Raw genomic sequence first — 72,089 nt, 5'->3', positions numbered from 1 at the left:
TATGGCCAAAATACCAATTTGAACATAATTCATCAAATTCAAATTTAAACAACTCAAATTTGAAATCCAATGCCACTAACAGAAACTTCAACAAATTTGGAATCTAATGCAAAAAGAATCAATCAATTTGGATCTAAAACATAAAAGTTATAAGCAATATAAAATCAGAACTATTCTGATTTTAAAACAGAAACGAAAACAACAAAAAAACTAACGGGCGCTACGGGGTGTGCGAGCTGAAACTAAACACCGCTCGGGCGGAAAATAACCGAAACGCGTACGGGCCAAAAGAGAAAGACCAATCGGCTAAACCGATTAGATCTAAACCGTAAATAAACCGAAGCTAAACCGATCTAGTAAAAAAACCTAACTGTTCGATCTAATCTAATCACGACCGCATAATCTAGATTGGATGAACGAGGAGGGAGAGAGAGCTCACCGCGGTGGTGGTCGACGGCGAGTGCGTCGAGCGACGACGGTGGCGGCGCTCCGTTGATCTTCGGCGTCAGTGGAGTGGCCAGGGAGATGAAGCAGACGACGACGAGTCCAACGGTGGTCCTGGCGCCGGTGGAGGTGGTCGGAGACGGTCGGCGGCGAGGTCGAGGCGGCGGTGGCGTTCGGGCGTCGACGGTGGCGGCGCTCCGGTGGGTTTTGGGCGTGGGTGAGGGTGAGGGCACGGGGAGATGCAGACGAGCGAGGGGAGTCCGGAGGTGGTATCGGGGGCGGCGAGGGGGTCGGAGTAGCTCGGTGGGGCGGCAATGGCGCGGCGGGGGCACTCGGCTCCGGTGAGCAATTGAGAAGGAGGTGGGGGTTCTCGGAAGGGGCTTTTGGGAGGAATTGGTCGAGGGGCGGGAGGTATATATAGGGGAGGGGTTCCTTGGTGAAGGGGCGAATCAGGGGACGATCCCGCGATCTCCGGGATACGGCGGCGGCGGCGGTGGTTCTGGCGTGGGGAGGAAGAAGAGGAAGATGCGGGTGGGGCGATCGGGCGGTGGGACCCAGCGGTCAGCGGCACAGGGCGAGCGAGGAGAGAGCGGGCGACCGAGGCGAAGGGGCTCCGGGCGTGTGCGTGGCTGCTGGGCCAGCCTGGCACGTAGATGGGCCGAGGGAGAGCGAGAGAGAGAAAGTTATGTGGGCCCTTGGTCCGTTGGTTTCGGCTATTTTTTTTAATAAAGCACAAACAAGAATACTGAGTAAAGGAAAAACAATAATACTTTTATATAGACATATTATATATCAAAATGACCGGAAGAATAAATCCTACAACATGAAAATTTTTACATGGTGAAACAAAATTCACATAAATTCTAATAAATCAAAAAGTGCTACTGATGCAATTAAAATGCAAATAAAATTACATTAAGATACCAAAATTATTTCAAACTAAATTTTCTCCATTTTTATAATGTAGGGAATCATTTTACCCTATTTTCCATATAGTTTAATTTTGGAGAAAAATAATTCGAAATAAACCAAATAACTCCCAATGGTTTTGAATTTAAAAAATTCAAACCATCTTCAAACCTTTCTTCATACTTCCAACTCATATTTCATATACATTGAAGAAGTCATTTTATCTTCCCTCATGAAAATCATTGAGTTGCATAAAGTTTATGAATTTGAAATACTTTCAGATGGAATTCAAATATTCTTTTTCCAAAAACCCTTTTCATTTCAAATGGAAGAAGTCATGTCATCTTCACACTAGTGTTATGATGATGAAATGAATTTGAATCCCCAGAGATCAAAAGTCAAAAAGAAAGCCTGGGAAAGTCATTTCAATCCCTCTCATTAAATTTTCAAAAAGTTTCAAATTCCACTCAATTTCACACAATCAATCACTCAACAATCAAACAAACAAATCAGAATTATTTATTTAATATAACATTCCAAAATTTAGAATTTTGGGATGTTACAAATCTACCGCACTTAAAATGAATCTCGTCCTCGAGATTCGAAGAGGCTAGCAAGAAAAGGTTAGGGTTTGGGGGTCTTCCAGCAAATCCATTGTTCAGAAAGGTCGAGGTGCTACCACACTTAAAATCATGGGTATGGTTCAGACAAACTCATGTACTCCATCCTTCTGGGTTGCTGGTGTCAGTGTTCTCCGGAATAGCTCTTTCACGGGTGTTGTTCCGGTCGGGGCATAACCTTTTCCTCAAACACGTGTCCTTTCATCCTGGTGACGTTCTTCCGAGTCTGGGTCTTCTTAGCTGACTGGTCTGTCGCCAATACTAAATAATTATCGAAATTCTCATGGTGGTCAACCATGTATGGTTTCTTCTGCAGAAAAATGGGTTTGGTTGAATCTCACAGTATATCCTACGATTGGCAACGGGTGCCTGGTACATGGATCAATCATCCTACCATTCTATGGTTTTATGGATTGACGTGTCGACACTCTTCTAAGGTTTTCAAGGCTCTCTAATTTTCCATCAATGTATGATAGTTCATGATAGAAGTCTCTGGTATGGGGCCAATCCATCCCGTACTTGAACCATTACTACATATGCAGACATCGAATCACGTATTCTAACACTTGGGCATACTCACAAGCATTGCAGAATTTCTCTTGTCGACGAACTGAGTTCGAATAAATCCATTGTTTCTGCAAGCTGAACAAGACATCTAACGGTTCTTCACATCTCTCGGGTTTTCGTATCCTCCTAAAAATTTCGGTTGATTAACTCAGAGTTTTCTTCCAAAATATCTTCCTTCAGCAAGAGTGTGCTTGCTTCTTATTAACTCCGGGGCCTGTGGGTTATGGCCCACTTCAACTCTTGTAAAATTTAAGTCATCCTTTTGAGGATTATCATTCCGTATTCCAACATTACATCTCCTTTAAATCCAATAGTACTTCTTCCTTCATACCCTTGTGGTGACGATCATACAAAACTCCAACTTATTTGGTCCAGCTCCCTTCTATGGACTATCATGAATAACACATTTCTTTCTCCATTGATCTTGTGGCGTTACGGAGTACTACCACACTTAAAATGAAATGCACTAGTTTATCCATAAATCATATTATTTTTCGTATCAAATCTTTTATTACATCCTTAACCATTTTTTGTAAATCCAACTTCCAAAAAGTACTTTGTTACAAATGCTGCCACCCACATGGTTTGGTATGGTCATGCATTACTTCCAACTTTATTTATTTATCCTCCTTGAGGATTCTTTAGTCCCACTAGAATTGTGCGACATGCGCCTTGAAATCTTCAATCTTCTGTTTCATCGTGGTGGCCTTGAGCTTCACCTCCATCATCTCTGCATGCACTTCTCTTAGGTATTCCTGAGTATAACGGAGTCTTGCTTCAAGTATTTCTCCGATCTGGCGTATGACTTCCATGGCTGTTTCACGAACAGCATCAAAGAAAGTTGCTTGTGGTACATGTGAGATGAAAAAGTACTGCCCCATCATCTTTGGGCAAACTACTTTCATACGGTGGAGGTGTACCTCCACATACCAAAGTTCCACTCCCTTTTGCATGAAGGGGTAGCCTTTGTAGACTGCATCTCCTTCAAGGTGAATATGCTTCATCATGTCCTTCAGGATCTTCGGGTAATCATGATCACTTGTCAGGGTCATGATCGTTTCCGGACCTTTAAGGAAAGACTCGTAAAGGGTCGTCATCTGCAGTTGTAAAACAAAAATGGTGCTCAGAATAAGGTACATATCTCCTGGGGTACACATTCATATCATCCAAACAAAACTTCAAACTCAATTTCCAACATCCAGTTTATGCATCACAACTCACTTTCTTCCATGTTCATCCAGAATATTAATTTCCAAGATAAAATATAACAACTCCTTAAAGCCTTTCAGCATATGACATATCAACTTTATTGAGTCATGAATTATTACAATCTCTGAGTAATCTATTACATAACTCAACCCCGCATTCTCATGAAAAGTGTTTTCCATACTACCCTTATTACTGATATCAATATCTCCACTACTCAGCTCCAGATTTCTCATGATTTGAACAATCCCTAGCAAAGAGAGTTACTTTTGAAACTAATGGAACTACTTTTATCAACTATCACTATGAACTAAACAAAAAAATACTAAAATAGTAGCTAAGCACTAGTAAATAACTACAAAAATTTATCTACTGCGGTCTAACATAAACATATGACAACATGTAAAAATTTACAAAAAGAATTAACTAAAAATAATTAAAAACACTAATTATATGACTAAAACAACTACATAAGCAAAACAGTACTGTTTTTAATAAAACCCTAATTTAAAATACTCTAAAATTACCAAACTAAATCCTACAGCTAAACAATACCACAAGTGACCAGTAGCAAAAAGAATCATGTTAAAATCTATTTTTAAACTCAAGTTATGGCCAAAATACCAATTTGAACATAATTCATCAAATTCAAATTTAAACAACTCGAATTTGAAATCCAATGCCACTAACAGAAACTTCAACAAATTTTGAATATAATGCAAAAAGAATCAATCAATTTGGATCTAAAACATAAAACTTATAAGCAATATAAGATCAGAACTATTCTGATTTTAAAACAGAAACGAAAACAACAACAAAAAAAACAAACGGGCGCTACGGGGTGTGCGAGCTGAAACTAAACAGCGCTCGGGCGGAAAATAACCGAAACGCGTACGGGCCAAAAGAGAAAGACTGATCGGCTAAACCGATTAGATCTAAACCGTAAATAAACTGAAGCTAAACCGATCTAGTAAGGAAAACCTAACTGTTCGATCTAATGTAATCACGACCGTATAATCTAGATCGGACAGACGAGGAGGGAGAGAGAGCTCACCGCGGTGGTGGTCCATGGCGAGTGCGTCGGGCGACGACGGTGGCGGCGCTTCGGTGATCTTCGGCGTCAGTGGAGTGGCCAGGGAGATGAAGCAGACGACGATGAGTCCAACGGTGGTCGTGGCGCCGGTGGAGGTGGTCGGAGACGGTCGGCGGCGAGGTCGAGGCGGCGGTGGCGTTCGGGCGTCGACGGTGGCGGCGCTCCGGTGGTTTTTGGGCGTGGGTGAGGGCACGGGGAGATGCGGACGAGCGAGGGGAGTCCGGAGGTGGTCTCGGGGGCGGCGAGGGGGTCGGAGTAGCTCGGTGGGGCGGCAATGGCGCGGCGGGGGCACTCGGCTCCGGCGAGCAATTGAGAAGGAGGTGGGGGTTCTCGGAAGGGGCTTTGGGGAGGAATTGGTCGAGGGGCGAGAGGTATATATAGGGGAGGGGTTCCTTGGTGGAGGGGGCGAATCGGGGGAGGATCCCGTGATCTCCGGGATACGGCGAAGGCGCCGGTGGTTCTGGCGTGGGGAGGAAGAAGAGGAAGATGCGGGTGGGGCGATCGGGCACTGGGACCCAGCGGTCAGCGGCACAGGGCGAGCGAGGAGAGAGCGGGCGACCGAGGCGAAGGGGCTCCGGGCGTGCGCGTGGCTGCTGGGCCAGCCTGGCACGTAGATGGGCCGAGGGAGAGAAAGTTATGTGGGCCCTTGGTCCGTTGGCTTCGGCTATTTTTTTTAATAAAGCACAGACAAGAATACTGAATAAAGGAAAAACAATAATACTTTTATATAGACATATTATATATCAAAATGACTGGAAGAATAAATCCTACAACATGAACATTTTTACATGGTGAAATAAAATTCACGTAAATTCTAATAAATCAAAAAGTGCTACTAATGCAATTAAAATGCAAATAAAATTACATTAAGATACCAAAATTATTTCAAACTAAATTTTCTCCATTTTTATAATGTAGGGAATCATTTTACCCTATTTTCCATATAGTTTAATTTTGGAGAAAAATAATTCAAAATAAACCAAATAACTCCAAATGGTTTTGAATTTTAAAAAATTCAAACCATCTTCAAACCTTTCTTCATACTTCCAACTCATATTTCATATACATTGAAGAAGTCATTTTATCTCCCCTCATGAAAATCATTGAGTTGCATAAAGTTTATGAATTTGAAATACTTTCAGATGGAATTCAAATATTCTTTTTCCGAAAACCCTTTTCATTTCAAATGGAAGAAGTCATGTCATCTTCACACTAGTGTTATGATGATGAAATGAATTTGAATCCCCAGAGATCAAAAGTCAAAAAGAAAGCCTGGGAAAGTCATTTCATTCCCTCTCATTAAGCTTTCAAAAAGTTTCAAATTCCACTCAATTTCACACAATCAATCACTCAACAATCAAACAAACAAAGCAGAATTATTTATTTAATATAACATTCCAAAATTTAGAATTTTGGGATGTTACAGTGGAGGGTCGCCAGTGGGCGCACGGATGGAGGTTGGCCGGCGGTGGCACGTGGAATGGGAGGCCTGCGGCGACGCGTATTGGGAAGGCCATCGGGAGGTTAGATAAGCTAGGCAGTTGGTGGGTCTTTTTTCCTCTGCCTTTCTTGTTTTGGGCCACATTGGTTCAGGCGCGGCGCACCCTATAAGGGGATGGACGGTAATAGAATAATATTATGTTACTAGTAACAGAATAATATATTTGCGAACAGGATCATCATGACAGTCTTTGTGTCCTGGAAGTCAACATCAGGATGTGCTTGCACCGTCTTGAAGTGGGGGTGTGTCCAAATTACGTCTTGAACGGCTTGTGTCCTACATCAAGAGTCAACCAAAGGTCCTACCCGTCGCGTGGGGTTGCCTTGGTAATTAAGATGAATCATACAAAAGCATTGGGCGTTTAATGAGTACACATCTTGTATCCTCAGAGATAGGATACACGCCACCGTACTGAACCGTTCTTTCACTGGTGTTAAGAATGGCATTTGACAATCTCTCTGCCCTTAGCCTATCTATGGCTCGATCTGTGTGGTCCTGGGTACCTGCAGGGACAAAGATTGTGAATGAGACAAGAGAGATTATGAATCAATTTTATTTCACACATACAAGATCCACATACTCAATTTGAGCATTAAACCACGATGACAAGTTTCTTGGATATCATTACTCTTTATAGCATACATATCATCACAATAATCATCACATATAGCAACTTTTTTATCATAGTTAATTGAAATCTCTTCCAAAATAGTGGATTCATCATTAAATAAAGTCATTACCTCGCCAAATCCACTTTTATCAATATTGTAATAAGATTCAACACCCTCCAAAATAGTGCGATTATTACCTAGAGTTGACACTCTTCCAAACCCACTTTCATCAACATAATCATCATAAATAGGAGGCATGATATCATCATAATAAACATTCTCATGAAAGCTTGGGGGGCTAAAAATATCATCTTCATCAAACATAGCATCCCCAAGCTTATGGTTTTGCATATCATTAGTGTTGGGAAACGTAGTAATTTCAAAATTTCCTATGCACACGCAAGATCATGGTGATGCATAGCAAGGAGGGGGGAGAGTGTGTCCACGTACCCTCGTAGACCGAAAGCGGAAGCGTTAGCACAACGCGGTTGATGTAGTCGTACATCTTCACGATCCAACCGATCAAGTACCGAACGTACGGCACCTCTGAGTTCAGCACACGTTCAGCCCGATGACGTCCCTCGAACTCCGATCCAGCCGAGTGTTGATGGAGAGTTTCATCAGCACGACGCGTGGTGACGATGATGATGTTCTACCGACGCAGGGCTTCGCCTAAGCACCGCTACAGTATTATCGAGGTGGACTATGGTGGAGGGGGGCACCGCACACGGCTAGAAGATCAACTGATCAATTGTTATGTCTCTAGGGTGCCCCCCTGCCCCCGTATATAAAGGAGCAAGGGGGTGCGGCCGGCCAGGAGAGAGGGCGCGCCGGGAGGAGTCCTCCTCCCACCGGGAGTAGGACCCCACCTTTCCTAGTTGGATTAGGACTTGGGAGGGGGAAAGAGGAGGGAGAGAGGAAGGAAGGGGGGGCGCCGCCCCCCTCTCCTTGTCCTATTCGGACTAGGGGGGAGGGGCGCGCGGCCCAGCCCTGTCCGCCTCACCTCTTCTCCGTAAAGGCCCACTAAGGCCCATTAACCTCCCGGGGGTTCCGGTAACCTCCTGGTACTCCGGTAAAATCCCGATTTCACCCGGAACACTTCCGATATCCAAACATAGGCTTCCAATATATCAATCTTCATGTCTTGACCATTTCGAGACTCCTCTTCATGTTCGTGATCACATCCGGGACTCCGAACAACCTTAGGTACATCAAAACATATAAACTCATAATATAACTGTCATCGAAACGTTAAGCGTGCGGACCCTATGGGTTCGAGAACTATGTAGACATGATCGAGACACGTCTCCGGTCAATAACCAATAGCAGAACCTGGATGCTCATATTGGCTCCCACATATTCTACGAAGATCTTTATCGGTCATACCGCATAACTACATACATTGTTCCCTTTGCCATCGGTATGTTACTTGCCCGAGATTCGATCGTCGGTATCTCAATACCTAGTTCAATCTCGTTACCGGTAAGTCTCTGTACTCGTTCCGTAATACATCATTCCGCAACTAACTCATTAGTTGCAATGCTTGCAAGGCTTAAGTGATGTGCATTACCGAGAGGGCCCATAGATACCTCTCCGACAATCGGAATGACAAATCCTAATCTCGAAATACGCCAACCCAACAAGTACCTTCGGAGACACCTGTAGAGCACCTTTATAATCACCCAGTTACGTTGTGACATTTGGTAGCACACAAAGTGTTCCTCTGGTAAACGGGATTTGCATAATCTCATAGTCATAGGAACATGTATAAGTCATGAAGAAAACAATAGCAACAAACTAAACGATCAAGCGCTATGCTAACGAAATCGGTCAAGTCAATCACATCATTCTCTAATGATGTGACCCCATTAATCAAATGACAACTCATGTCTATGGCTAGGAAACTTAACCATCTTTGATTCAACGAGCTAGTCAAGTAGAGGCATACTAGTGACACTCTGTTTGTCTATGTATTCACACACTTATTATGTTTCCGATTAATACAATTCTAGCATGAATAATAAACATTTATCATGAAATAAGGAAATAAATAATAACTTTATTATTGCCTCTAGGGCATATTTCCTTCAGTCTCCCACTTGCACTAGAGTTAATAATCTAGTTCACATCGCCATGTGATTTAACATCAATAGTTCACATCACCATGTGATTAACATCCATAGTTCACATCGTCATGTGACCAACACCCAAAGGGTTTACTAGAGTCAATAATCTAGTTCACATCGCTATGTGATTAATACCCAAAGAGTACTAAGGTGTGATCATGTTTTGCTTGTGAGGGAAGTTTAGTCAACGGGTCTGCCACATTCAGATCCGTATGTATTTTGCAAATTTCTATGTCAACAATGCTCTATATGGAGCTACTCTAGCTAATTGCTCCGACTTTCAATATGTATCCAGACTGAGACTTTGAGTCATCTGGATCAGTGTCAAAACTTGCATCGACGTAACCCTTTACGACGAACCTTTTGTCACCTCCATAATCGAGAAACATATCCTTATTCCACTAAGGATAATTTTGACCAATGTCTAGTGATCTACTCCTAGATCAATATTGTACTCCCTTGCCAAACTCAGGGCAGGGTATACAATAGATCTGGTACACAGCATGGCATACTTTATAGAACCTATGGCTGAGGCATAGGGAATGACTTTCATTCTCTCTCTATCTTCTGTCGTGGTCGAGTTTTGAGTCTTACTCAACTTCACACCTTGTAACACAGGCAAGAACTCCTTCTTTGACTATTCCATTTTGAACTACTTCAAAATTTTGTCAAGGTATGTATTCATTGAAAAACTTATCAAGCGTCTTGATCTATCTCTATAGATCTTGATGCTCAGTATGTAAGTAGCTTCACCAAGGTATTTCTTTGAAAAACTCCTTTCAAACATTCCTTTATGCTTTGCGGAATAATTCTACATTATCTCCGATCAACAATATGTCATTCACATATACTTATCAGAAATGTTGTAGTGCTCCCACTCACTTTCTTGTAAATACAGGCTTCACCGCAAGTCTGTATAAAACTATATGCTTTGATCAACTTATCAAAGCGTATATTCCAACTCCGAGATGCTTGCACCAGTCCATAGATGGATCGTTGGAGCTTGCATATTTTGTTAGCACCTTTAGGATTGACAAAACTTTCTTGTTGCATCATATACAACTCTTCTTTAATAAATCCATTAAGGAATGTAGTTTTGTTTATCCATTTGCGAGATTTCATAAAATGTGACAATTGCTAACATGATTCGGACAGACTTAAGCATAGATACGAGTGAGAAACTCTCATCGTAGTCAACACCTTGAACTTGCCGAAAACCTTTTGCGACAATTCTAGCTTTGTAGACAGTAACACTACTATCAGCGTTTGTCTTCCTCTTGAAGATCCATTTAATCTCAATGGCTCGCCGATCTTTGGGCAAGTCAATCAAAGTCCATACTTTATTCTTATACATGGATCTCATCTCAGATTTCATGGCCTCAAGCCATTTCGCGGAATCTGGGCTCATTATCGCTTCCTCATAGTTCGTAGGTTCGTCATGGTCAAGTAACATGATCTCCAGAACAGGATTACCGTACCACTCTGGTGCGGATCTCACTCTGGTTTACCTACGAGGTTTGGTAGTAATTTGATCTGAAGTTACATGATCATCATCATTAGCTTCCTCACTAATTGGTGTAGTAGTCATAGGAACAGATTTCTGTGATGAACTACTTTCCAATAAGGGAGCAGGTACAGTTACCTCATCAAGTTCTACTTTCCTCCCACTCACTTCTTTCGAGAGAAACTCCTCCTCTAGAAAGGATCCAATCTCAGCAATGAATATCTTGCCTTCGGATCTGTGATAGAAGGTGTACCCAACATTTTCTTTTGGGTATCCTATGAAGACGCACTTCTCCAATTTGGGTTTGAGCTTATCAGGTTGAAACTTTTTCACATCAGCATTGCAACCTCAAACTTTAAGAGACGACAGCTTAGGTTTCTTGCCAAACCATAGTTCATACGGTGTCGTCTCAACGGATTTAGATGGTGCCCTATTTAACGTGAATGTAGTTGTCTCTAATGCATAATCCCAAAACAATAGTGGTAATCGGTAAGAGACATCATAGATCGCACCATATCTATCAGAGTACGGTTACGACGTTCGGACACACCATTACACTGTGGTGTTCCAGGTGGCGTGAGTAGTGAAACTATTTCACATTGTTTTAACTGAAGGCCAAACTCGTAACTCAAATATTTTACTTTTGTGATCATATGTAGAAACTTTTATTTTTGTTACGATGATTCTCCACTTCACTCTGAAATTCTTTGAATTTTTCAAATGTTTCAGACTTGTGTTTCATCAAGTAGATATACTCATATCTGCTCAAATCATCTGTGAAGATCAGAAAATACTGATACCTGCCGCGAGCCTCAATATTCATCGGACCACATACATTAGTATGTATGATTTCCAACAAATCTATTGCTCGCTCCATTGTTCCAGACAATGGAGTCTTAGTCATCTTGCCCATGAGGCATGGTTCTCAAGCATCAACTGATTCATAATCAAGTGATTCCAAAAGCCCATCAGCATGGATTTTCTTCATGCGCTTTACACCAATATGACCTAAACGGCAGTGCCACAAATAAGTTGCACTATCATTATTAATGTTGCATCTTTTGGCTTCAATATTATGAAAATGTGTATCACCACGATCGAGATCCAACAAACCATTTTCATTGGGTGTATGACCATAGAAGGTTTTATTCATGTAAACAGAACAACAATTATTCTCTAACTTACATGAATAACTGTATTGCAATAAACATGATCCAATCATATTCATGCTCAACGCAAACACTAAATAACATTTATTTTAGGTTTAACACTAATCCTGAAAGTATAGGGAGTGTGCGACGATGATCATATCAATCTTGGAACCATTTCCAATACACATCGTCACTTCACCCTTAACTAGTCTCTGTTCATTCTGCAACTCCCGTTTTGAGTTAATATTCTTAGCAACTGAACTAGTATCAAATACTGAGGGGTTGCTATAAACATTAGTAAAGTACACATCAATAACATGTATATCAAATATACCTATGTTCACTTTGCCATCCTTCTTATCCGCTAATTACTTGGGGTAGTTCCGCTTCCAGTGACCAGTCCCTTTGTAGTAGAAGCACTTAGTTTCAGGCTTAGGTCCAGACTTGGGTTTTTTCACTTGAGCAGCAACTTGTTTGCCATTCTTCTTGAAGTTCCCCTTTCTTCCCTTTGTCCCTTTACTTGAAACTAATGGTTTTGTTTACCATCAACACTTGATGCTTTTCTTGATTTCTACCTTCGTCGATTTCAGCATCACGAAGAGCTTGGGAATCATTTCCGTTATCCCTTGCATATAATAGTTTATCACGAAGTTCTACTAACTTGGTGATGGTGACTAGAGAATTCTGTCAATCACTATTTTATCTGGAAGATTAACTCCCACTTGATTCAAGCGTTTGTAGTACCCAGACAATCTGAGCACATGCTCACTACTTGAGCTATTCTCCTCCATCTTTTAGCTATAGAACTTGTTGGAGACATATCTCTCAACTCGGGTATTTGCTTGAAATATTAAATTCAACTCCGGAACATCTCATATGGTCCATGACGTTCAAAACGTCTTTGAAGTCCCGATTCTAAGCCGTTTAAGCATGGTGCACTAAACTATCAAGTAGTCATCATATTGAGCTAGCCAAACGTTCATAACATCCGCATCTACTCCTGCAATAGGTTCGTCACCTAGCGGTGCATCAAAGACATAATTCTTATGTGCAGCAATGAGGATAAACCTCAGATCACAGATCCAATCCGCATCCTTGCTACTAACATCTTTCAACTTAGTTTTCTCTAGGAACATATCAAAAATAAAACAAGGGAGCTAAACGCGAGCTTTTGATCTACAACATAGATATGCTAATACTACCAGGACTAAGTTCATGATAAATTTAATATCAATTAATCATATTACTTCAGAACTTCCACTTAGATAGACATCCCTCTAATACTCTAAGTGATCACGTGATCCATATCAACTAAACCATGTCCGATCATCACGTGAGATGGAGTAGTTTCAATGGTGAACATCACTATGTTGATCATATCTACTATATGATTCACGCTCGACCTTTCGGTCTCTGTGTTTCGAGGCCATATCTGTTATATGCTAGGCTCGTCAAGTTTAACCAGAGTATTCCGCGTGTGCAACTGTTTTGCACCCGTTGTATTTGAACGTAGAGCCTATCACACCCGATCATCACATTGTGTGTGACGCCCCCGGTTTGACCGTACACTAATCATACACGCAAACATGTACGATCAAGATCAGGGACTCACGGAAAGATATCACAACACAACTCTACAAAAAAATAAGTCATACAAGCATCATATTACAAGCCAGGGGCCTCGAAGGCTCGAATACAAGAGCTCGATCATAGACGAGTCAGCGGAAGCAACAATATTTGAGTACAGACATAAGTTAAACAAGTTTGCCTTAAGAAGGCTAGCACAAACTGGGATACAGATCGAAAGAGGCGCAGGCCTCCTGCCTGGGATCCTCCTAAACTATCCCTGGTCGTCGTCAGCGGGCAACACATAGTAGTAGGCACCTCCGGTGTAGTAGGAGTCGTCGTCGAAGGTGGCGTCTGGCTCCTGGGCTCCAACATCTGGTTGCGACAACCAGGTAGAAGGGATAGGGGGAAAAGAGGGAGAAAGCAACCGTGAGTACTCATCCAAAGTACTCGCAAGCAAGGAGCTACACTACATGTGTATGCATTGGTATCAACTAGAATAAGGCTATCATATGTGGACTGATCTGCAGAATGCCGGAATAAGAGGGGGATAGCTAGTCCTTTCGAAGACTATGCTTCTGGCAGCCTCCGTCTTGCAGCATGTAGAAGAGAGTAGACTGAAGTCCTCCAAGTATCATCACGTAGCATAATCCTAACCGATGATCCTCCCCTCGTCGCCCTGTGAGAGAGCGATCACCGGTTGTATCTGGCACTTGGAAGGGTGTGTTTTATTAAGTATCCCGTTCTAGTTGTCATAAGGTCAAGGTACAACTCCAAGTCGTCCTCTTACCGAAGATCACGGCTATTCGAATAGATTAACTTCCCTGCAGGGGTGCACCACATAACCCAACACGCTCGATCCCATTTGGCCGGACACACTTTTCTGGGTCATGCCCGGCCTCGGAAGATCAACACGTCGCAGCCCCACCTAGACCAACAGAGAGGTCAGCACGCCGGTCTAAACCTAAGCGCACAGGGGTTTGGGCCCATCGCCCTCAGCACACCTGCACGTTGCATGGGCGGCCGGAAGCAGACCTAGCCTAGTAGGCGTTCCAGTCCAATCCAGCATGCGCCGCTCCGTTGCTAACATCACGAAGGCTTCGGCTGATACCACGACGTCGAGTGCCCATAACTGTCCCCGCGTAGATGGTTAGTGTGTATAGGCCAGTAGCCAGACTCAGATCAAATACCAAGATCCCGTTCAACGTGTTAAGTATCTGCGAACGCCGACCAGGGCCAGGCCCACCTCTCTCCTAGGTGGTCTCAACCTGCCCTGTCGCTCCGCCTCAAAGTAACAGTCGGGGGCCGTCTGGAACCCAGGCCCACCTCTACCGGGATGGAGCCACATGCCCCTACAGCCCCCATCTCCAAACAGTATCACCGATAATGTAACAGTGTAAAGTATATAGTATATGCCCGTGATCACCTCCCGAAGTGATCACGGCCCAATAGTATAGCATGGCAGACGGACAAGAGTGTAGGGCAACTGATGGAACACTAGCATCCTATACTAAGCATTTAGGATTGTAGTTAAGGTATCAACAGTTGTAACAACAATGACAGGCTATGCATCAGAATACGATTAACGGAAAGCAGTAACATGCTACACTACTCTAATGCAAGTAGTATAGAGAAGAGTAGGCGATATCTGGTGATCAAGGGGGGGGCTTGCATGGTTGCTCTGGCAAGAGAGAGTGGTCGTCAACACCGTAGTCGTACTGGGTAGCAGCGGCGTCGGTCTCGGTGTCTAGAGAGAGAAGAGGGGGAAGAAACAATAAATATAATGCAAACAAATGCATGACGATGCATGACATGACAAAGCATGATGCTAGGTGTGCCCTAACGCGGTACGAGGTGGTACCGGTGAAGGGGGGAAACATCCGGGAAATTATCCCCGGTGTTTCACGTTTTCAGACAGACGAACCGGAGGGGGAAAGTTGTGTGTTCGCTATGCTAGGGATGCGTGGCGTACGAACGGGCTGCGTATCTGGATTTGTCTCGTCGTTCTGAGCAACTTTCATGTAGAAAGTATTTTCATTTGAGCTACGGTTTATTTTATATTAATTTTAAAAGATTTAAATCATTTTTAGGATTCATTTAAATATTTTAATTCAACATTATCCAGAACAGTGATTGATGACACAGGCATGACATCAGAGTGATGTCAGCAGGTCAACTGGTCGGTTGACCAGTCAAACAGATAGGTGGGTCCAGTGGGACCCACATGTCATTGTTTGTTAACTAATTAACCAGGTTAATTAGTTTAGTTAACAGATTAGTTATGTTAATTAATAGTAGTTAATTAGTTTAATTAAACACAATTAATTTATTTAATTAATTCATAATTTTATTTATTATTATTTTTATTCTTTTTTATATAAAACGTTCTGGGGGATGGGGCCCCTTGTCATAGGCCCCGGGGGGCCTTAGCGGGTTAGTGGGCAGGAGGGCGACGGGCGCCGGGGCGAGCGCTCACCCGCATGGAGTGTGGCGAGGCATGGCCAGTGGCCAAGGCGACCGTGATGGCCGGCCGGCGTGGGGAGACGGAGTGCGGGGCCGGCGACGAGCGAGCTCGCGGGCGGCAGAGGAGCAGCAGCATGGGAACCGGGGCGCGGCGGCGCACCAGCAGCAGGGGGACACACACAGCAGCAACGCAGCAGCGCAGCAACACAGCGATGGGGCGTGGGCGCGCGCCGTCGAACCGTGGCGTGGGCATGGTGAGCGCGTCAAGGGAGAGCCGGGGGTGGCCATGTGCGCGAGCAGCTGTGGCGCGGGGCGAGTGCGCGCGGGCAGGCGGTGAGCCCGGGCGCGGCGAGGATGTACCGTGGTCTAGGCGCAGCGGTGCACGCGCGCGCGTGTGTGCAGGGGCGGCATGCGGTGAGGCACGGTGGGCACGGCCAGGGTGCACGCGAGGGGGGGTTGCATGCGTGCGGACTCGGACGGGAAGCAACGAGCCGAGTGGCGAAACGGCGCGGGCGCGCGGTGACCGTATAGGGCGGAGGGAGTTCGAGGAGAGGGGGAGCTCACGGGCGATGCAGGGGTTCAGGGGGGGTCAGCGTGGCTCGAGGTCGGCCGGTGAGGAGGAGATGAGGAGGCAAGGCGACGACGTTGAGGTGGCGACGGCGTAGGGCGACGGGGCACGGCCTCGAGGTGATGGAGTCGACGTGGTTCCGGCAAGGAGGGGAACTCCGAACGGCGACGGTTGGCGAAGAGGCGCCGGCGCCCGATCCAGATCGGGATCGGGAGGAGACGAGGGAGAGAGGGGAACGTGGGGGGGAGGAGTGGGGTAGTGGGCTAGGGTTTCGGTGTCCCCAGGGGGTTAGTAGGTGAGGTGGGGGTGGGCCGGTCCAACCAGGCCGACTGGAGTGGCGAGCTGGGCTGAGGCCCAGCGCGCGGGGGGGAGGGGGTTCCCTTTTCCTTTTTTTTACAGTCTTACTTTGCTTTTCTTTTATTTATTCTTTTAGTTCTTATTTGTTTTATTTTAGTTTCCAAAAATACAAAAGTGGCACCTAAAATAGTGTTACAATTTATGCCATTGCCACAAACCGTTTAGCACTAAAATAAAAATAGTTTTAAATTGTTTATTATTTTAAAGCATTTGAATAATTGTTTTATCACTATTTATTTACTATAGTGCATTTAAACGCTTTATGAAAGTGTGGTTTCTCCACCAATATTACATATGATTTATTTGTCACATTTAGAACATTTTAGTTTTGACATTTGAAAAGCTTTTGTTATTTGTCTTTATTTTAAATTTGGATCGTTTTTGAACCATCGCGAGATTAACTACAGTGATAGCGGTGACATGGCATCATTAGGAGAGGGTTACTGTAGCTTAATTATCCGAGCGTCACAATTCTCCTCCACTACAAGAAATCTCGTCCCGAGATTTAAGAGGGGAGCAAGGGGGAAGGGATTTGGTTACGAATTTCTAACGGGTCTTCTCGGTGTTGGTTGCTCTTCTCGAAGAAGTCGATTCATTACATTGACATCTTCATTTCTCTACTTCAGGTCATCATGGTGAAGTCGTCCTTTCCTTCGGGAACTCCAACATGCTTACGAATAGGTAAGGGGCAGCTCGGCTACGATAGAATGCTTATGAGGGAAAAATCTGGGGTTAACCCATGAATGAGCATAAGAGTATCTCTCGAGTTGAGCATATAAAATACATCGAGAGTAAGGTATGAAGGTACAATAAGGGGTTCCAAGTGGATAGATGGTTGCTCGAAGTCTCAACCAGAGTGAGAAAGGGGTTCAGAGCAGTGAGAGTAAGTATTGCGTCTGATACCAGAAAAGAGTACTAGGAAGGTGGCCCGTGAATTAAATACGAAGCCAAGCATGAGGAATAACTGTTAGAAATAGGGTTGTACAGGAGAGTCAGGTTACGATCATGTGGAACTGTGGGTTATGGGCCCACAATGTGGGTTAAAAGCAGGAAGGGCAGTGACATCTTGCACGATCATGTAAGCAAGGCATGTCATAGGGTAGCCTGCCAGTTATGTTGGCAACAACGTTGGTACCAAGGGCGAGGGACGAAGAGAACCATTTTCCTGCTCGTTGAACGAGGCGGACCAATAGGCAAGGTTCTCGTCCATCGGTGGCTACCGGAATGTCATCAACAATAGCAACAGGGTCTTATGACAGAGTAGTACACCAAGGTGTTTACATAAGCAATGAATTATTACTGCTTAGATCATATAGATCACAAGAAATATTAAATAAAATAATGGAAAGGAAAATATGATTATCAGATCAAACAGAACAATGGAAAGGAAAAGAAAATGTGTTTAAACACATATTTCAGGGGTATATCCTTCCCAAGGACAAGCGGAGCATGATATCCATGACAGGATAGGAAGTAGAAAACCATTTAGGTAAGGGGGGAGGAATCTCATGATATTACCCATACAACGGTGTTAGGTTAAATGATAAAGAAAATTTAGCATTGTGCTTCAAATGCTCCTGTTGAAAAATCGGAGTACCACAGACAAGCCTCGAGATAGCATTGACCTGGTCAACAGGTGAAGATCAGACTTTGAAAACAAAAAGGATCCATCAGGAACAACTTATAGAATAAGTCTTACAATTTCCTCACGGAAGAATGACTAACCTTGCCAAAAAGGAAACTATAACAATAGGTCCTCCGGCCAGGTGTGCTAGGCATGACATCACCTTACCGGGTCATATAAAGACCAATGTTATAACTCTTGGAAATGTCCCAACCATCATATCTGACCGAGGTTCAGATCGGATTGGTGTCAGGATACCTCTGACTTAGGATGCCAGAGAAGAAAAGGTGCAACACAAATTGACGAGATGTCAATGTAAGATTCTCGAGAAATGAACTATGGAAGCGAGTTTCGAAACAAGAGTTCATCATGCCAAGAGAGGATGAGGAGGTGCCGATGGACTCGGTGATAATTCATCGAGATTTCCATAAAAATGGATTTCCACAAGTAGGTGAACAAGGAGATAACATTTGTTAGATCAAATGACATAATGACGTATGCTCGAGGAAAATATACACAATTAATCATTCGTGGAAAGGTGCACTCGAAATATGGGCCGGGTTGCATGACCAATGTTAGAATGGTGATTCAATTATCGAAATTCTTCGAATGAAACTATTGCCCATTCACTTAAAAGCAATAGGGTTGCTAGAAGTTTTGAATTCACGCGTCATAGCTCAATTGTTGGTATTCCATTTAAAAACAACACGGGGACCAAGAAATGAACAAAGATGGTGAGAAGTATTATTATATCAAGAATTCTTAAGAGGTGGTGAAATTCTCACCACATTCTTGACAAAAAGAGATGGTAATACTCCAAGGTAAAACAGATCATGAGATAGATAGTGAGGAGCTTAAGGTACAACACAAAACAATAAACAAGTTTGTGTTGGGGGAAGGCAAGAATGTTGCCGATGATAACACAAAGCATTGAGGGGAAAGGATGGTATTTCCCATCATGAATTCAATTGATAACCTGAAAGAGCTCAGAATGTGGATGATGATCACGACACATTTGTCGAGAGATTCCATGAAGATGTAATTGAGCAGCGATGACATCAAGTCAAAGGTATGATGAAGCGAAAGGTTATTGGAACCATGGGTACGACACAAACTTGAAATCAAGTTTGCTGTTCGAGGAGAATTGATATGACGAGGAAGATCGACGCATGATTTGCTCATCATCGAAAATTGTGCTCCGGGAAAAGAACAAGGTAGCACAATTAAAATTTAGCACGATAAGGATATAGCCGATCCGGCTAGGAATAACATGATCGAGTACAAACTCGTAAGTAAAGAAGATTACTAAGAGTTGTATAATCGCGATGTAGACTCAGTTTAGTTATCGGTGTACTCGAGTGACTAACCACTCAGAACCCAGGAAAAATTGAAATTGGTGAGAATGTATTACTTGATGAAGAACTCATAAGAAGATATGATGTTTTGTGATAACCTCGAGATACCAGGGGGTAATACTCGACGATAGATCAAAGTAGAGGTGAGACTGGGGTATTTCTCTATAGAAGACAAGTGCTTACACTTGCACAAGAAATGGTATTTAAAGAAGAACATGGTCGGAACCACGATTGCAAAAGGCCAGATCCCAGATATAAGATGAACTTATACCAAGGGAATAATTAATTTAAGAGAAGCTTTAATGGTAAGATCTACATCGTGTCCATTGGCATGAACACAAAGTTCAAGGTCGACTCCCACTTCTTCAATGCATAACCTTTCATTCACTGCTCTAGATAAAGATGATTTCAGTGTCAAAACCTACCTCGTGAATTACCAAAGGAGTATGACCCGTAAAAACTTTTGGGTTCACACATATTAAGGAAGGCATAGGTTCAACCCGTCAGGGTATCGTGGAAACATATACCACAAGCTTCAATAGTAAATATCACTAGCTCGAAAGTAGAGCATGGTTGGCCAAATCAGAGAACGGGATTTACCAATGGTATTATGTATCCCAAAAAGAACTTCTCGAGGTTTTTGTATACGAAGGACACTGTCAGATGATACTTCAACTAAGGACTTGATGGTTCATAACGAGCTGATGTGAGCATCAGCACACAACCAGAGGAAGAATCAAGGCAAGGGCCTTAGATTATAGAAACAACTGACTAATTCCAAGATCAAATGCAAAGGAAATATGATTTCCAAATCAAAGGATCAGAAGCAAATGCTCTGATCAAGGATGGATAAATTCAATAGACCTAAGGGTAAATTTGACGGCAAATAGATTGGTCGAGAACAAGCTCATGTTCAAAAATGACGTCTGAGCCAGAAAGATAATATAAAAGGATCAACTAAAGATTGCGTGCATTCGCACTCATGTTGAATCAAAGGGATCAAAATGACGGTGCCTAAGGATACTAACGAATATTGCCAGACATATGGAAAGCATCCATCATGCAAGCAGACAAGTACTGCAGAGCAATAAGCTACTAAGGATTTTTGGAGGATCGAATAGTATTTTGATGACCATTGTGAAACACATGAACAACTGGGGATGAGCGGATACTCGATAAGGGTGGGATATTATCCGTAGGGGTATTCAGGTGGCAAGGAACTGCAAGGCAGTAGGCACAAAATATTCTCGGAACAATACAGAGAATTTTTGGGGTATCTTGTAATAACAAGATCAATGGGATTTGAAAGGGCAAGTGAATGTAGTTATCCATAATGATATAACAGTGGTAGGGAATTTGCAAAGGCGATGGGCACAAAGTCTCGAAAGAGTAGCAGAGAGTAACTATGAAATCTTCTAGTGCAGCAGGCGATCATCTGGCCTGAATGGGGCTCTCCGGGAGGAAGTATTTTCGAGAACCTAAAGTTAGATTTTAGTCAAATCATTTAACCCGAGTAGAAGAGAGATCAGAGTCCCAGAGTAAGGATCGAGGAGTAAAAGATCCTAATACCACCCAGATGGCGACGTGGGCCCATGGGCCGCACAACCATGTTAGAAAAACAGTTTTCATCGACTAGACTCAACTTCGGCCAAGGAGTTGGAAAGGGGATTCCTACAGGCAGTCGGCTCTGATACCAACTTGTGACGCCCCCGATTTGACCGTACACTAATCATACATGCAAACATGTACGATCAAGATCAGGGACTCACGGGAAGATATCACAACACAACTCTACAAAAAAAATAAGTCATACAAGCATCATATTACAAGCCAGGGGCCTCGAAGGCTCGAATACAAGAGCTCGATCATAGACGAGTCAGCGGAAGCAACAATATCTGAGTACATACATAAGTTAAACAAGTTTGCCTTAAGAAGGCTAGCACAAACTGGGGTACAGATCGAAAGAGGCGCAGGCCTCCTGCCTGGGATCCTCCTAAACTATCCCTGGTCGTCGTCAGCGGGCAGCACGTAGTAGTAGGCACCTCCGGCGTAGTAGGAGTCGTCGTCGAAGGTGGCGTTTGGCTCCTGGGCTCCAACATCTGGTTGCGACAACCAGGTAGAAGGGATAGGGGAAAAGAGGGAGAAAGCAACCGTGAGTACTCATCCAAAGTACTCGCAAGCAAGGAGTTACACTACATATGTATGCATTGGTATCAACTAGAATAAGGCTATCATATGTGGACTGATCTGCAGAATGCCGGAATAAGAGGGGGATAGCTAGTCCTTTCGAAGACTACGCTTCTGGCAGCCTCCGTCTTGCAGCATGTAGAAGAGAGTAGACCGAAGTCCTCCAAGTATCATCACGTAGCATAATCCTAACCGATGATCCTCCCCTCGTCGCCTTGTGAGAGAGCGATCACCGGTTGTATCTGGCACTTGGAAGGGTGTGTTTTATTAAGTATCCCGTTCTAGTTGTCATAAGGTCAAGGTACAACTCCAAGTCGTCCTGTTACCGAAGATCATGGCTATTCGAGTAGATTAACTTCCCTGCAGGGGTGCACCACATAACCCAACACGCTCGATCCCATTTGGCTGGACACACTTTTCTGGGTCATGCCTGGCCTCGGAAGATCAACACGTCGCAGCCCCACCTAGACCAACAGAGAGGTCAGCACGCCGGTTTAAACCTAAGCGCCCAGGGGTCTGGGCCCATCGCCCTTAGCACACCTGCACGTTGCGTGGGCGGCCAGAAGCAGACCTAACCTAGTAGGCTTCCAGTCCAATCCAGCGCGCGCCGCTCCGTTGCTGACGCCACGAAGGCTTCGGCTGATACCACGACGTCGAGTGCCCATAACTGTCCCCGCGTAGATGGTTAGTGCGTATAGGCCAGTAGCCAGACTCAGATCAAATGCCAAGATCTCGTTAAACGTGTTAAGTATCTGCGAACGCCGACTAGGGCCAGGCCCACCTCTCTCCTAGGTGGTCTCAACCTGCCCTGTCGCTCCGCCTCAAAGTAACAGTCGGGGGTCGTCGGGAACCCAGGCCCACCTCTACCGGGATGGAGCCACATGCCCCTACAGCCCCCATCTCCAAACAGTATCACCGGTAATGTAACAGTGTAAAGTATATAGTATATGCCCGTGATCACCTCCCGAAGTGATCACGACCCAGTAGTATAGCATGGCAGATGGACAAGAGTGTAGGGCCACTGATGGAACACTAGCATCCTATACTAAGCATTTAGGATTGTAGTTAAGGTATCAATAGTTGTAACAACAATGACAGGCTATGCATCAGAATAGGATTAACGAAAAGCAGTAACATGCTACAGTACTCTAATGCAAGTAGTATAGAGAAGAGTAGGCGATATCTGGTGATCAAGGGGGGGGGGCTTGCCTGGTTGCACTGGCAAGAGAGAGTGGTCGTCAACACCGTAGTCATACTGGGTAGCAGCGGCGTCGGTCTCGGTGTCTAGCAAGAGAAGAGGGGGAAGAAACAATAAATATAATGCAAACAAATGCATGACGATGCATGACATGACAAAGCGTGATGCTAGGTGTGCCCTAACGTGGTACGAGGTGGTACCGGTGAAGGGGGGAAACATCCGGGAAATTATCCCTGGTGTTTCGCGTTTTCGGACAAACGAACCGGAGGGGGAAAGTTGCATGTTCACTATGCTAGGGATGCGTGGCGTACGAACGGGCTGCGTATCCGGATTCGTCTCGTCATTCTGAGCAACTTTCATGTAGAAAGTATTTTCATCTGAGCTACGGTTTATTTTATATTAATTTTAAAAGATTTAAATCATTTTTAAGATTAATTTAAATATTTTAATTCAACAGTATCCAGAACAGTGATTGATGACGCAGGCATGACATCAAAGTGATGTCAGCAGGTCAACTGGTCGATTGACCAGTCAAACAGACAGGTGGGTCCAGTGGGCCCCACATGTCATTGTCTGTTAACTAATTAACCAGGTTAATTAGTTTAGTTAACAGATTAGTTATGTTAATTAACAGTAGTTAATTAGTTTAATTTGTTATTAGGTTAATTAAAAACAATTAATTTATTTATTTAATTAATAATTTTATTTATTATTATTTTTATTCCTTTTTTATATAAAACGTTCTGGGGGATGGGGCCCCTTGTCATAGGCCCCGAGGGGCCTTAGCGGGTTAGCGGGCAGGAGGGCGACGGGCGCCGGGGCGAGCTCTCACCTGCACGGAGTGCGGCGAGGCGAGGCCAGTGGCCAAGGCGACCGCGGTGGCCGGCCGGCGTGGGGAGACGGAGTGCGGGGCTGGCGACGAGCGAGCTCGCGGGCGGTAGAGGAGCAGCAGCATGGGAACCGGGGCGCGGCAGCGCACCAGCGGCAGGGGGACGCGCACAGCAGCAACGCAGTAGCGCAGCAACACAGGGATTGTGCGTGGGCGCGCGCCGTCGAGCCATGGCGCGGGCGCGGTGAGCGCGTCAAGGGAGAGCCGGGGGTGGCCATGTGCGTGAGCAGCGGTGGCGCGGGGCGAGTGCGCGCGGGCAGGCGGTGAGCCCGGGCGCGGCGAGGCTGTATCGTGGTCTAGGCGCAGCGGCGCATGCGCGCGCATGTGTGCAGGGGCGGCGTGCGGTGAGGCACGGTGGGCACGGCCAGGGTGCACGCGAGGGGGGGTTGCGTGCGTGTGGACTCAGACGGGAAGCAACGAGCCGAGTGGCGAAATGGCGCGGGCGCGCGGTGACCGTACAGGGCGGAGGGAGTTCGAGGAGAGGGGGAGCTCACGGGCGATGCAGGGGTTCAGGGAGGGTCGGCGTGGCTCAAGGTCGGCCGGCGAGGAGGAGATGAGGAGGCAAGGCGACGGTGTTGAGGTGGCGACGGTGTAGGGCGACGGGGCACGGCCTCGAGGTGATGGGGTCGACGTGGTTCCGGCGAGGAGGGGAACTCCGAACGGCGACGGTTGGCGAAGAGGCGCCGGCGCCCGATCCAGATCGGGATCGGGAGGAGACGAGGGAGAGAGGGGAACGTGGGCGAGGAGTGGGGTAGTGGGCTAGGGTTTCGGTGTCCCCAGGGGGTTAGTAGGTGAGGTGGGGGTGGGCCGGTCCAACCAGGCCGACTGGAGTGGCCAGCTGGGCTGAGGCCCAGCGCGCGGGGGGAGGGGGGGGGTTCCCTTTTCCTTTTTTTTACAGTCTTACTTTGCTTTTCTTTTATTTATTCTTTTAGTTCTTATTTGTTTTATTTTAGTTTCCAAAATACAAAAGTGGCACCTAAAATAGTGTTACAATTTATGCCAGTGCCACAAACCGTTTAGCACTGAAATAAAAATAGTTTTAAATTGTTTATTATTTTAAAGCATTTGAATAATTGTTTTATCACTATTTATTTACTATAGTGCATTTAAACGCTTTATAAAAGTGTGGTTTCTCCACCAATATTACATATGATTTATTTGTCACATTTAGAACATTTTAGTTTTGACATTTGAAAAGCTTTTGTTATTTGTCTTTATTTTAAATTTGGATCGTTTTTTAACCATCGCGAGATTAACTACAGTGATAGCGGTGACATGGCATCATTAGGAGAGGGTTACTGTAGCTTAATTATCCGGGCGTCACATGGTGTCTCAGCATGAAGAACTTTCGCAACGGTGCATACTCAGGGAGAACACTTATACTTTGATAATTTAGTGAGGGATCATCTTATAATGCTACTGTCAATCAAAGCAAGATAAGATGCATAAAAGATAAACATCACATGCAATCAATATAAGTGATATGATATGCCATCATCATCTTGTGCTTGTGATCTCCATCTCCGAAGCACCGTCATGATCACCATCGTCACCGGCGCGACACCTTGATCTCCATCGTAGCATCGTTGTCGTCTTGCCAATCTTATGCTTCTACGACTATCGCTACCGCTTAGTGATAAAGTAAAGCATTACAGGGCGATTGCATTGCATACAATAAAGCGACAACCATATGGCTCCTGCCAGTTGCCGATAACTCGGTTACAAAACATGATCAACTCATACAATAAAATTTATCATCATGTCCTGACCATATCACATCACAACATGCCCTGCAAAAACAAGTTAGACGTCCCCTACTTTGTTGTTGCAAATTTTACGTGGCTGTTACGGGCTTAGCAAGAACCGTTCTTACCTATGCATCAAAACCACAATGATAGTTTGTCAAGTTGGTGTTGTTTTAACCTTCGCAAGGACCGGGCGTAGCCACACTCGGTTCAACTAAAGTTGGAGAAACTGACACCCGCCAGCCACCTGTGTGCAAAGCACGTTGGTAGAACCAGTCTCACGTAAGCGTACGCGTAATGTAGGTCCGGGCCGCTTCATCCAACAATACCGCCAAACCAAAGTATGACATGCTGGTAAGCAGTATGACTTATATCGCCCACAACTCACTCGTGTTCTACTCGTGCATATGACATCTACGCATAAAACCTGGCTCGGATGCCACTGTTGGGAAACGTAGTAATTTCAAAATTTCCTACGCACACGCAAGATCATGGTGATGCATAGCAACGAGGAGGGAGAGTGTGTCCACGTACCCTCATAGACCGAAAGCGGAAGCGTTAGCACAATGTGGTTGATGTAGTCATACGTCTTCACGATCCGACCGATCAAGTACCGAACGTATGGCACCTCCGAGTTCAGCACACGTTCAGCCCGATGACGTCCCTCGAACTCCGATCCAGCCAGTTTTGAGGGAGAGTTTCGTCATCATGACAGCGTGGTGACGATGATGATGTTCTACCGACGCAGGGCTTCGCCTAAGCACCGCTACAGTATTATCGAGGTGGACTATGGTGGAGGGGGCACCGCACACAGCTAAAAGATCAACTGATCAATTGTTGTGTCTCTAGGGTGCCCCTGCCCCCGTATATAAAGGAGCAAGGGGGTGCGGCCGGCCAGGAGAGAGGGTGCGCCAGGAGGAGTCCTACTCCCACCGGGAGTAGGACCCCCCCCCCCCCTTTCCTAGTTGGATTAGGACTTGGAAGGGGGAAAGAGGAGGGAGAGAGGAAGGAAGGGGGGCGCCGCCCCCCTCTCCTTGTCCTATTCAGACTAGGGGGAGGGGCACGTGGCCCAGCCTTGGCCGCCTCTCCTCTTCTCCGTAAAGGCCCACTAAGGCCCATTAACCTCCCGGGGGGTTCCGGTAACCTCCCAGTACTCCGGTAAAATCCTGATTTCACCCGGAACACTTCTGATATCCAAACATAGGCTTCCAATATATCAATCTTCATGTCTTGACCATTTCGAGACTCCTCGTCATGTCCGTGATCACATCCCGGGACTCCGAACAACCTTCGGTACATCAAAACATATAAACTCATAATATAACTGTCATCGAAACGTTAAGCGTGCGGAGCCTACGGGTTCGAGAACTATGTAGACATGACCGAGACACGTCTCCAGTCAATAACCAATAGCGGAACCTGGATGCTCATATTGGCTCCCACATATTCTACAAAGATCTTTATCGGTCATACTGCATAACTACATACGTTGTTCCCTTTGTCATCGGTATGTTACTTGCCCGAGATTCGATCGTTGGTATCTCAATACTGTAACGCCACGAGACCGATGTGCCACGTGTCCTCCAGTTATTCACTATTGTTGCCTTGTCATTGCTTGCGTGTCATGCATTGCATATCATGTCATCATGTGCATTTCATTTGCATACATGTTCGTCTCATGCATCCGAGCATTTTCCCCGTTGTTCGTTTTGCATTCCGGCGCCCCGTTCTCCTCCGGTGGTCATTTCTACTTTCCTTTCGTGTGTGGCGGTTAAACATTTCCGGATTGGACCGAGACTTGCCAAGCGGCCTTGGTTTACTAACGGTAGACCGCCTGTCAATTTTCGTACCATTTGGACTTCGTTTGATACTCCAACGGTTAACCGAGGGACCGAGAAGGCCTCGTGTGTGTTGAAGCCCAACACCCTTCCAAGGTGGCCCAAAACCCACTTAAACCTCCTCCATCATCTTGGTCTTTCGATCACGATCGCGTGGCCGAAAACCGCACCTCATTTGGACTCTCCTAGCTCCCTCTACCTATAAATATGTGCACCCCGTTCATTTTCGCGGACGAAACCCTAATCTCCCTCCTCATCGCGCCGCCGGACATGTCCGCGCCGCACCGGACATGTCCACCGCCGCCAGCCACCTCGCTCCGGCGAATAAGACGCCGCCACGTCGCCCCGTCGTCGCTCTCCTCCAACCCCTGCGCGCCATGTCACCTGCCCCGCGCCTCCGCCACCGCGTGGCCCACCGCGGCCCATCGCGGACCCGCCCGGGCCAGAGCCGTCCGCCGCCACGCCCGAGGCGCCCGAGCCTGCGCCCGAGGCCGCCGCCGCCGTGTGCTTCTCTCGCCGGCGCCGCGCCGCCGAGCCCGCACCCGCCGGCCGTCCGCCGGAGCTGCGTCGCCGTCGCCCGCTCGCCGGCCGCCGTTGCTGTCACTCGCCGCCTCGCCGGCGCGCGCCACCCTCGCTGTCGTCGCCCGGCCCCGGATCCGGCCGTCCCCACTTCTCTGGCGACTTCCCTCGCGAACTCCGACGAGCTACAGTGCACTCCGGCCGTCCTCGGATTCCGCGCCCGATCTGGATCCAGATCCAGATCCACCTCGCGGTTGACTTTCTCCTCTAACCCTAGTTATTGTTGCTTACTTTGACATGCCGTAACTCCTCATCCGTAACTCCGTTTTTGGCATATAGCATATCAAAATGTTCGTCTCAGAGAGTATATCATTTCATCTCATTGAATCATTTTCATTTGAGTTCATCTTGATGCCCGAAATGCTATTAGAAGAGTGCTACTTGAGATAATTGTCAGATCTGCTGCTCCATTTAGATATTTGTCATTTTTGCCATGATTATTGTGTGCATGATATGCCCATGAGCTCTACATATGTTTTGTTAAGGGTTTTGCCATCTTTCGAGAGGTGCAACCCATGTATTTTTGTGATGTGTGTGGTGACTAGCACAAGCTTGCAAAGTGAGGCATTTGGTAATGCTGATTTCAGGGACTTAGCATTTCCACTAAGTCCTTGAGCTGTTTATCTCATATGGTCGTATGTTCATGTTGTTTCCTAGTGGTCCGTGCCTCTTTTGAGGATGATCAGTAAGGATGTTTTGTTAATCTTGTAGTGCTCTATCCATCCATGTCTTTGTTTGCAATTATGGAGCACCCTAGTTTGAGTCAATCGAGCTCTACTTTTGCTACTTCGTGAATCCAGGCAGATTGTCTACTTGTTAGCAATTTTGCCGAGGATGTTGTAGTTGATCCGTGCATGCTATGTTATTGTTCTTGCCATGTATAGCTTGTATTTTGTGTATTCTTGATGGGTGTATGCTTAGATTTTCATGACTTGCTCCGTAGTGAGTGCATCGAGCTCGTAAACATGCCTACTTGCTATCTGTTTTCAGCATGCTCCAGTTTTCACTAAGTCTGAGAACTGATTATGTTTTTGCCATGTTCACATGCTTGCTAATGTATTTTCTGATCCCTTTTGGCTCAAGGTCACTAAGGGACTTTTGTTAAGCTCTTTGAGTAGCTACATGCCATGCTTTACTTTGCCATGTTCAGGTCCTGTAGCATATAGTTTTCATGCTCCAAAGTGTGCTACCTGATCTGAAATTCCAGACGAGTGTTAATTTCACTAAGTCTGAGATCTGTTTACCATATGCATTTTTGCCATGCTTGTTTGAACCTGTTAATGGATGAATTGGCCGTAGCTCAGTGCTAGACTTTTGTTAAGCATCTTGAATGCATCCCTGCCATGTATTTTGATGCCATGTTTGGGTGCTGTAGCATGTTGATCTTGTTGCATTTAGATGGCTACTTGCTGTAAATCGCAGAACGTGGTCATATTTGAATCGCTTGCCATTTCCAAGCCGTAACTCCAATTTCGGTGATCTTTATATCGTTTTCAAGCGATTTCATCTCATCTTTCTAGTGGCACACTTGGAATTCCAAGTTGAGGCCAGGTTTATGCTTTCCTTGTCAAATCTTGCATATGCTTCGCATACCGCATCCCGCATTTCATTCCATGTTCATGTGTTGGGTGTTTACTATGTTGTGTGCTTCTTTCCGGTGTTTGCTTTGTCGGGTTGGTTCCGGTAACGTCGCATTTTTGAGGACCCGTTCGTCTACATCTGTTTGTCTTCTTCATGGACTCGTTCTTCTTCCTTGCGGGATTTCAGGCAAGATGATCATACCCTCGAAATCACTTCTATCCTTGCTTCCTTAGTTGCTCGCTCTTTTGCTATGCCTATGCTGCGATACCTACCACTTGCTTTTCATGCCTCCCATATTGTTGAACCAAGCCTCTAACCCACCTTGTCCTAGCAAACTGTTGTTTGGCTATGTTACCGCTTTGCTCAGCCCCTGTTATAGCGTTGTTAGTTGCAGGTGAAGATTGAAGTTTGTTCCTTGTTGGAACATGGAGATGTTGTTCCTTGTTGGAACATGTTTACTCGTTGGGATATCACTATATATCTTATTTAATTAATGCATCTATATACTTGGTAAAGGGTGGAAGGCTCGGCCTTATGCCTGGTGTTTTGTTCCACTCTTGCCGCCCTAGTTTCTGTCATATCGGTGTTATGTTCCCGGATTTTGCGTTCCTTACGCGGTTGGGTTATAATGGGAACCCCTTGACAGTTCGCTTTAAATAAAACTCCTCCAGCAAGGCCCAATCTTGGTTTTACCATTCGCTACCTAGCCTTTTTCCCTTGGGAGTCGCGCATCCCGAGGTTCATCTTTATTTTAACCCCCCCGGGCTAGTGCTTGTCTAAGTGCTGGTCCAAAATAAAGCCCCTTGCAGTGCCACCTCGGGGAAACTCGAGGGCTGGTTTTAGTTGTACGGAATGCTTATCCGGTGTTGCCCTGAGAACGAGATATGTGCAGCTCCTACTAGGATGTCGGCGCATCGGGTGGTCTTGCTGGACTTGTTTTACCATTGTCGAGGATGTCTTGTAGAACCGGGATACCGAGCCTGATCAGAATGTCTCGGGAGGAGGTCTATTCCTTCGTTGACCGTGAGAGCTTGTCATGGGCTAAGTTGGGACACCCCTGCAGGGATTTGAACTTTCGAAAGTCGTGCCCGCGGTTATGGGCAGATGGGAATTTGTTAATGTCCGGTTGTAGAAAACCTGAAGTTGACCTTAATTAAAATACATCAACCGCGTGTGTAACCGTGATGGTCTCTTTTCGGTGGAGTCCGGGAAGTGAACACGGTGTTGGAGTTATGCTTGACGTAGGTTGTTTTAGGATCACTTCTTGATCATACTTTTATCGACCGTGCTTTGCTTTCTCTTCTCGCTCTCATTTGCGTATGTTAGCCACCATATATGCTAGTCGCTTGCTGCAGCTCCACCTCATACCTTTACCTTACCCATAAGCTTAAATAGTCTTGATCGCGAGGGTGCGATATTGCTGAGTCCCTGTGGCTCACAGATACTTCCAAAACCAGCTTGCAGGTGCCGATGAGTCCATGCAGATGACGCAACCAAGCTCAGGAGGAGCTCGATGAAGATCTTGTCCTTTGTGTTGTTTCGTTCTAGTTGATCAGTAGTGGAGCCCAGTTAGGGTCGATCGGGGACCTTGTCGCATTTGGGGTTCTTCTTTTATTTTGGTTCCGTAGTCGGACCTTGATTGTATTTGGATGATGTAATGCTTTATTCATGTAATTGTGTGAAGTGGCGATTGTAAGCCAACTATGTAACTTCTTCCCCTATTTTTATTACATGGGTTGTGTGAAGATTACCTCACTTGCGACATTGCTTTCAATGCGGTTATGCCTCTAAGTCGTGCTTCGACACGTGGGAGATATAGCCGCATCGAGGGCGTTACAAATACCTAGTTCAATCTTGTTACCGATAAGTCTCTTTACTCGTTCCGTAATACATCATTCTACAACTAACTCATTAGTTGCAATGCTTGCAAGGCTTAAGTGATGTGCATTACCGAGAGGGCCCAGAGATACCTCTCCGACAATCGGAGTGACAAATCCTAATCTTGAAATACGCCAACCCAACAAGTACCTTCGGAGACACCTGTAGAGCACCTTTATAATCACCCAGTTACGTTGTGACGTTTGGTAGCACACAAAGTGTTCCTCTGGTAAACGGGAGTTGCATAATCTCATAGTCATAGGAACATGTATAAGTCATGAAGAAAGCAATAGCAACAAACTAAACGATCAAGTGCTATGCTAACAGAATGGGTCAAGTCAATCACATCATTCTCTAATGATGTGACCACGTTAATCAAATGACAACTCATGTCTATGGCTAGGAAACTTAGCCATCTTTGATTCAACGAGCTAGTCAAGTAGAGGCATACTAGTGACACTCTGTTTGTCTATGTATTCACACATGCATTATGTTTCCGGTTAATACAATTCTAGCATGAATAATAAACATTTATCATGAAATAAGGAAATAAATAATAACTTTATTATTGCCTCTAGGGCATATTTCCTTCAATTAGCATCATGGATATTCAAAGAATTCATACTAACAACATTGCAATCATGCTCACCATTCAAAGTTTTTATGCCAAATATTTTATTGAATTCTTCTTCTATCAATTGAGCACAATTTTTTCCATCATTTTCAAGAAATACATTAAAAGATGAAGTATATGATGCAACCTCAATTTCATATTTTTATAGTTTTCTTTTATAAACCAAACTAGTGATAAAACAAGAAACTAAAAGATTCAATTGCAAGATCTAAAGATATACCTTTCAGCACTCACCTCCCTGCAATGGCGTTAGAAAAGAGCTTGATGTCTACTACGCAACCTTTCTTCTTGTAGACTCGTGTTGGACCTCTAAGCGCAGAAGATAGTAGTGAATTTCCCTCAAGTGGATGACCTAAGGTTTATCAATCCGTGGGACGCATAGGATGAAGATGGTCTCTCTCAAACAATTCTGCAACCAAATAACAAAGAGTCTCTTGTGTCTCCAACACACCCAATACAATAGCAAATTGTATAGGTGCACTAGTTTGGCGAAGAGATGGTGATAAAAGTGTAGTGTGAATGGTAGAAATATATTTTTATAATATGAATAAATAAAAACAACAAGGTAACTAGTAAGAAAAGCGAGCAAAAACGGTATTGCAATGCTTGCAAACAAGGCCTAGGGTTCATACTTCACCCGTGCAAAATCTCTCAACAATGATAACATAATTGGATCATATAACAATCCCTCAACGTGCAACAAAGAATCACTCCAAAGTTCCTGTCGCGTAGAACATAAGATGAAATTGTTTGTAGGGTACGAAACCACCTCAAAGTTATTCTTTCTGATCAATCTTTTGAGCTATTCATATAAGTGTCACAAACAGCCTTGGAGTTCGTACTAAAATAACACCATATGATACGCATCAACCAACTCTAATGTCACCTAGATACTCCAATGTCACCACAAGTATACATGAATTGATTATACGATATGCATCAAACAACTTCAGATTCATAATATTCAATCCGACACAAAAAACTTCAAAGAGTACCCCCAAGATTTTTATCGAAGAAAGAAATATGAAAACACGTATCAACCCTTATGCATAGATTACCCCAATGTCACCATGGGAATCCACAAGCTGATAACCGAAACATACATCAAGTGAATCAATAGAACATCCCATTGTCACCACGGATATCCCATTGCAAGACATACATCAAGTGCTCTCACATCCAAAAGATTCAATCCGACATAACAAAACCTCAAAGGAAAAGATTCAATTCATCACAAGAAGGTAGAGAGGGAAGAACACCATAAGATCCAACTATATTAACAAAGCTCACGGTACATCAAGATCGTGCCAAATCAAGAACATGAGAGAGAGAGAGAGAGATCAAACACATAGCTACTGGTACATACCCTCAGCCCCGAGGGTGAACTACTCCCTCCTCATCATGGTGACCGCCAGGATGATGAGGATGGCCTTCGGTGATGATTTCCCCCTCTGGCAGGGTGCCGAAACAGGGTCCCGATTGAGTTTTCGTGGCTACAGAGGCTTGCGGTGGCGGAACTTCTCATCTAGGGTTCTTTCTGGGGGTTTGGGTATTTATAGGAATTTTTGGCATAGGTTTCACGTCAAGGGGGCCACGGGGAAGCGACAAGCTCGCTCCAAGCACCCTGGGGTTAGGGCGCGCCTAGCGAGCTTGTCGTGTGCTCGTGGGTCTTCTGGTCCTCCCACAAAGCTTCGGGGGGCTCTTTTGGTCCACAAGAAGTCACCGTAAATTTTCAGCCCATTCCGAGAACTTATATTTCTACACAAAAAACGACACCACGGTAGTTCTGCTGAAAACAACGTCAGTCGGGGTTAGTTCTAATCAAATTATACCAAAACCATATAAAATTATTGTAAACATGACATAAATATTTAATAAATTATAGATACGTTGGAGATGTATCAGGCGGCGGCAGAAAAATGCTCAATAATCAGGGTGTAGTTTTGGGAGTATATATCGACCATTTGATACTAGAGACCAACCAGGGGTCCCATAGGTTGTAGGGAGCCTCTGTAGGCGCCCTCGGCCCTAGGGAACCTACACTAGATGCCTTGACACTCAGGGTGGCCCCTAGTGAGGGCCCTGACTCCTGGGTATTCTGGTGAATCTATACTTCCCGAAAACATTTCTGTTTTATTTTTCCTCGATCTTTTTCTGGATTTTTCGAAAATTACAAAAACAAAAAAATGAATTACTACTAAACTAATATGCTAGTTCAATAAAGTTCAATAAAAACTATGCCCAAAGTGTATGTAACTGATAGCAATATAACATGAATTGTACACAAATTATCGATACATTTGAGATATATCATGACTCCAGATATGGTGGTGGGGTGTGCTCGGAGAGCGGTCATGGCGTTGGTTTGTTGTTTCTCCAAACGAGTGTCCGACAACGCTCGTCGGTGATGAAAACATCCGTAGATGTTGCTTTCCTTGTTGGAGGCATCACCGAGGAGATCCGACACCTCTCCGATACCCGAATTCTCGTCTTCGAGTGGAAACCTAGACCCGACTCATCGGCTCAGCGATGGCAGTGCCCATGCCGTCGTTACTTCGATGGAAGTATCGACTTGGAAGACCTGATCCTCGGGTGGGAGCACCCGGTTTGTGGTGATGAGTGGTCGGGAGCTAGCCGCGGTGGAGGTATCGTGATGCCTGTGATGGTTTCATCTGGCTTGTCTGGCGGTGATGAGCAGTTGGAGCTCTTTTGACATGTTGGACATGTCGGAGAATGTTGGTGGCACATGTTCGCCTACCTATGGATGTCTTCTTGTTTTGAATGAAATCTTAGCAACTCTCCTACTAACTTTTAGATAAATAAATAAATATATAAATATGGTAAGTCTATGGTGTCCTAAAACACACAACGGTAGATAACATAGACCACAAATAAAATATCAGAAAGATCCACGTCTCTCCTATGGGACTGAGGAAAGACACCCCCTCCTCCTTGTCACAATCCAACAATCTTTTCCATTTTCTTTTTAAAGAACAATGCTTCTGTTCCGGCGTTCCTCCTTGTGCGTAAACCCCAAGTAAATTATATATATAGGAGAAAAAGAAGATTAAACCGCCAATTCAACACAATTATTTTGGGATTTTCTTGCATTCACTTCGAAGATTCCCAGCCGAAATACACACAGACAAGAAACGTGAAGAATAATGGTTGACACGCACCTACTGTACTTGGCTGGCTGTACTCTTTGATCCGAATGCTCATAGTACTAATCCAAAAGGAAAACTACTAGTAGTAAACTAATCCTCCACCATGAGAACTAATGGTAGCTTAACAACTTATTTTGTACGAGCAAAATAATACAGTAGTACTACTAGTAACATTTTGTTTTAGTTTTGTCGTGAGCGCCATAATAATCCCATCATGACGACACCAACAGCGACCCAGCAACCCAAAAACGAAACCAGCGATCCTTAATCCTCACAGATAAACAAGCCCGGACTCAACTCCCCCGGCACCCAAATCTGCAACTCCAACCTCCCCTCCCCTCTCTCCCCATTAGCGTGCAGATCTGTCCACCCGCCGATTTGGATCGCCGCGGATCGGATTTATGCAGTCTCACTGCTGCCAGCGCCAGCCATGCCGCGCAGCTTGGGAGGGGAGGGCAGCTTGAGCAGTCTCGGCCGGGAGGAGGAGGAGGAGGGGCCGGCCCGTGCCGGGGCTGGGCGGCAATGTCCAGCATGTCGGACTCGGGGGGCGGCGGCCGCGCGGGCGCGGAGCTGATGGCGGAGCAGTTCCACCTCAAGGTGCTGCACGCCGTCCTCGCCGTGCGCGCGCCGCGCCCGCTCGCCGCGCCGGCGCCGGCGGCCGCCTCGGCGTCCTTCCGCCGGCGCGACAGGTGGTTCCACCTCCCGCTCCACGACCCGCCGCCGCCCCCCTCGGCCGAGCGCCTGGAGGCGCCGCCCCCCGGGGAGCCGCTCGTCGTGGACATCCACCTCGCCCCCGCCGGCTGCGGGGGAGCCGGCGGGGAGGTGGTGGAGAGGTGGACGGTCGCGTGCGAGCCCTGGCCGGACGCCGCGGCGGCCGGCGAGGGGATGGCCGTGAACCGGGCGTACAAGCGCTGCATGACCCTGCTGAGGTCGGTGTACACCACGCTCCGCCTTCTCCCCGCGTACCGGGTCTTCCGTCTCCTCTGCGCTAACCAGTCGTACAACTACGAGATGGGCTACACCGTCGGCTCCTTCGCCGTGCCTTTCTCGCGCGCCCAGGAGTCTGCCATGCGCTCCCACCGCTTCGTTGCCGTTGACACCCAGCCCGGACGTCTCGTCGTCTCCGTCCAGTACCTATCCAGTCTCGCCGCGTTCAACCTGGAGATCTCCTCCCTCTCCCCCTCCATGCTGATCACCAACTACGTGGGCAGCCCAGCAGCTGAGCCCATGCGCAACTTCCCTTCTTCGCTCACGGAAGCCACAGGCTGCGCTTTCCCCCAGTCCTATCAGCAGCAGCGTCCGCACAGCTGGGCGCCGCCTGCGCTCTGGCCGCTCGCCCCAGCGCAGCAGACGAGATTTTCGCCGCCGCCGTTGCACTACGCGTCACCAACTCCATCGCCCCCCAATTTTCCTGGTGGGTACCTGCAGTCGCCTCTGAGGGGGGAGTCTGCACCGGTGACCATACCCGGCGTGAGAAGGAGCCCCGTGCACCGTCAGAGCATGCTGGACCCGGTTAAAGGTTTAATGCTGCCACCGCCATCCCCGAGGAGAGGAGACAAGGGAGCAGTAGGTTCACAAGAGTCCCCATCAGATATCAGCCGGTCATTCGGTAGGCCAGAAGGACTTCGGATGGGGGATCCATATGGCAGCTCGTCACCAGGATCCAAGGTGATTCATTTATGGTCTTGCTAATTTGATGTTAAGTTTAGTACTGTACTTGTGTTTATGCTTCAAGTTGAAAGATTGGATTTTGCTGTGGTTGAGAATATTCAATTAGAGCAAGCTGTTTTCAGCTTCTACTATGCTGAAGGGTTAAGAATTGGTAGCAGCTGTTGACTTCATTTGTTTGGTAGCCACAAACTATTGAAACTAAAGGATTTTGCTGTACTTGAATATATCAAACTGTTGATCAACTATATGCTGAAGGGTTAAGAGTTAGTAGCAACTGTTAATTTGAACTAAAACCATGACAAGAATATGGAATGGAGGGAGTATTTGTTTGGTAGTCATGAACTAGTGAAACTACAGGTATGAGGAAATTCAAATTAATTTTATTATTGACTGAACTGAGTTACTGTGCGGGCTTTAGGCCAGCTTGAACCGACCTATAGTAGGCATCAGACAGGTTGTTCAACCTGTAGCAATTATATTGGGTATTTGGCCTTATACTCGGCTATACCTGACAGCTCATGCCACAGCTATTTGGAACCAAAATTTAATCTTTGTGATTTGTTGAACTATAACAGCGACCACACTTCTCTCAATTGCAGTGAGTGGAGATTGTAATAGTTGTCAGTCCAGAGTACCCACACAATTACTTTTATTACAGCGAAGTTCTGTGTACCATCTTTTCTAGAAGAGTATTTAGAGATTAAGCTTCATATTGATATATTGAATCAAAAAAAAATCACACTGTTTTCTTGTAAGATATATATTTTGCTCAACATCAACTTTTGATCTTAAAAAAATACTCCCTCTGTCTAAAAATAAGTGTCACTGATTTAGTACAAAATTTAGTGTAAAGTTGTACTCCCTCTGTAAAGAAATATAAGAGCGTTTAGATCACTACTTTAGTGATCTAAACGCTCTTATATTTCTTTATGGAGGGAGTACTAAATTGACAACACTTATTTTGGGACGGAGGGAGTAGTTTGGAAGTTCGAAGTTAACTTTTGTACTGGAAAATTTATTTGCCTTTATTTTAAATTGTGTCTTGTTTAAGGAATTAGGTTTGACATTCTGAGTAAGCTAATGAAAATTTATTTATTGAAACACCCTTGTACTCCTACCATTTATGAGTCGCATATATCATCTTTATTGTTCTGATGTGCCTTGATATTGTTTGGCTGCTCAATGTGCAGGGTAAGGACAGTCGGGATGAATCTGGCCGATTCTCTGCACTCTCCTCTTGTGATTCACCACGGCAAGATGATCTGGATGAGGCAGATTATCCTTTTGCGGTGGATGATGTCGATCCACCAATCTCCAGACCTGGGTATGTCTAAATAACTTTCTTTAGTGGTTTACTTGTATTATCAGACCATTTTGCTCTTTGGTTCTCACACGTCATTGGCTGATTCTTACTAAAATCATACTTCCTCCGTCCCGAATTAGTTGTCTTGGATTTGTCTAGACACGGATGTATCTAGACACGTTTTAGTGTTAAGTACATCCGTATCTAGACAAATCTAAGACAACTAATTTGGGACGGAGGTAATATATCTTAACTATTGAGAGGTCTTGCATTTTCATTTGGTATTAGGGAATTACATGAAATCCAACAATTTTAATAGGCATTACATAATCCAACAATTTTAACAAGTCCTGGAAGCAGCCTCTTGCAGAAATGTAGGGAAAGGCTGCGTACAATAGACCCAAAGTGGCCGGACCCTTCCCCAGACCCTGCGCAAGCGGGAGCTACATGCACCGGGCTGCCCCCCATTACATAATCCACTCAATTAGTCAACATTCTAGCTATTCATAATGCTAGAGCATATCTGCTTACTCACTACATTTAATTGTTAGAGCTTGCAATTTTTTAAAGTTTTAATGTAGACACATTGTCGGTCAAAATTCTATACATGGTGAAAGTTAGTGTACTGCAGGGATTTTAAGACCATGGCATGGGCAAACTGTTCGCTGTTCAATTCTAGTGTAAGAATAGAATTTTGGAAATGACTATTCAGAGGGACAATAATTTGAGGCAGCAGCTGGAAGAAGTATCCATTGCAATACCTCTGAAATTATGAATAAGCAATTCAAACATTGTAGACAGAGATGTCTCAACCCATATATTTTGGGTATGTAGTTCATTTGGCCAGACCCCACTTGGTGTGGAGCTTTCAGCAGTGGGTAACTGGGTATGCCCTTATGTACTTCAGTGTGATGATTTGAAATATTGACCATGAGCATTTTGCGTAGTTGCCCATTCTTGCAAGTTCCATTGTAGTAGCATAAAATGGAGGAAGGTGATTGTTTTTCAAATCCCTGAGCTGTTTAAGTACAAAATTTAATTTTGAATTTGACTGAGCAACTGAGAAAAAACATTTCTACTTTAGCCTCATTGCTACATGGCAATGTGCATAGTAGAACATAGTAACTGTAAGAAAAACATATTACTCCCTCCGTTTCTTTTTGCTCCGCACATAAAATTTGTCTAAAGTCAAACTTCGCAAAATTTGACCAAATTTATATTTTAAAACATCAACATTTACAATACTAAAATTATACAATATGAAAATTAATTTGATAATGCATCTAATGATATTGATTTGGCATTGTGAATGTTGATATGTTTTCAGATAAACAACGTCAAACATGTTTACCTTCAAACAAATCTTATATGTGAAGTAGAAAGAAACAGACAGAGTACAAAATATAAAAGTTATATTCAACCTTGAATATAATATTAATAATGTCTTCAACCAGAGTGTACTTAGTAAAAGCAATGTCCAATATTTGATTGCAGACGTTTATGTTTACCGAATTTCAGGAACTACTATGATTTTTTAGATTTTCTTGTGTATTTGCTTAAATAATTTCTGGGTACAACTTACAGTTTTTACGTACTTCGCCTTCCATCACTTGAGTGAGAGCAGGCCTTCAGTGCAAATAAACATAGAAATATTTGTATGCCATTGTGAAGGTTATTTGTGGTAGTACAAAAGGTCCTTCTATTTTTCTACACAACTACTGTGAGTGATTGAGCATTCTTGGTTAAATTATGAAATTGCCAAGGGTACGCCGATGTAGTTACTCTCACATTTATTTATCTCCCAGTCCTCGTATGACCAAAATCCACAAACCCTGCCAACCCTGTTTCCTCGGAAGTACCGCGGTTTGGATTTTCACCCAGTTTTGATTTTTTTTATCAATATGGGAGAACAGAGATATAGCTAACAATTGCATAAAGGCACTCTTGGTTATTTCAGAATTTGAGCAATTAAAGAATACTCTTGGTCATTACTCTTATCACAGCAGTGTTATAGATTTTTTTAGAGAAAGAAAAGGAGCTTTTGGTGTGAATAAAAATAACCCAACCATTGCAACAGCATAGAAGGAATATTTCAAGGTTTGACAATGGTATATTATATGGAGTACAAGTAGTTCCCTAGATTCATTTCTAGGATAAAAGGTGGTGTACCATAGCCACTCCCTGTTTGTTAAATACTAGTACTGTACTACTGGCTATGCAGTATTAATATCAGACCTGAATTCCCTGGTCTCCGAGAGGCTGCTCGTGGTGTAAACTAATGTGAAGATCTCTCATCCTTTTCTTTTCCTTACGCTGAGATGGCACTGAACTAAATTTCATTTCACTAGTCTTTGAGCTTTTGAATTTGTTGGCATAGTTGTGCTCCATATTTACATCATAATGGCAAATTTCATTGACCGTTGTATTATTGAAAAAGATGGGAATTTTTTTTTGCCTTACGAAAAGGAACACAAGGAGTATTATCATGCTGTGTTCAATGTGGAGTGCTATAATTTTATATAGATGTTTTTACATGCATTATTGCTCTTAATGTCCATAGTTACAGATCTAACACGACATTGTCTTGATATAGCTGTTTCTCTGGTTCACCTAACGCAAGTTTATTCATACAGGAGCAGTGATGGAAAGGAGGCTGGAGATCAGGCAGGCTCATCATCCCATAAATCACAAGACGCTGCAGTTGGTTCTCTGGTTCACTTGCTGAGAACTGCACGCCCTCTGCGAGATTCTAGCTATTCTTCTCAAACGTCAGGGGCCGAGTCTAACACTGTAGCCTCGATCAGTTCTGTCATGTCTCGCAGGACATCTGATGCACTCGAGGAGCTGCAGTCTTTCAAAGCAATCAGGGAGAGACTGCTGTCCGGGAGCAGAGCGAAAGAGCGTGACTCGCCGGAGAAGCCATAGTGTCATTCTTTCCTTGTTTCTCTTAACTTCACGCCGGAAAATCAGATCTCTTAAGACAGAACAGGCCATGCTGTGAGCCCAGCGATGTTTTGTTGGGGCGTTTGTGTATATAACTGATGAATTGATATGCTCTTAGTCGAAGATAAGATACAGGCCTCGATTGATTTCTGCGAGGGCGTATCTCTCGTCATTCTTGAACCCTAGGACTGTTATCCCGCCACTGTTTATATGCTCTTGTATACCTGGGAAGTAAGATCAGTACACACGTAGGTGTGAGCCTTGGCCGTAGTGCTCTTTGCGCTGTGTGCGTGTGTAAATTATATGTAACTGTACTATTGAAGCCAAACTGTTCAGTAAACATCAATGTTAAGTATTGCGAGGACTGATTCGGATTTATTTTTCCACTTTCGTTAATAACCTCCGGAAATGTTGGATTTGCATGCGTTCTTAGAAACGAAAACAGATGGTTTGTGTGTCTGATAATGAGACTTGTTACTTTTGCCACTGGGGAAGAACCGAAGATGCCTCGCAGCTTGCATAAGTTTCAAGTTTTACTAAAAGAATGGGAGGGGAATTAAGGTTTCAAGTTGTGCACGCGATTGAAAGGCATCATAGCTGACAGGAGGAATTTGCACAAAAGTGGTGGATGTTTGGCATATCAAATCGCGTGCACCCATTTTCCCAGGTATGCTCAACACAGAAGAGAGACGATATCGTCGTCCAGTCAGTTTTTCTATGACTAGATTTGGGCTAAGGCACGGCCGCAAGAACTCTTAACTGCACTTCCTCGTGCGAGAGCTATTTCTCGCTTATAGCAAGACGTAGCTTCTCTCGAGCAAAAAGGGGAGCGCAAGGGGTTCAATCCTAGGATTTCCTCGTTCTGTGCAGCGCTGTTAACCACTAAGCCATTTTCAAGTTTGTGTTAAGACTAGTAGGGCGCTACCAACTTGAAGGAAACTAGCTTGGTTTCCACTGGCTTTCTGGTTTTTTTTTTCTTTTTTTTCACCGGTTTTTCTTTTGTTTCTTTCTCTGTTTTTACTGGGGTTTTCCCGTTCTTTATTTTTTGGTTTTCTTTGTTTCTTTCTCGGTTTTCAGTGGCCCTTTTCTTCATTTTCTTCCGTTTTGTTTCTTTCTTTCTCATTTTTCATCCGTTTTTCCGGATTTTCATTGTTTTTCTATATACATTTTTGGTATATATCTAATAAATTTTAAAAAAAAAATTCAAATACAAGTTTTAACATTTTTTTAATATGTGGTCAACATTTTTTCTATACACATTTTAAAACATTTTTTAAACGCTTGATTAACATTTTTCATATATAAGACTAACATTTTTTTAATACATGGTCAAATTTTTTTCTATACATTTCAATTTTTAAAATTATTTATTAACATTTTTTAAATACAATATTAACATTTTTTAATACATGGTCAACATTTTTTATAAACATTTAACATTTTGGTCAAACTCCTAGGCTATAATTACAATGTGGAGTACAAACAGGGCAAGAAAAACAAAGTGGCTAATGCCCTCTCCAGGGTGCAACATAAAATTCATGCTCTAATAGCTTCTGTTGTAAAACCTGCTTGGGTAAATGAAGTCGTTGATAGCTACAAAAATGATCAGAGATGCAAGGACCTATTAGCTCAACTGGGTGTCAGTCTTGACTTTGTGACCAACTACACTGTTCAACAAGGTGTGCTCAGATACAAAAACAGAATTGTGATAGGAGCTGATAACACCATCAGAACTAAACTGCCAGTTGCTTTACATAGCTCTGAGTTAGGTGGCCATTCTAGACATAGAGCTACATATCAAAGAGTTAAACTTCTCTTCCACTGGCCTCGCATGAAACAATTTATTGTTGACTATATCAAGCAATGCCTTACTTGCCAAATCAACAAAGCTAAGCACTGCAAGTACCTTGGGTTGCTCCAACCGCCAGTCCTAGATTTTGCTTGGTGTGCTACCAAACGTCACAACGTAACTGGGTGATTATAAAGGTGATCTACAGGTGTCTCCAATGGTGTTTGTTGAGTTGGCATGAATCAAGATTAGGATTTGTCACTCCGGTTGTCGGAGAGGTATCTCTAGGCCCTCTCGGTAATATACATCACAATAAGCCTTGCAAGCAATGTAGCTAATGAGTTAGTTACGGGATGTAGCATTATGGAATGAGTAAAGAGACTTGCCGGCAACGAGATTGAACTAGGTATTGAGATACCGACGATCGAATCTCAGGCAAGTAACATACCGATGACAAAAGGAACAACGCATGTTGTTATGCGGTTTGACCGATAAAGATCTTCGTAGAATATGTAGGGACCAATATGAGCATCCAGGTTCCGCTATTGGTTATTGACTGTAGATGAGTCTCGGTCATGTCTACATAGTTCTCGAACCCGTAGGGTCCGCACGCTTAACGTTCGATGACGATCGGTATTATGAGTTTATGTGTTTTGATGTACCGAAGGTAGTTCGGAGTCCCAGATATGATCACGGACATGGCGAGGAGTCTTGAAATGGTCGAGACATAAAGATCGATATATTGGACGGCTATATTTGGACACCGAAAGTGTTCCGGGTGATTTCGGAGAAAACCGGAGTGCCGGAGGGGTTACCGGAACCCCCCGGGGAAGTATTGGGCCTTAGTGGGCCTTAGGGGAGAGAGAGGGAAGCAGCCTAGGAGGTGGCGCCCCCCCCCAAGGGGAGTCCGAATAGGACTATGGGAGGGGGCGCGACCCCTCTTTCCCTCTCCCTCTCCCTCTCTTTCCTTCCCCCTTCCTCCTTCCTAGTAGGACTAGGAAAGGATGAATCTTACTCCTACTAGGAGGAGCCTCTCCTTGGGCGCCACTAGGGCTGGCCGGCCTCCCCCCTTGCTACTTTATATATGGGGGCAGGGGGCACCCTAGGACACACAAGTTGATTGTTCCAAGCCGTGTGTGGTGCCCCCTCCACCATAATCCACCTCGGTCATATCATAGCGGTGCTTAGGCGAAGCCCTGTTCCGGTAGCAACATCATCACCATCATCATGCCATCGTGCTAACGAAGCTCTCCCTCGAAGCTCTACTGGATCGTGAGTTCGCGGGACGTCACTGAGCCGAACGTGTGCAGATCGCGGAGGTGTCGTACCTTCGGTGCTGGGATCGGTCGATCGTGAAGAGATACGACTACATCAACCGCGTTGTCATAACACTTCCGCTTACGGTCTACAAGGGTACGTAGACGATACTCTCCCCTCTCATTGCTATGCATCACAATGATCTTGTGTGTGCGTAGGAATTTTGCTGAAATTACCGCGTTCCCCAATAGTGGCATCAGAGCCAGGTTTATGCGTAGATGTTATATGCACGAGTAGAACACAACTGAGTTGTGGACGTGGGTATATACATATTGCTTGCCGTCACTAGTTGATTCTTGATTCAACGGCATTGTTGGATGAAGCGGCCCATACCGACATTACGCGTATGCTTACGCGAGACTGGTTCTACTGACGTGCTTCGCACACAGGTGGCTAGTGGGTGTCTGTTTCTCCAGCTTTAGTTGAATCGAATTCAATGAACATGGTTCTTTCTGAAGATCAAAAAGCAATCATTATACCGCGTTGTGGTTTTTTGGATGCGTAGGTAAGAACAGTTCTTGCTCAGCCCGTAGCAGCCACGTAAAATTTGCAACAACAAAGTAGAGGACGTCTAACTTGTTTTTGCAGGGCATGTTGTGATGTGATATGGTCAAAGACATGATGCTAAATTTTATTGTATGAGATGATCATGTTTTGTAATACAGTTATCGGCAACTGGCAGGAGCCATATGGTTGTCGCTTTATTGTATAAAATGCAATCGCCATGTAATTGCTTTACTTTATCACTAAGCGGTAGCGATAGTTATAGAAGCAATAGTTGGCGAGACGACAACGATGCTTCGATGGAGATCAAGGTGTCAAGCCGGTGACGATGGTGATCATGACGGTGCTTTGGAGATGGAGATCAAAGGCACAATATAATGATTGCCATATCATATCACTTATATTGATTCCATTTGCATGTGATGCTTATCCTTTATGCATCTTATTTTGCTTAGTTCAGCGGTAGCATTATAAGATGATCTCTAACTAAATTTCAAGGTATAAGTGTTCTCCCTGAGTATGCACCATTGCTACAGTTCGTCATGCCGAGACACCACGTGATGATCAGGTGTGATAAGCTCTACGTTCACATACAACGGGTGCAAGCCAGTTTTGCACACGCAGAATACTCAGGTTAAACTTGACGAGCATAGCATATGCAGATATGGCCTCGGAACACTAAAGACCGAAAGGTCGAGCGTGAATCATATAGTAGATATGATCAACATAGTGATGTTCACCATTGAAAACTACTCCATCTCACGTGATGATCGGATATGGTTTAGTTGATATGGATCACGTGATCACTTAGATGATTAGAGAGATGTCTATCTAAGTGAGAGTTCTTAAGTAATTTGATTAATTGAACTTTAATTTATCATGAACTTAGTACCTGATAGTATTTTGCATGTCTATGTTGTTGTAGATAGATGGCCCGTGCTGTTGTTCCGTTGAATTTTAATGCGTTCCTAGAGAAAGCTAAGTTGAAAGATGATGGTAGCAACTACACGGACTGGGTCCGTAACTTGAGGATTATCCTCATTGCTGCACAGAAGAATTACGTCCTGGAAGCACCGCTAGGTGACAAACCCATTGCAGGAGCAACGCCAGATGTTATGAACACCTGGCAGAGCAAAGCTAATGACTACTCGATAGTTCAGTGTGCCATGCTTTACGTCTTAGAACCGGGACTTCAACGACGTTTTGAACGTCATGGAGCATATGAGATGTTACAGGAGTTGAAGTTAATATTTCAAGCAAATACCCGGATTGAGAGATATGAAGTCTCCAATAAGTTCCTATAGCTACAAGATGGAGGAGAATAGTTCTGTCAGTGAACATATACTCAGAATGTCTGGGTACCACAACCACTTCACTCAATTGGGAGTTAATCTTCTTGATGATAGTGTCATTGACAGAGTTCTTCAATCACTGCCACCAAGCTACAGGAGCTTCATGATGAACTATAATATGCAAGGGATGGATAAGACGATTCCTGAGCTCTTCGCAATGCTAAAGGCTTCGGAAGTAGAAATCAAGAAAGAGCATCAAGTGTTGATGGTCAACAAGACCACCAGTTTCAAGAAAAAGGATAAAGGGAAGAAGGGGAACTTCAAGAAGAACAGCAAGCCAGTTGCAGCTCAAGTGAAGAAACCCAAGTCTAGACCTAAGTCTGAGACTGAGTGCTTCTACCGCAAAGGAACTGGTCACTGGAAACGGAACTACCCCAAGTATTTGGCGGAGAAGAAGGATGGCAAAGTGAAAGATATATTTGATATACATGTTATTGGTGTGTGCCTTACTAATGCTCGCAGTAGTGCATGGGTATTTGATACTGGTTCAGTTGCTAACATTTGCAACTCAAAACAGGGGCTACGGATTAAGTGAAGATTGGCTAAGGACGAGGTGACGATGCGCGTGGGAAATGGTTCCAAAGTCGATGTGATCGCCGTCGACACGCTACCTCTACATCTACCTTCGGGATTAGTATTAGACCTAAATAATTGTAATTTGATGCCAGCGTTGAGCATGAACATTATATCTGGATCTTGTTTAATGCGAGACGGTTATTCATTTAAATCAGAGAATAATGGTTGTTCTATTTATATGAGTAATATCTTTTATGGTCATGCACCCCTGATGAGTGGTCTATTTTTACTAAATGTTGATAGTAGTGATACACATGTTTATAGTATTGAAGCCAAAAGATGCAGAGTTGATAATGATAGTGCAACTTATTTGTGGCACTGCCGTTTAGGTCATATTGGTGTAAAGCGCATGAAGAAACTCCATTCTGATGGACTTCTGGAATCACTTGATTATGAATCACTTGGTACTTGCGAACCATGCCTCATGGGCACGATGACTAAAACTCTGTTATCCAGAACAATGGAGCGAGCAACAGAGTTATTGGAAATCATACATACCGATGTATGTGGTCCAATGAACATTGAAGCTCGCGGCGGATATCGTTATTTTTTCACCTTCACAGATGATTTGAGAAGATATGGGTATATCTACTTATGAAATATAAGTCTAAAACATTTGAAAAGTTCAAAGAATTTCAGAGTGAAGTGGAAAATCGTCGTAACAAGAAAATCAAGTTTCTACGATCTGATCATGGAGGTGAATATTTGAGTTATGAGTTTGGATTTCATTTGAAACAATGTGGAATAGTTTCACAACTCACGCCACCTGGAACACCACAGCGTAATGGTGTGTCTGAACGTCGTAATCATACTTTACTAGATATGGTGCGATTTATGATGTCTCTGACCGATTTACCGCTATCGTTTTGGGGTTACGCTTTAGAGGCAACTGCATTCATGTTAAATAGGGCACCATCTAAATCCGTCGGGACGACACCTTATGAACAGTGGTTTGGCAAGAAACCCAAGTTGTCGTTTCTTAAAGTTTGGGGCTATGATGTTTATGTGAAGAAGCTTCAACCTGATAAGCTCGAACCCAAACCGGAGAAATGTGTCTTCATAGGATACCCAAAGAAGACTATTGGGTACACCTTCTGTCACAGATCCGACGACAAGATATTCGTTGCTAAGAATGGATCCTTTCTAGAGAAGGAGTTTCTCTCGAAAGAAGTGAGTGGGAGGAAAGTAGAACTTGACGAGGTAATTGTACCTTCTCCCTTATTGGAAAGTAGTTCATCACTGAAATCAGTTCCATTGATTCCTACACCAGTAAGTGAGGAAGCTAATGCTAATGATCATGAAACTTCTGACAAGTTACTACCGAACCTCGTAGGTCAACCAGAGTAAGATCCGCACTAGAGTGGTACGGTAATCCTGTTCTGGAAGTCATGTTACTTGACCATGACGAACCTACGAACTATGAGGAAGCGGTGATGAGCCCAGATTCCGCAAAATGGCTTGAGGCCATGAAATCTGAGATGGGATCCATGCATGAGAACAAAGTATGGACTTTGGTTGACTTGCTCGATGATCGGCAGTCCATAGAGAATAAATGGATCTTCAAGAAGAAGACTGACGCTGGCTGTAATGTTACTGTCTACAAAGCTTGATTTGTTGCAAAAGGTTTTCGACAAGTTTAAGGAGTTGACTACGATGAGACCTTCTCACCCGTAGCGATGCTTAAGTCCGTCCGAATCATGTTAGCAATTGCCATATTTTATGATTATGAAATTTGGCAAATGGATGTCAAAACTGCATTCCTTAATGGATACCTTAAAGAAGAGTTGTATATGATGCAACCAGAAGGTTTTATCGATCCAAAAGGTGCTAACAAAGTGTGCAAGCTCCAGCGATCCATTTATGGACTGATGCAAGCCTCTCGGAGTTGGAATATACGCTTTGATAGTGTGGTCAAAGCATATGGTTTTGTACAGATTTTTGGAGAAGTCTGTATTTACAAGAAAGTGAGTGGGAACTCCGTAGCATTTCTGATATTATATGTAGATGACATATTGTTGATCAGAAATGATACTGAATTTTTGAATAGCATAAAAGGACACTTGAATAAGAATTTTTCAATGAAAGACCTCGGTGAAGCTGCTTATATATTGGGCATCAAGATCTATAGAGATAGATCAAGACGCTTAATTGGACTTTCACAAAGCACATACCTTGATAAAGTTTTGAAGAAGTTCAAAATGGATTAGGCAAAGAAAGGGTTCTTGCCTGTATTACAAGGTGTGAAGTTGAGTCAGACTCAACGCCCGACCACTGCAGAAGATAGAGAGAAAATGAAATGTGTTCCCTATGCTTCAGCCATAGGCTCTATCATGTATGCAATGTTGTGTACCAGACCTGATGTGTGCCTTGCTATAAGTTTAGTAGGGAGGTACCAAAGTAATCCAAGAGTGGATCACTGGACAACGGTCAAGAACATCCTGAAATACCTGAAAAGGACTAAGGATATGTTTCTCGTATATGGAAGTGACAAAGAGCTCGTCGTAAACGGTTACGTCGATGCAAGCTTTGACACTGATCCGGATGACTCTAAGTCACAAACCAGATACGTGTTTTTATTAAATGATGGAGCTGTTAGTTGGTGCAGTTCCAAGCAGAGCGTCGTGGCGGGATCTACGTGTGAAGCGGAATACATAGCTACTTCGGAAGCAGCAAATGAAGGAGTCTGGATGAAGGAGTTCATATCCGATCTAGGTGTCATACCTAGTGCATCGGGTCCAATGAAAATCTTTTGTGACAATACTGGTGCAATTGTCTTGGCAAAGGAATCCAGATTTCACAAGAGAACCAAGCACATCAAGAGACGCTTCAATTCAATCCGCGATCAAGTCAAGGAGGAAGACATAGAGATTTGCAAGATACATACGGATATGAATGTTGCAGACCCATTGACTAAGCCTCTCTCATGAGCAAAACAGGATCAGCACCAAGACTCCATGAGTGTTAGAATCATTACAATGTAATCTAGATTATTGACTCTAGTGCAAGTGGGAGACTGAAGGAAATATGCCCTAGAGGCAATAATAAAGTTGTTATTTATATTTCCTTATATCATGATAAATGTTTATTATTCATGCTAGAATTGTATTAACCGGAAACTTAGTACATGTATGAATACATAGATAAACAGAGTGTCACTAGTTTGCCTCTACTCGACTAGCTCGTTGAATCAATGATGGTTATGTTTCCTAACCATATACATGAGTTGTCATTTGATTAACGGGATCACATCATTAGAGAATGATGTGATTGACTTGACCCATCCGTTAGCTTAGCACGATGATCGTTGAGTTTGTTGCTATTGCTTTCTCCATAACTATACATGTTCATATGACTATGAGATCATGCAACTCTCGAATACCGGAGGGACACTTTGTGTGCTACCAAACGTCACAACGTAACTGGATGATTATAAAGGTGATCTACATGTGTCTCCAATGGTGGTTGTTGAGTTGGCATGGATCAAGATTAGGATTTGTCACTCCAATTGTCGGAGAGGCATCTCTGGGCCCTCTCGGTAATATACATCACAATAAGCCTTGCAAGCAATGTAGCTAATGAGTTAGTTACGGGATGTAGCATTACGGAATGAGTAAATAGACTTGCCGGTAACGAGATTGAACTAGGTATTGAGATACCGACGATCGAATCTCGGGCAAGTAACATACCAATGACAAAAGGAACAACGTATGTTGTTATGCGGTTTGACCGATAAAGATCTTCGTAGAATATGTAGGAACTAATATGAGCATCCAGGTTCCGCTATTGGTTATTGACCGGAGATGAGTCTTGGTCATGTCTACATAGTTCTCGAACCCGTAGGGTCCGCACGCTTAACGTTCGGTGACGATCGGTATTATGAGTTTATGTGTTTTGATGTACCGAAGGTAGTTCGGAGTCCCGGATATGATCACGGGCATGACGAGGAGTGTTGAAATGGTCGAGACATAAAGATCGATATATATTGGACGGCTATATTCGGATACCGGAAGTGTTCTGGGTGATTTCGGAGAAAACCGGAGTGCCGGAGGGGTTACCGGAACCCCCCAGGGAAGTATTGGGCCTTAGTGGGCTTAGGGGGGAGACAGGGCAGCAGCCCAGGAGGTGCCCCCCCCAAGGGGAGTCCGAATAGGACTATGGGAGGGGGGGGCGTCCCCTCTTTCCCTCTCCCTCTCCCTCTCTTTCCTCCCTCCTTCCTAGTAGGACTAGGAAAGGATGAATCCTACTCCTACTAGGAGGAGGATTCCTCCTCTCCTTGGGCGCCACTAGGGCCGGCCGACCTCCCCCCTTTCTCCTTTATATACGGGGGCAGGGGGCACCCTAGGACACACAAGTTGATTGTTCCAAGCCGTGTGTGGTGACCCCCTCCACCATAATCCACCTCGGTCATATTGTAGCGGTGCTTAGGCGAAGCCCTGTTCCGGTAGCAAGATCATCACCGTCATCACGCCGTCGTGCTGACGAAGATCTCCCTCGAAGCTCTACTGGATCGTGAGTTCGCGGGACGTCACTGAGCCGAACGTGTGCAGATCGCGAAGGTGCCGTACCTTCAGTGCTGGGATCGGTCGATCGTGAAGACGTACGACTACATCAACCGCGTTGTCACAATGCTTCTGCTTACGGTCTATGAGGGTACGTAGACGATACTCTCCCCTCTCGTTGCTATGCATCACCATGATCTTGCGTGTGCGTAGGAATTTTTTTGAAATTACCGCGTTCCCCAACAGGTACAACACTAGCTACCACACAACATTAAAGATAACACCCTTCCAGGCTCTATATGGCAGGCCACCTCATATGTTAGCTGAGATTGCTCTTTATCTTGTTGAAGAAATGGAGCACTTCCCTGATGTGCTCACTGTTGAACAAACAACAACACACATTAAAGAGAACCTCCTGAAAGCTAAAACCAGAATGAAACATTATGCTGACAGGAAGAGATCTGAGAGAACCTTGGAAATAGGAGACATGGTATATTTGAAACTGCAACCTTATAGGCATACCACTCTCAGCATCCACAAGTGTCTCAAGCTGCATCCCAAGTTTTATGGCCCATTCAGAGTTATCCAAAAAGTGGGTAATGTGGCATACAAGTTGCTCCTCCCAGATGATTGCAAGTTACATGACACTTTTCATGTGAGCCAGCTCAAGAAGCATATTGGTCCCATGGCAACCCAAACCCCAAGCTTCCCTTATTGAACCCAGATGGTACAATCTTACTGGAACCTGAAAATTTGTTGGAAAGAAAACTTGTTCCACACGTACAGGGCAACATCAGTGTTCCGGTTGTCAGATGGCTCATCAAGTGGAGTAATCTACCTCTAGCGAGGCCACTTGGAAGACGATACATTCATACAAAAAGTGTTTCCCAATTTCCAGCCCTCGGGACAGGTCTGATCTAGATCGGGGGGAGTTGTCAGGACCCAAGTCAAGCTATCTGAAGATCAGCACTCTGCAATCGAGATTCAGTTAATTCAAACCTCTTCTGGCTGGAGGGAAGCGCCAGGAACCGCCCATCGTCGATCGCATGGCCAGGGTGTCGTCGTACCGTTTCACCTGTTATGAAGTCCCGATGCGCGTCCGATCATCATCGTGTGGCTGTGATTGTCTAGGATGTCGTTGTACCCTTTCCGGCAAAAGACTACAACGACTCTTCTTTTTGTTTCGCTTTTCTCTTCATTTTTACTCCACTTTGTAAGGCTATAAAGTCAGGAGATGGGATCGAGTGAAGGCATCTTGTTGTCTAGGGTTTCCCCCTTGCCGCCACCAGTGTTCCTGGCCGGCTAGAGTCTCTCTAACGAGCAAGAACTCGCATAAACATTCCTCTGAATTCAAGCAAAACCGGCTAGTTCAGTCTCCAATTTCTAAATCTTGTTCTTCAAACCACCTGGGTCTGACATTACCTTACATGGGCCAGCCATGAGCAGGGACACGTTGGCCGCACTTAGGAGCTCCTTTGGTGCTTCCTACTCGGCGCGTAGGGCGCCGCCCAACAACCACCCATTTTACTATTTTTCCTTTATTTTTTCTTTTTGATTTCCTTTTTCTTTTCTGTTTTCCCTTTTCTTTTCTTTACCTTTTCACTTTTTTGAATTTTCTTTTTAAATTTGCAAACCGTTTTTTTGTTCGTCGAATTCAAAAAATGTTCATCAATGTAACAAAATGTTCATCGAATTCAATTTTTGTTCATCGGGATTTAAAAAATGTTCATCAAACTTCAAAATTTGTTCATAATTTAAAAAATCATCAAATTCGTTTTTTTCATCTATAAAAAATGTTCTTTAATTCACATTTTGTTCATCAAGTTCAAAAAATGTTCATCAAATACCAAAAAATGTTCGTTATTACAAAAAAAAGCTTATAAAAGTGTTCATTCTTTTGGAATCCATGAAAGTTTTTTGAAAGTCAGAATTTTGTTTGAAATCTCAAAAAAAAATAGAGGGCACCTCACGCAGCACATCGGACGGCCTAGAAGGGTGTGTAGGGCGCGCGGGAGGGGGGGGGGATGGGGGTGCACACGTTGCCAGTCCCTAGCGCCCACCGCACCAAATAGGGGCTCCCGTTAGCTCTGGCGTCGCCCTCTCGTCCTATGGCTATATTTGGGTTTAGGTCGGGCCGCAACTACAAATGAATGCTAAGGTGAATCCTAAGGTCCAAGATATTAACGGATGGGCCTACCCTATGTTTTTACTATAAAATGACATATGGGGCACTTTATGGCTTATGGGATGGGCTAGCTAACAGGTGCCCGATTCTAAAAAAAAAGCTAATAGGTGCTCAGGTGGCAAGTCCCATCCCCATCCATCGGAACTTTTTTCATTTGGTTTTCTTAGTTTTTGCATTTTTTTATTTTTTTTCTTGGTTTCTAGGAGTTTTTTTGGATACATGGTCGTACTGCGTGCGTAGCTTTCAGTGAGCACACGTGCACTACAGTAGGTAGCACAAAATGCACTGTCCAAGAGCATAAAGTGCACAAGATAAAGGGAAGCCCATAGGCGGGGAGAACAAAAAGTGCACTACATAAAGGGCAGCACATAGTGCACTAGGCAGGGACACAGGTAAAGTACAATTGGACGCACGGAATACACTACACGGGAAGCACAATTGCACTGCAATGGAGGGCACATAGTGTCACGTGGGAGCACAAAGTACACTACCGAAAGGGAAACACAAAGGGCACTACATGGGAAGCACAAGTGTAGTGCAGTAGGGAGCACATAATGCACTACACGAGGAGCACAGGCACACCGTAAGAAAGGAGCCATAAGTGTGAAAGGGAAACATAGTTGCAGTACAATAGGGAGCACTTATTAGTTTATTTAGTGAGCACATATTTGCCCAAAAAAGTCCATCAGAACCTATTAACATGTGATCTATTTTTGAAAATCTAGACACGGGAAATGTAACATGTGATCTATTTTTGAAAATTTGGACGCGAGAAATGTAACGGTGAAAATGTCCATCTGGGGAGAAATCTCTCAAAAACTCCCCGATTGCGGCAAATGACGCACATGCGGTGCATCACTTGTCACCATTAGAGTACCCTTTAAATAGTGATTTCAACGCTTTATTGCAAACCAGATGACAATAATGTCGTTTACAAAATCAGAAAGAAGAAAGCTACGGAGATCTCCATCCCAAATAACATCAGACTTAGAATCATAAACATGAATCGGATTTCACCGTGACCCCAATACATCCCAATTCTTAGAGCATCATCAATCACTTCTGGAGGGTCATAACCTCTGCAGTCGTAGCTTCAATCAAGTTATCCAATAGTTGTGATCCACCTACCACTGGTTCTCCATGTGGTTCCAAAGAATGGATGCCACTGACCTTGTTTCATCATTGGAGTATGACACATTCATGTTCATCTAATAGCTTCCAGTAGTAGGTTTCCACCATTGGATCTTGTTTTTGATAAAGCATGGAATCTTTCAAATTCTCTTAAAAACCCAAGCCTAGAAAGGAGTTTCATAGGATTTTGGAGGATCATAATCCTTATGATTTTTTTGCTACGCTGGTCGTTTGATTAGTAGGATTGTATCTCATAGGAACCTTTCGTAAAATGCATTTGTACTACTCCCTTCGTTTATGTATGTAAGGTCACTGCGTTTTTTATGTCAAACTTTGACTAACAATTTTGGTCAACAGAATACGCGTTATATGTCATAAAGAATAAATCAACTAGAAGTTTCTGAAATGTGCATCCAATGACATATTTTTTATTGCATATAACTCACATTTTGTTGGTACAATTAATGGTTAAAATTAGACATAAAAATATGAATATGAAGTGGCCTTGTATACAAAACAAAGAAGTACATGTCATAGAAAATATAACATCCACTCAAACCTCTTGAAAATACTTTGTTTTCCTATGATGCAATCAAACAAATTGAAAATCTTGTAGGATGCTTCCATATCGACCACGTGGTAAGGTCGATGGTGGAGGAGATTTCGTGCTTAAGCGGCCCCGGCGGCGTGCAGCCCTCCGTCACTTGCCTTGTGCAAACTATCCGCACGACACACATGTTTGGGCTAGGGCTGGTGCGCGTGGGATTGACACAATGTTGCAGAAGACATAGACTCCTTTGGGCTGAGCATCCCACCTGCTCCTGCTTGGGGCATTTGGACACATGCCTGGTGTGTGCACGTGTTGTCCAATGACACTAGATCATATAGGCGCGCGTTGCCGCGCCCGTCCATTTTAGGAGTTTCAATAGAATTGTTTGAGAAATGTTGAGTTGAACATATCATAAAATTCGTATGGTTCAAAATATCATATACCAGAACCTCCAAAAGGGAGATATAAACTATCCTGCAATACAGAAAATAAATCAATCCTAATGTTTATGTTCCCTAAAGAGAATCTCATTTCTATATACGGACTATATTTCTGTACAATGCACACATGCAATAATATTAGGGATGGGCAAGAGAGGCTCAAATTACCAACAATCTAGGGAGTCGGCTATAAAGGGATCGCCTCCTTTTGAATCAGTAAAATGATGCACGCATACCTTGCTGGAGCTTGCCAACATCATCGTATGCCCACATGACACTAATCTTTTTCACTGTGCAAAAATGAACAATAGTGAAATGCCAATACCAGCACATGGTGAATACTAAGATGGACTAACTGGTTGATGTCTTAAGGATAAAAACCACCTATGCCCTATGTCGCTACAATGCTACCCCTGATCATCCCTGTGGCAGCTACAAAAGGTCCCAATCAAATTGTAAAAGGAAAGATAAGATAAACATCATAGAAGTAGAAAGAAAATGGAGTACATACATTCAAAACACAGGTTGCCAAGCCTATCAGTGAATATACGCACCATATCTTCCTGTCTTGGCAAGGAAATAGAAAACAAACACTTGAAACAAAGGAAATAGAAAATATTCATTATGAGCAAAAACAGGTAGGTTTCATACTTCATACCTCACGATAGGGCAATACCTGGCATTGATTTTCTCAAAATTGTGCTAGGAGATTTGTGTTATTTCTTCCATGTTAAATCACATAGCTGCAAATAAAGTACTCCCCCCGATCCAAATTAGTTATCGCTCAAACGGATGTATCTACCATTAAAATATGTCTAGATACATCCATTGAACTAATATGGGTTGGAGGGAGTAACATAATTGCCCTCCTTGCTAACAATTTTGTCAGTTTGTGAATGTCAGACTATTGGTTGAATAAAGAATAGCTGAAAATCTGGAATGAATAATTTACCATTGAGAATTGTATTAATCAATAGCATATACATGATATTTTATGACTATGTCTTAGAAGTTAGAATAAATACCACAGAAAATAAAAATACAACAGCAGATCTTAGTTTCTGCAGGTTGCTTAAAAGTTAAAATATGAGATGCAGAGTTGTAACTCTTTTTCCAAAATAACTTTTGAAATAAAAATTACCATACAAATAATGAATTGGCTCACTTCTTGAGACAAATATATCTTCCCGCCACTAGGATACCAAGATACAAATGTATATTCTCTCCATCGACTTGTGTGCTGGTCTCACATTTTCAACCAATCGTGTATATGTTGTAACTCCAAAATCATGAGTACAAGATGACGTCTAAGCAGCAGATCAGAAGTATTGGATGGTCACTTATCCATGCATTGTGATTACTCTAGGTACCTAAACCTTAATTAATCAAGCACAGTTGATAGCCTAAACAAAAAGATAGGGAAGATCATCTCATTATTCCTTGCAAAAAAATGAATCAAGGGTGAAGCAGATGCAGTACATGTAGTCATGTAGATCTAGGGCAGTTGGAATATGATATAAGTGCTCACCTAGATCTCAACGGAGAACGGAGAAGAGCAGCACAGTCACCAACATCCCTCATCGCCTGTATCATCTTGCCATCACAGCAACACTGCCATGCACGGGAAGGTGAGAAAACATCCCGCCGTTGCCCATTTGTGTCGATGTCTTTGAAGAGAGGGCGCCGACAGCGCCAGCAGCCGCCGCAGCTGCCATGGACGAACGCTGCAAGACACAAAATTAAAACCAGTAAAGAAGGGCTACGGATGAAGAGTAGGGGGGTGCATGGGGGTGCGTAACTGGCGTGGAGGCGTTCACGTAGAAGAACACGGTGGAACGGCGACGCATCGAGGAGGAAAGAGCGACGGCGCATCGAGGAGGGAAACTGCTCGCTCGGTTGGGGAGGATAGCGATGGAGGTGCACGACCTAGGCTGTTAGCGTTAGCATCCAAATGAAAGGACGTGGGCCTTCGAAAGGCCTGGTTACGGAGAGGAAAACCAACTCGTTCTGTGGAGCAGCAGCCCGTGAGATGTTGCGTGCGGCGCGCGAGCGAACTAGGACGACCAGACCTAATCTGAATCGTAGATTTGATGATCCGACAGTTCAAACAGTCAAATTGTTGTGCAGGCTCCTAGCTAGCTACGGTTTCTCAATTCCCTTGTACTCTGTAAAACTTTTAACTTTTTCTATCAATGGAATGACACGCATGCTATTGCATATTCATGAAAAAAATCTTAAGAATTCGAATGTGCATGACATTCTAATCATTTTTCTTCTTCCTGCGTTTACAATTCAGCGAATCAAAGAGGGCCAGAACCTCTCTGCTCGTGAAATTCTTCCGTTGTGCATAGGCTACTCTGACGGTGATTCGTCAAATAGCTTCTCCATCGGCTTCCATCCTCAACTTTCATCCGCCACGATCGTGCTCACCGCTCAGCATACATGAGCTGGTCGTTTGATATGCTCGTATGCACCTATCAATCATAGTGTCAGTGTCACCGCACCGTCCGCTGACGTGCCTTCCCGCTCTGCTAGACCATTATACAGTATGCACTACTACGTATGAGCGCCCTCGCGGCGTCTCCTCCCACCGCACCCGCGAGATCGTCAATGGGGCACTCCCATCCTCTTTTGAGCTGGCGCTTACTCTGATTAGCAATGGGCATTCTCTCTTGAGCGTTCACTCACGATCTCATTCTCTCTTGAGCGTTCACTCACGATCTCATTAGTGGGAGATGACTCATCAAAGCCAAACCCAGAAGGGCCCCGTACGTGGACCGGCACCGTCGTCGCACCACCGTATGCGTCTTACGTATAAGCAGCAGTAATCGGAGGATCGACCACGCGACAAATTTCCCTGGAACTTGCCGGCCGAGTCGATCGATCTTATCGTGGTGACGACGTCTCGAGACCGAAACGTGCCCCACTTGGTGTGGTGGTGTGCGCTCCATGCTCAACTGAATTCGCCTTTAACCAGAACTGTTGCACTGACGTACGTCCGTCTTGCTCGATCGAGTCACACAAGCTTACGAGCTCCACGGCCGACCTTACGGGACTAGTATTGGCAACAGCTTGAGTGTGCCGATCAATGACACCGCAAACTAAGGGCGCCAGATTAAGCAGCTACTTATCTAGAGCAGGTTGAGTCCGTCACGCATGTACATATCCATGTATGTGGACAAACGCTTTCACCATTTCTAGTGCGCTTTAATTCGCCGCGCACTTGGATGATGATCGGCCCCCTTTTCCCGTGGTTTACTCCACTAAAGAACACGCACTACCCGTGGTAACCACGCGCCCGTCTAATCATCTGTGATGCCAGTGGTCGCACCACGGTTTAGGGTCTCTATCGAATTTCCCTTTTGTCCCCTTACCCACCCCCACCTAAATGGCTTCAGATCATGATGCCTTCCCCGTCTCCCCGGCCGGCGATTCAAACTTCCTTCCTTTGCTAGTACTCCCTCTGTAAATGAATATAAGATGTTTTATATCACTAAAGTAGTGATCTAAAACGTCTTATATTTCTTTACAGAGGAAGTACTAATTACTAGCTGAACACACGTTTGTTGCTATGGGATGAAACAATATACGAAGAGAGATGGCGTGTGACCGATTGTCTTTGGTCGTCACCGTCGTCCTCGAAGGCGCGGTTGGAGCCCTCGACTGTCACCGCTTGGTCGTCCTCGAGCGCGCGACCATCGGCCTCGTCCTATGGAATTTGTTATACTCGTCCGTGAACGGCAACTGTCAACGTATGGATGTCCTGTAGAGAATGATCGTCATCCATCGTGGTGAACGATTGGTTGCTCATGTCGCGGTCGCATGGAGGACATTGTCCATGCCTGTTGGCAACTGCTGGTCGACAATGTCGCTGAGAGCCTGTTGGCAATCATCAACATCAACAAGAGCCTGTTGACCATCCTTACCCGCAATGCTTTCAAATTGATTCGGTCCGGTTAACTGTCTGTCTAATTAACTAATTGCAAAAAATTCCCAATTTTTACCTATCTACTGTCCAATTACCGGCTGCCTAATTAAATACACTAATGACTTATCTTTCAAATCGATTCGGCGTGAAAAAAATATCATTTAAACATACCAAATTAATTGCACAAAATTAACTTTCTGGCTAATTAATTCTAATAATATCTTGATTTTCAAATTGATTCGATGCCCAGTTTTCAAATTATTTTCACATTAATGGTTGCGTGCAAAACAAGGACGTGCCAACTCTCGTTTAATAATATGAATTAATGGCTTGATTTTCAAATTATTCAGCCCTCGTTTTTCAAATTATTTTTACATTAATGGTTGTGTGCGAAACAACCAACTCTCGTTTAATATTTAATAGTATAGATTAATGCCTTGATTTTCAAATTGATATGGTGCTTGGTTTTCAAATTATTTTCACATTAACGGTTGCGTGCGAAACGAGGACGTAACGACTCCCGTTTAATAATATGGATTAATGGCTTGATTTTCAAATTATCCAGCCCTTGGTCTTCAAATTATTTTTACATTAATGGTTGTGTGCGAAACAACCAACTATCGTTTAATATTTAATAGTATAGATTAATGGCTTGATTTTCAAATTGATTCGGCACTTGGTTTTCAAATTATTTTCACATTAATGGTTGCGTGCGGAACGAGGATGTACGAACTCCCGTTTTACTAATATGTATTAATGGCTTGATTTTCAAATTATCCAGCCCTCGGTTTTCAAATTATTTTTACATTAATGGTTGTGTGTGAAACAACCAACTCTTGTTTAATATTTAATAGTATAGATTAATGTCTTGATTTTTAAATTGATTCGGCGCTTGGTTTTCAAATTATTTTCACATTAATGGTTGCATGCGAATCGAGGACATACGAACTCCCGTTTAATAATATAGATTAATAGCTTGATTTTCAAATTATCCAGCCCTCGGTTGCAAAATATTTCTACATTTATAGTTGTGTGTGAAACAATGATACCAACTCTTGTCTATTATTTAATAGTATAGATTAATGCCTTGCTGATTTCCAAATTGATTCGGCGCTCAGTTTGCAAATTATTCACATTAATGGTTGCGTGCGAAACGAGGACCTATCAAATCCTGTTTAATAGTACTACCTTCGTCCTGGTTTATAAGTCATTTTTATAGTTTGTGCCAAATTTTGACCAAAGATTTAGCTAACAAAATGTTAATGCATGTCAACAAAAATCATATTGTTGGATTCATATTTGAACATAGTTTGCAATGATATAAATTTTTGTAACATGCATGGACATTTTGTTAGTTCAATTTATAGTCAAAATTTGACACAAAATATAATGGGGACCAATAAATCAGGACGGAGGTAGTATAGATTAATGGCTTGATTTTCAAATTGATTCGGCCCTTAGTTTTAAAATTATTTTCACATTAATGGTTGTGTGCAAAATAACGACGTACCAACTCCTTTTTAATAGTAAATATAGATTAATGCCTTGGTTTCTAAATTGATTCGGCGCTCGGTTTTCAAACTATTTTCATACTAATGACCGTACGTGAAAACTATCATTTATTTTTATTTATTTGTAAAAGAACTCCATTTATAATAATGTAGATTCGCAAATAAATTTGGCGGTGGACTAGTAGTATATTTGGACGCGTGTATTGATGGCGCATTTACTTGTTGCTAAAAATGAAGGCACGCACTGAACCAGAGATCAGCGAGCGAGAGATACGCGTGTGAACATCTGCAGAAATCTACTGTACACGTCAGCGGAGGGGAGCCGGATCCCCTGACGTACGACCACCTGACGTTGGGCCACTGACGCGTGGGTCCAGGTCCACACGTCAGAGGAGCTGCGTCCCAGCGGAGGGGCGTGTGGCCGCCGCACGCAAGTGCGATCGGAGCCCTCCATTCGTCAAACCCTAGCGGCTTCCACTATAAATACCCCCGCCGAGGCGTGTGGCCGGCACACTGCTCAGGTACCGCAGCCAGCCACATTCTGCTTCCCGCAGGCCATTTCCCGTCCCGATCGATCGGGCCGTGCTTCCTCTTCTTGAGCAGCCCGACCGCCTTGGATCCATGGACCATCACGTCGGCTCCTCCCACGTGCACGCCGACGGCGAGCGCAGGGCCAAGGAGGAGGACGTCGTCGTGGTGCTCGCCGTCGACGCCGAGGCGGCCGATCCGAAGCCGGTCGAGGCCGACGACCGCCCGGGCGACGGCGAGGGCGGCGTCAACTACATGGCCCGCGCGCAGTGGCTCCGCGCGGCGGTCCTCGGCGCCAACGACGGCCTCGTCTCCGTGGCGTCCCTCATGATCGGCGTCAGCGCCGTCAACGACGGCGGCAAGACGATGCTCGTGTCGGGCCTGGCCGGGCTGGTGGCCGGCGCCTGCAGCATGGCCATCGGCGAGTTCGTGTCCGTGTACGCGCAGTACGACATCGAGGTGGCCCAGATCAAGCGCGACGGCGCCAAGGGCAAGAAGGAGAGCCTGGCGAGCCCGACGCTGGCCGCGCTCGCGTCGGCGCTGGCGTTCGCGGTGGGCGCGCTCCTGCCGCTGCTGGCCGGCGGGTTCGTGAGGCCGTATGGCGCCAGGGTCGGGGCGGTGTGCGCGGCGACCACCGTGGGCCTGGCCGGCTTCGGCGCGGCGGGCGGGTACCTGGGCGGCGCGAGCATGTTACGGTCGGGGTCCAGGGTCCTCCTGGGCGGGTGGGTCGCCATGGCGGTCACGTACGGCGTACTCTGGCTGTTCGCCAAGGTGTCCCACATTCAGGTCTCGTCGCTGGGGTGAAGCGGCCGTGATGGTTTGGCAGGTGGTGGGTGGAGTGATTTGCAGAATTAATACAAGGGCTAGAGCTAGCTGTGTCAATTGGTGCTTATATCTGGCGCGCGCCATGCGCATGCTTAATGGCTACCCATATCTTAGTAGAGATCTCCCGGATCAATCGGTGTGTGATGTTTTTTTTCGGCTTATATATAGTGTAATGGCTCCAGTTGGTGGCATTGTAAGGCTAAACCAGGCTAATGAAAATACTATGCTATTTACCATCTCATGGCTGTACTGTATTATATATGTTGCCGGTAAAATGGGATCGATTGCAACGAAATGCTAAAAGTTAAACGGCGACAGTGCGTCATGCGCACCAGGAAACATGTTTGCGTTTCAGCGGACGAAAGAAACGAAGAAAAACGTATCCGCGACCGTGGTAGTTCTACCTTTCCGTAGATCCCTCGTCAGTTTCTGTAACTGCCTATTGATGTGGCGGTTATGGTTTTTTTTTTTGAGTGGTTGCTTCTTTTTAGATCTTTTCAGGGGTTGCTAGCCGCCCTGATTTTCAGGTCCCACGACATCTTCGGCCTCTTTCATCTTGGGGCCAATTAGTACGGCTAATTCGTCAAACGACCGGCATTCATGAGCAAGAATAACTGAACAAGAAACGCTTCCTTCTCAAAATGTTCTCAAAAAAAAAAACATGAGATACCGGCACTCACACTTATTAGATACGCGATAGATCACCACATTTGCGCTTTTACAGAATTAGCCTCTGGGGCACGTGATGCATCATCACTGGGCAATCTGGAACGAGCACAACCCTCGTGTCTTCCACAATAAAGCTTCGCCGTCCCGCATAATTGTTTCTTGTATGCGCAATGAAGCCATAAACTGGAAATTGGCAAAGGCAAAAGATTTGGGCAATCTCATGTTGGGAGAGTAGGCTTTGATATCTGTTGTCACACATTTGGGAGTCTGGATTGTAAAACTCTCTTATTGAATGAATATTGCAAATCTTGCCACTTCTCAAAAAACAAAAGAATTAGCCTACATGGCTCACTTTCATGACTATAGATATCCTGAAAGCAAGTTGCATACCAAGTTCTCGCAACATAGGATCTACCGAAAAATATATATTTTAAATAAAAGAAGTTACAAATGTTTGTTTAATAGGTTTAGCCGAAGTCTAATTTTCCATGAAACCTTTCGTGGAACACTTTACCCCTAACATATTCAACATCGAGAAATCATCGTTGCCTACGGCGATCGTCAGTAAGGCCACCATTGGAGCCGATCATACATGACTTCTCCCTCGAGTTACCTTCTAGTTCATGGTGAAACTGGTACCACGCCCCCTCCATGCCCCCTCCTTCCCCATCTAAAAACCCTTCATGATCTTGTTACGACATGGTGCCTCCCTTCATTATACAGATGCCCATGATATGCAAAGTCCGACCAAACACTAGTGATGTCATATTCATACACCTTGTAAAATACCTCACTACAATAATACAACCTTTTATATCAAACTCGTAACCTCATTGTCTCTCTATTTCTATGAAGTGTGAACGTCTACATAAGATCGAACTTGTGACTCATGGCGCTTGAAGATTGACGATGTCAACATAGACACGTTACATGCCACTAGGAAAAAATGACCCCATCAAGTACCCTACTACATTGAGAGGCAAACATATTGTTATGATTCATGATAGCCCACGGTGCGACCTCCTCCACCGACTACTTGTATAACTTGGTTCTCAACGAGAAGTCAAGATATAGTTTCTGTTAACTTGGAATGGTATTTGTTATTCATAATTCTTTTAGTTCATCAATGGAGCAAACTACTCATGTTTGAGAATTTAGATGATTCGAAAACTATCTCTTGATGGTGTTGGAGTTGTGGCTGCATTTTCTTGCATTTTGCAAATCATTGTTTATTTACACACAAGTGAACCTTGGTATAAACTTTGCGATATTCACTTATTTATTTTCGTCCTTCGTAAAGTATAGACATGGCGAGCTCCTGTGAAATGGGAATGTTCTAGTATGTTAGCTTCAAATTGTTGGCTTGCCTTGGAGAACGTATACTCTTCTATAAAACTACACAACCAAGTAGATGAGATGATTCTTTTCTAGGCCCAAGTTACCATCTCTTGTAGGCATAAGCAATTTGAAGTCGACTCGACAATTTCTCTAACAGAAAAAAGTTCTTAGTGGAACTTCTAGTTGCACTATTAAAGAAGTGTGAATGCTTGTTTTTGTTTGTTTGATTAAACAACACGACTTTGTTTAAGGTTTAATGTTTAGGGGAATACACAAGTGATCCGGAGGATCAATAAACCATAAAGGCCAACCCACATTAAAAGAAGTCATCATTTTAGCTAATCTATGGGGTTCCCTACTGTGCTTATGTCGTTCATGACTGAATTTGTAGGCTTTAAAGCTCACGGCCTTCTCCTTGATCTCCTTCAAAATCATCAATAGTATCCCACCTGGACCGGTGAACGCAATTCATTAACAACTCTCAGACAGTTGGATGCCCACATAGGAGTGCCATCGCCTACACGAGGTCCGATCTGGGCCGAGGCCCAGGTAAGCGACGAGGCGTGACGGTTTCCGTTAATTTTGGGAAGCTTCCAACCTTTTTTTTCTTTTTTCTTTTTTCTCATTTCTCTATTGGTTTTCTGGTTTTATGGTTGTTTTTTGTGTCTTTCGGGGTTTTCATTTTCTTTATTCATGTTTTTCCTATTTCTTAATTCATGAAAGGGCGAGTACGGGTGAAAGCCCACTACCTTCCGGATAAAAGATATGCTCGATTTATAGATAGCTTTGCTTCACTATATAGCGTGCTTGGCACAAGTTTTTTTGGTTCTCAAAAAGAAACAGTTTGAAAAGGTTCAATTGTACGAAATGAATTTCCTATCCCTCTCGCTCTACCCGTCCAGAGGGAGCCCTAGTTTCAGCATAATAGCCTCGTTTTGAAGCGCTCGCTCAGGATGAAGGAGTGAGTAATTATCATCAGGTTCCAGTGACCCAAAATTCTTCTTCTTTTCAATTACTGATTTTTATTCGCAAATAGTTTTTGAATTCATACAGTTTTTAGCTCACGAATTTTTTTTAATTAGGGCAAAGTTTTTTTAATTCATAATTTTTTTTGGAATTCATGAACATTTCTTGAATTCATGAACAAATTTTTAAGTCATGTGCTCCCTCCGTTCACTTTTATAAGTCATTTCAGACAACTGAAAATAGGCTATTTTGCACATTGTCTGAAATGTCTTTAAGGCCTTATAAAAGTGAACGGAGGGAGTACAATTTTTGAAATTCATGAACAATTCAAATTTTCCAACAATTTTTGAAATTTACTGTTTTTTTAATTCTTGTTTTTTAATTCACAAAAAATATTTGAAATCTATGAGTATTTTTGAATGCGTCAACTTTTTTTTAATTCATGGACATTTCTAAATTCCTCGCCTTCTTTAAATTCGTAAACTTCTTTGAATTCAGAATCTCTTTTCAAATTCATGAAAAAACAGAAGGAAAAAATCCAAACAATATTTTTAAGAAAAAAAAATTAATGAGCAGGTGAGCAATCGCAACAGCGAGCGAGGTGCCTTAATGGGCCGGCCCAGCATACGTATCGCTATAAGCCATTTTTATCGCATACCTGCTGGGGCTAGGCGATTGCTGGATATGTATCGCTATCAGCGCCCATTTTTATCGCAAAGCCAACAAAATACCTATTGCAATACCCCCGCAGCCCTTTTTATCTATATGAATATACAACCAAATGTTTGTGAACTGGAGTACTCAGAAGTACTTAACATGATTGTTGCCTTGATGCGTTTTCATTCAATTATTTGAAGCTTATGAACAAATATGTTTAATTGTTTGAACAAATATATTTAGTTCTATTATACTTTTGTAATAGGATGCCTAAATAATATGCAGAGATTTTTTTTAAATTGCCCCCACACTACCAAAACCCCTAAATGTTATAAAACTAACATTATTTCTATAGCAATTCCGTGCGAACGCTGCGCCAGCCGTTCGATTGAGGCACAAATCTCAGTGGAAGGAGGGTCGCCACGTTGTCATTCCCAACCCCATTCGTTGGCAACGACACATGTACGAATGCATATGCGGGTGTGGGGTTAGTGGTCTCGTCCATCTCCCTGCTGCCTCTTCCTCTCCTCCAACTTGCCGAAGATTCTTTTGCTTTACCCTCTCCGCATTGAGCTGCTCCTAATATTCGCCGTGGGCTCAGGTACCCCACTGCCTCCCAACAGTCGTCTGAGTGGTGGCCCCTCAACACATGTGGGGGTACCTACCTAGGAGGTGGATGAGTCTATGTGATCGTGGCCGAGTTGCTCGTTGCCGAGAACTAACGTTGACCAGTGGGAGGGAGGTGGAGTCTGCGTAGAGAGGCCATTTAAAGGCGAGCAACAAGATGAAGGAGAATAGAGAAGACGGAGATGAAGTCGGTGAGGCTTTTCCACGAAGTCACACCATGAGCGAGTGGTGGTTTGAGCGGGCGAAATCAATGGTCGTCGCCCAGCTCGATACATGTATGACGAGCTTCTCCACCTCTTTTGCTTCTTCTTCGTCGCCAGGGCTCCTTTTTGCTCCCCATCCTTCTCATCTACCTCTCCCTCTATGTTGTGACCTAGGGGAGATGGGACACGTGGATGTCATACATTGTCCGAGTAGCAGGCGACACAGTCAACCTCGTTGGCGAACCCGTGACCGGATGTTAGCAGAACGACCGCTCCATGTCTGGGGTGGTGGCGGTCATGTGCCAGGAGGGGTAACTCACACATCCTCTACCTAGGTTGATGTAAAGTCAGGTTGCAGCAAGCAGCTCAAATAAAAGGATGTGAAGCAAGGTTCAAAGTTTAGACATAAGTATGAATTTGCATGTCATCCCCTTTTAGCATAGCAGCATCTATTCACTCTGTCAAGCTCGATAGATGCCATGTCTAAAATTATTATTTTTGTTGCATCTAAGGAAAATGTAGGTAGTTTTGTGCGTGCGGCATGGAAATTTTAGGAGACATGACAATTTAATAAATAACTTGCCATATTTTTTGGGTCTGAATTTGCCATGTCACTAGTCCAATTTCTAATTGATTTTGCCATTCCAAAGTATGAAATTTCCTATATTTTTCGCAAATATAGACATCTAGAATTTCTAAATTTTTCATGTCACACGTATATACTTTTTTCGCCATGAGTTATAGAACATTTTTGTCATAATTTTGTATAGCCTTTGATATAGTCTTTGTCATGGATTGTGTCCATTGTGTTATGTGCTTGTGTTTGCCATGGATCATGGCAAACATCCTGTTGTGTTTTTATTATGACTTACTCGTAGTCATAATAAGTGAATGGCCATGATCCATGGCAAAGACTATGTCGATACGGCAACAAAGTTTCACACTAAATGGAAAACTATGTACATTTCTGTTGGCAACTAATATTCCTATTACTATGACAAATTTTATGCATCTTCGGCAATAATATTTTTGTATGAAATCTTTCGTTCAACTCATATGTTCATTTTGCGAATTTTTTCATACTGCCGCAACTATGCTTCCTACTGCATTGCTTTTGTCAGTACCTCTTGCCCTGTATCACTATATATACATTCATAGCTGGTTGATTATGTAGAATCATTGCGCATGTTAGCTTCCTTATCCACCGTTTGCTCCAAATATTTTTACTGGTATGGCAATTTTATTATTTCATTCATGGCAATTTTCTATGTGTGATTTGCTTTTGTAACGACAAAGAAAAAATAGAGCATGGACATTTTATTAAGACTATTGCGGCAATTATTTTTCAAATTTCATATAATTTTTATTATTTCCACTATAGCAATTTTCTTGTTTTTAACATTCCAACTTTTGCATCATTATCATTGAAAACTAAAAGCTTGTTGCCATGGCAACTTAAAATACATTGTCTTTTTTGTTATTTTTTAGAGTGCGCCTTTCTTTTAATTAAAACCGAAATTTGCTAGGTATGATTTTCTTTTTTGCAGCGGACCATGGCAATATTTGTTGGTTTTTTTGCCACATACAGGGCCGGCCCTGAGGGGGGCGAGAGGGGCGACCGCCCTGCCCCCCAGATCCAGGGGGGGGGGGCATCCTAGCTATGTTTGAGGAGCTCTATTCCCAAGTCCCAACGGAGGCGCCATTAGAGCACCCAAAGCTTTTCTATGTGTCCGTGAGGAAGAAGAAAGCCGAAATATCCAATCATTGTAACAAACTGGGCCTCGGGCTTTTTTCTTTTGCGTCAAACGTGCATGCTTTAGAGAGGTAGCGGGCTGGTCTAAAAAGAAGTGGTAGTTGGCGTTCTAAAAAAGTGATGGCCGGGCCACACAAGGCTAAGGCCCTGAAAAAAGACATATTTTGTTTTGAAGAGGAATTAGCAATCAACTCCAACACTGCAAGTCTGCACCAAGTCTTTTTTTTTTCAGGGCAGCACCGCAACGGAGTCCTAGCAAACTACTCCCTCCGTTCCAAAATAGATGACTCAACTTTGTACTAAAGTTAGTATAAAGTTAAGTCATCTATTTTGGAACGGAGGGAGTACCTATGTACCTCAAAAGGTGAAAAGGAAACCACTAGCAAAGTACGTGTAGTAGGATTTGTATCCGATTATTTTATACTCCCTCAGTCCCAAAATAAACATCGTGGTCTTAGTTCAAATTAAACCTCTCCATCCCAAAAAAGGTCATGATTTTAGTTCAAAATAAGTATCATGGTTTTAGTACTCCCTCCGTCCCAAACTAGGTGCAAACCCTAGTCCACACAAGGTTAAGGCCCTGTGCGGAATTCCACCGGCTCCGTGAAATCCCGAGAACTGCGGAGCTAGGGAATAGGTGCTCCGTGATTTTCAACTGTAACTCCACCAGCTCCGGGAGTGGAGTTGCGGAGTGGAGGTACTCCGAACATGGCCTTATTTTGGGACGGACAGAGTACTAAAGTATTTTTTAGAAAGTTTGATTGATTCCATGTTATAAATTGATAGTGTCCTATCAAGATGATTATGTATTTTATGTCATATCACTTTTCTCTACATGCCAATAGTTTCACCTACAAATTAAAAAAAATAGTTTGACCTACAAAAAAATTTAGTCCTTCACCACTACTGAGTGCAATTTGGCTCGATAGATGGTAAAGGCAAATTTTACTTGATCTTCTATGCGGCCACACCTCTAACTGGCTGCCTGCGACCAACATTTGATATCATGTGCGACCTCTTGCCTCTTAATTATAACTCTATAGTTTTGAAATAAAACTCCTTTTACCCTGCAAAAAATATGAACAAAATATTGAAGGTCCAGTATTTTAGTTTTGCCACAGCCCCCCCCCCCCCCCCTGAAAACTCAGGACTGGCCCTGGCCACATATGCATTTGCCTTTTTTGTGATTGAGCTTTGCAAATTCCTGTAAGTAACGTTTAGTTTTTTTTGCGAATGAAGTGTCTTTTTTAGTTTATCTTGACAATTTCATGTAGGTATTTTGTAGTTTACCATGGCAAGTCCCTGTACTTTTTATAGGATTATTTTATATTACACGATAGGCTCAGGCCCATTGGCCCAACTTCACTAGGAGGTGTGTTGTTCTACTAGCCCAATATTTGCAATTTAACAGTACGTTCATCGTTTTGATTTCTAAGGTATCAAATCCGACCTCTCTCTCTCTCTCTCTATCAATTTTGACCAATAAGCTTGTGCAATGTAATCTTTATGATTATGCTAACCGAGTGAAAAGAGTTTTACCGGAGATTATTTCATATGAGCAATCTGCATTTGTACCTGGTAGATTGATCACGAATAACATCATAGCCTCTTACGAGTCCCTGCATTTTATGAAAAGGTCCAGAAGCAAACATAATTCTCTTTGTGTTTTAAAATTGTACATGATGGAAGTGTATGACCGTGTTGAATGGAGCTATCTGGAGGTTGTAATGCTGAAGCTGGGTTTCATGCTTGCTTGGTAAATAAAGTTATGTCTTGTTTGTCCACTGTCACTTTCTCAGTTCTCGTAAATGGAGTGAGGATGGAAGAATTCACACCATCTAGAGGCTTTAGATAAGGAGACCCAATATCCCCATATTTATTTTTGTTGGTAGTGGAAGGGTTGTCTTGCTTGCTGAGAGCCAGAAGTGAAAATGTGAATGTCAAAGGGGTGGTGGTGGCCCCTATAGCCCCCTTTAAACCACCTATTATTTGATGATGATTATTTGTTGATGTTCAAGGCTAATGAGGAAGGGGCAACAATAATCAGAGATGCCTTTAGCACCTATTGTGATGCTTTCGGCCAGAGGGTGAACTTCTTAAAAGTCTAGCATTTTATTTAGAAAAGGATGTCCAAAAAGTATGAGGGTGACAATAAAAACATTTTAAACGTCCCAAATGAGTCTCTAGCTGAGCGGTATCTTGATCACCGTCTGCTGCAGGGAAATCTAATAATGGATTTTTTAAGTACCTTAAATATGGAGTATGGGCCAAGGTACAATGGTAGATTGAGAAGTGCATAGTGTAGCTGAAAGAGGAGTACCGATAAAATCAGTGGTGCAAGCTATACCCAATTTTTCTATGTCCTGTTTTTTGCTACCTAGAGGTTTGTGTCAACACATTGACATGATGCTAATGAAGTTTTTTTGAGGAAGTAGGAACGAAGAGAGGAAGGTTGCATGGGTGTCTTGGTAGACCCTAACCATGCCTAAGTATTTGGGAGGTAGGTTTTCGGGGCACTCATGTTTTGAATCTTGCAATGTTAGCTAAATAGTCATGGAGACTGTTGCAAGATGATACGTCTCCAACGTATCTATATTTTTTGATTGTTCCATGCTATTATATATTCTATTTTGGATGTTAATGGGCTTTATTTTACACTTTTATATTATTTTTGGGACTAACCTATTAACCCGAGGCCTAGTGCAAATTGCTGTTTTTTTTGCCTATTTCAGTATTTTGTAGAAAAAGAATATCAAACGGAGTCCAAACGGAATGAAACCTTCGGGAGCGTGATTCTTTGGAACAAACGTGACCCAGAGGACTTGGAGTGGACGTCAAGAAACAACCGAGGCGGCCACGAGGCAGGAGGGCGCGCCCTCCCCCCTCGTGGGCCCCTCGTTGCTCCACGGACCTACTTCTTCCTCCTATATATGTTCATATACCCTGAAAACATCCAGGAGCACCACGAAACCCTATTTCCACCGCCACAACCTTCTGTACCCAAGAGATCCTATCTTGGGGCCTTTTCCGGAGCTCCCCCGGAGGGGGCATCGATCACGGAGGGCCTCTACATCAACTCCATGGCCCCTCCGATGATGTGTGAGTAGTTTACTTCACACCTTTGGGTCCATATCTATTAGCTAGATGGCTTCTTCTCTCTCTTTGGATCTCAATACAATGTTCTCCTCGATCTTCTTGGATATCTATTCGATGTAACTCTTTCTGCGGTGTGTTTGTCGAGATCCGATGAATTGTGGGTTTATGATCAAGTCTATCTATGAACAATATTTGAATCTTCTCTGATTTCTTTTATGCATGATTGGTTATCTTTGAAAGTCTCTTCGAATTATCAGTGTGGTTTGTCCTACTAGATTGATCTTTCTTGCAATGGGAGAAGTGCTTAGCTTTGGGTTCAATCTTGCGGTGCTCGATCCCAGTGACAGAAAGGGAAACGACACGTATT

At 43.9% G+C, this 72,089-nt stretch overlaps 2 protein-coding genes across 2 annotated transcripts; both read left to right on the top strand.

Annotated features, from left to right (window-relative positions):
• Positions 1-35,597: 35,597 nt before the first annotated feature.
• LOC123189927 (autophagy-related protein 13a) lies at positions 35,598-41,656 on the top strand. Its single transcript, XM_044602444.1, has 3 exons — positions 35,598-37,029; positions 38,223-38,356; positions 40,969-41,656. Exons 1-3 carry the CDS (start codon positions 35,884-35,886, stop codon positions 41,258-41,260), a joined length of 1,572 nt encoding a protein of 523 aa, XP_044458379.1. The 5' UTR covers positions 35,598-35,883; the 3' UTR covers positions 41,261-41,656.
• A 19,930-nt stretch (positions 41,657-61,586) lies between these two features.
• On the top strand, positions 61,587-62,652 carry LOC123185777 (vacuolar iron transporter homolog 2-like). The gene has a single exon (XM_044597599.1). The coding sequence runs from the start codon at positions 61,682-61,684 to the stop codon at positions 62,390-62,392; it is 711 nt and encodes a 236-aa protein (XP_044453534.1). The 5' UTR covers positions 61,587-61,681; the 3' UTR covers positions 62,393-62,652.
• The last annotated feature ends 9,437 nt before the right edge of the window (positions 62,653-72,089 follow it).

Source organism: Triticum aestivum, chromosome 2A (genome assembly GCF_018294505.1).
Source record: "Triticum aestivum cultivar Chinese Spring chromosome 2A, IWGSC CS RefSeq v2.1, whole genome shotgun sequence".
Classification (NCBI taxonomy): Eukaryota; Viridiplantae; Streptophyta; class Magnoliopsida; order Poales; family Poaceae; genus Triticum; species Triticum aestivum.
The sequence above is the reverse complement of the archived record's forward strand: the minus strand, read 5'-3'. Positions and strand labels throughout refer to the sequence as shown.

Coding starts and splice junctions, on each gene's coding strand:
- LOC123189927 (XM_044602444.1), top strand. CDS start 35,884: ATGTCCAGCATGTCGGACTCGGGGGGCGGCGGCCGCGCGGGCGCGGAG. Junction 37,030..38,222: donor GCTCGTCACCAGGATCCAAG/GTGATTCATTTA, acceptor CTCAATGTGCAG/GGTAAGGACAGTCGGGATGA. Junction 38,357..40,968: donor CCACCAATCTCCAGACCTGG/GTATGTCTAAAT, acceptor TTATTCATACAG/GAGCAGTGATGGAAAGGAGG.
- LOC123185777 (XM_044597599.1), top strand. CDS start 61,682: ATGGACCATCACGTCGGCTCCTCCCACGTGCACGCCGACGGCGAGCGC.